A 62,680-nucleotide genomic window follows, 5' to 3' on the forward strand; every position below is an offset into this window, starting at 1 on the left:
AGAGTGAACACTGCTGTGGGTTCCCCTTGCTCCCACACTAGCCTCTCACTCACACCCATCAAAAAAGTCTCTGGTTCCCCAGGGTGAACGTCAGTAGACTCCTTGTCTGGTTTCTCACTGGGGCCTTCTAAAGACTCACTGTTTACGTCTACCCAGGGAAAGAATTCTGGAAATGTGCCCATCCCACAGCCCGCCATCCTCTTACCCCATGAATGTGCTTCCTCACTCACTGCCTAAACTGTCTACAGTGTCTCCCCGCGCCCTCATCAGCATCCATCTGCAGCAGTCCATCACCATCCAGCCAGTGTTCCTCCTGTCAACACGGTCCCTCCTAGGCCACCTGGGCCCATCATTCTTCCAGAGTACAGCTGGGACTCTGGCCTCTTGGCCCAGCTCTCTAATCAGCCCTCGTCTATCTCCTATAGGATACACCACCTCCACCTGCTCACAGCTACCCCTCTAGTGGACACAAGCTTCTCTTACAACAGTGGCTGGTACTCACCTCCCAGGAGCCGCTCATCTGCCCTTCTACTCAGGCCTCCCCATTTCAGGCCTAGGGCTGCTCCTGCATTCCCGGGGGCCTACCTGACTCCTGCCCATGCAGGGCTGGCTCTTCCCTCACGCCCTGTATTGGCTCTCTCAGAGTCTGATGTGGCCATGGAGTCCCCAGGTATGCCAGCCTAGCATGAGTAAGAAATGGCCCCAGCCCTCCTCAGAGCGGGGATCAGGTCCATCCAATCTAGGTGATTCTAATTCTTCAGTCACTTTTGGGGGTAGCTGAAGATGACTTTGAACTTCTGATCCTCCTGCCTCCACCCCTCCCGAGTGCTGTGATCACACGCTTGTGATCGTAATCACTTCTTTCTCCTATAATTTCTAAACAGCTTCTGAATGAGGACAGGAGGCCCAAGCATGTTCCTCAGGAGGGACATTTTTGTTTGCATCTCACAGAAGGGGGGTTGCCTTGCCACATACACAGCACTAAACAACCGAAATGGGAGGGGGGCGGCAAAAAGGCGCAGAAACCCTAGAACAGGTTGCTCTGACCAGCAGCCAGCTCTCCCGTGACCGAGGAATTCAACGGAGGGCTAGTTACCTCTGCCTTCGGTCCGATGAAAAGGTCCCCCTCCAGGGCTCCGGCCATGACCCGCATGTGCTTGGGCCGTCCGACACTGCAAGGACACAGAAGGTCAGTGAGCTGGGCAGGTGCATGGCTGAACCTGCATCCAGGAAAACTGTAGCCCAACCGCAAAGCTCTAGAGGGTGGCCAGTCTAAGTGCTGGGAAGCGGCTCAGGGCAAAGGTCAGACCCTCGACTTAAGGGAAGGGGGGGGGGAGCAGCAGCATTGGTTTTAGAAGCACAAGCAGTTTGGGGTTTGAAGGAATGGGTCTCTCTCCAGGGAGGGCTGAGTGTGAACGACAGGATCCCTGCGTGGCCAGGCTCTATCTAGCAAGGGATGAGTCTTCTGTAGCCACCCTCTCATCTGCTAATAGATGGAGGACAACCCTAGAACCGAGTGGTGACCACTGTCCCTCCCCATTGCCATGGCTTCCACAACAGAGTTTCAGTTCTTGGCAAGCATGTATCGGATGAGCCGCCATTCCAGATCGTGACCCACATTCCCCACGAACCACCAACAAACAGCCTTCCCTGACACCCACCCAGAGTGCTAGATGGAAAGCTGAAGAAGCCCTTCCATGCACCCTCAGCACGCCCAGGCTGGCCTTGTCCCTAGACAGGCCTGTAGTTCTTAGAGCCACCCCAGGGGACTTCAGGGTCCACCTCTGATCTGTAGGCCACTGACACATCCTTCAAGCTCTGAGAGGCTCCCGAGAGAAACTTCCCAGGGGGCAGGCAGGGCCCAGGCACTCCAGGATCTCTAGGACGGTACCACTCTGGTATTCCTGCCACCACCAGCACCACCTGGGGTGTGTGGAGAAGGCTAGACAGAACATTTCCTACATGCTAAACATAAATAAGTCCTGATGAAAACATTTCTGGGGGCTGGGGGGGGGTATAGCTCAGAATGTACGCTCAGCTTTCGAGAGGCTAGGGGTTCAAGCCGCTGCACCCAAACCCGTAATAACCAGAAAAACCTTTCCAGGGAGGCAGGGGTGGCTGTGTATCCTCCCCCCGACTCTCTGTGGGAGTTTAGCTCTTTCCCTGGAGAGAGGTCCCTTTTATTCCTGCTATAGCCACCACCACACCCCATCCCCAGGGCAATGCCGGCTGCTTCTCCTCCTCTCTGGCTCAGCCAGGAACAAAGGTAAGAGGCTCTGGAGAGGAAACCCAGCACAGAACTCTCCCAGAGCTCAGGTTAATCCCACCAATCTGGTGTTTCCTCTTACAGGTGGAGGGGCAGCCGCCCTCAAAGAGAGCTGTGGCCACAGGGCCCATGTTCTTCCCCAAAGCAAATAAGGGCGGCCAGGGGAGGCGGCTGCCCCAGCAACACTTACTAGTTTGGGAAACAGTACTTAGGAATCTGGTCTCCCGCAAAACCAGCCTTGATCACCCCGGAACCCTGCAAGGAAAAGCAATGTTTAGCTCCTGCCCTCGGCTCCAGATGCAGTCAGTGTCTCCAAGTGGAGAGAGCGGGCAGCCCCACCAAAGCTGGGCAGGGAGGAAACCAGAGACCCCACTTAGAGGACGAGATCGTTCACAAGCACTAGTAGCTCAAAACTGGGAGTGATGCTGCATTTCCTGCCCTGGAGATTTTTATTTGGCTGGGTCTGGAAACTCAAAGGGGAGATGAGAGGGGCTGTTAGGGGCATCTAGCGTGAGGAAGTCAGGGTTGCCGCTCAATATTCTACAGTGCACAGGTTAACCCCGTTACCAACAATCCCCGCACCAGAAGGGTATCAGTGAGGAGAGAGAAACCATTACACACAGCCTCCTCTGTGCATGCTATGGCTAGTTACTGTGGGAGGAACACAGCTCCACTCCAAAGATAGCTAGATGCTACCCCTCAGTGTCATCCAGGAGTCCCTTTCGTCAGCAGCAGAAACAGACCAAATATTGGGCCCACCAGGGAGACCACTTGGTGTGTGGAAAGACTGGTGCCTTTCTCAAGTACCTTTCCTGGGGAATAAGAGAAGAGACTGCTGTGGCCCTGCTCCAGCTTGGATGCTGGACCTAGGATTTCAACAAGAACCCGGCAAGCCTTCCACTCAGTAAAGGAATCACTTTCTCACACCCTTTGCCCACCAATCTCCATCACAACCCTCTAGGCGTGCAGAGCAGAAACAAACAAGTCCAAGTTACAGGAGAGGGTCTGCAAGCCCCAAAGGAACCAAGTGGGTGTCTCTAAGTGCATAAGCTTGCTGGCCACCAAGAAGGGAAGTAGCCTGATGTACACTGCAGCTTGCCGGAGCACGGTTCAGACAAGCACATTCCCAAGTCCAGGACTAGCCTCCATGATAAACATCTTGTTATGATTTAAGGGAGTCCACATGGGTGCTCCAAAAAAAGGCAGCCACAAAGGGACTCCATCAGGGGGTCACGTGGGAAGGAGTCAGCTCCCAGAAAGAGCAGAAGTGTGTCACTGTCAAAAACTCCAAGGCCTACACACCAGAGGCATCATCTAGGCACAGCCACAGAGAAGCTATGGCAAGGGTTCTGAGGCTAGGCATCTCCCAGGGCAGCCGAAGGCAAGCAGAACCCAGGCGCTGGAAGACAAAGCCTCGGGAAGCGGGACCTCTTTCCTTTCAGGCTTGCAAACAACTACCCCAAACTGCTGCTGCTCCGTCCTGGGAAAAGTGGTCCTGCACCCTCCATTTAAAGAGAGGGGGCGTCAAAGCCGCAAAGAGGCTGCCAAGTGGTGGTGGGTACTTGGCTGGTAGAAATTAACTTGCAGTGTTTGCCTCTGGGTGCAGCCCCTTGGGAAGTGTTGTAAAGACCACCGGGCCCTCCAAAAGATGAGGCCAGCAGTGTGCAAAGGTCAAATGTCAGCCGACCTACATCAGGCATCCAGAGCTGACCATAATAAGCAAAGGACCGGGGGGTCGAAACTTGCCCAGCGCTTCCACCCAAGACAGATGCGTCCACCGGCCTAGGGCATCAAGGACCGCCTGGCTATGTCCAGCTGTCCCGCACATCCCGGGCTCCGAGGGAAGTGGTCCCCAGGCCCCCAGCTGGCCCCGCGCACAGCTGGCCCCACCAGCGCCGGCCACTGCGCGGCGCCGCGTGCGACCCCGGGGCGGGACACAGCCCTCCCCCCAACCCCGCGGCCGGACTCACGTTGTCGATGACCACGGGCTGGTTGGCGATGATGTCGTAGGACTCCATGGCCGGGCCGAGCCGGCCCTGCCCAGCAGGCGGGCTGCAGGAGGACCGGCGGGCTACAGGGCGCGCGGGAGGACCCGGACGGCCGCGACTCGAGATGGGGCGCCGCGCCCCTCCCCAGCGCGCTGCCTACGCGGACCCGGCCCGCGGCCAATCACAGCTGCCGACCGGCCTGATTGACGGGGAGCGCCGGGGCGGACTGCCGACGGGAGGGGGCGGGGCCTCCTGGAGCTGGCTAGCCAATTGAGGCTGCCCGGAAGGACAGCCGGGCGTTGCCAAGGTAGGCTGCGCGGCGTCGGTGCGATGATGTCATGGCTGGGTTCTTAAAGGGGACGCAGGTATTGGAAAGAAGGTGGTGGGTCCGTTGCAGTCGGGAAGTCTCGCCTACGGGAGACCTGTCTTTAATGCGACATCCGTGAGCACTCCTTCTCGTAGGGAGACAGACCTGAATATTTCAACGGAAGAGTCAAATCAGATTTATTCATGTTTTGATTTTTAGAGAAGCCCTGTGAAGCCCTGGCTGGCCTCGCACTTGGGATCCTCCTGCCTCACAAGGGCTGGAATTACAGGCACGCGCTGCCATACGTAGCAACAGATAGTTTTGAATTTAATAAAACTTAAACCTTAGGTGAATGATAATTTCCATTGTATTTTATTATAGAAGTATTATACATTTAACTTACATTGGGCCTGTGTTTAATTTTGAGTTTTTGTACATGTATCAGGTAAGCCTCGGAACTCCTATTTTTTCACCAGCCATCAAATTATTCCAGTATTACTGTTGAAAATAATATGCTTCTGGTGATGAGATGGCCTAGCAGGTAAAGGTGCTTAGCACTAGGGCTGACGACCTGAGGTTTGATCCCGGAGACCCAAATGGTAAGAGAGAACCAGCTTTTCTTCCACAACTTGACCTCTGAATGCTACAAGTGCACTGTGGAATATGCATGTACAACCACAAGCACATACTCGGGAAAAAAAAAGTTAAAAAAGAATAGGGGGAGAGAAGCTGTGTGTGGTGGCGCATGTCTTTAATTTTAACAATAGAAAGGCAGAGGCAGACCAGTCTCTGAATTCCAGAGGTCAGCAGAAGCTACATAGTGAGATCCTGTTTCCAAAAACTTATATATAATTTATGTTAATATATTTATATTGTGTATAATAATTTATAATATATATATAATCTTCATTGAACTGCCTTGGTACTTTTGTCAATAAATGATATTTTCTCTGAACCTTCTGTTTCATTGATCCATCAGTCAATAACACTGATGTCTTGTGGTGACAGTGTTTTGTTAATGTGACAACATCTGAGAAAATCATCTTAGGAGAGGCTCTATCTCTTGGGTTGGGAGAGTTCACTGATGAAGTTACCTCGATTTTGAGTTCTCTTTGTGGGAAGATTATAACACAAGTTAAATTTCTTTAAAAGAGATACAGAATAGTTCCAGTGGCGGAGGATTCCTCCTCCCATCCTCCTCTTTCTTCTTCTCTTTCCGTTTGGGGTGCTGCACATGGAACCTGTAACTAGGCGAGTTCTCTACCACTGAGACACACTCACAGTCTTGCTATATCTTCTTGATTTGAGCTTTGTTACTTTCTGCCATAGAATCTGTCTACTTTCGGTAAATTAAACTGGCAAAAAATTGTCCATAATGTACCCATGTTTGTTTTTTTCTTTTTTCAGGGTCTGTAGAGATGTTTCCTCTCTTGTTCTTGACACCCATAATGCATTCCTTTGTCTTTTCTCCTGATCAGGCTGGCTAGAGCAATGGTTTTCAAGCGACCCCTTTGGGGTCAATGACCCTTTCACAGGGGTCACCTAAGACCATTGGAAAACACAGATATTTCCATTATGGTTCATAACAATAGCAAAATTACAGTTATGAAGTAGCAATGAAAATAATTTTATGGTTGGAGGTCACCACGACATGAGGAACTGTATTAAAAGGTCGAAGCATTAGGAAGTCTGAGAATCACTGGGCCAGAGGCTTTACTATTGTAATGATTTTTTTCCCTCAAAACAACAGCTTTGGATTTCATTGACTCTTTTTTTCCAAGAGTGTTTGCATTTTTAATGGACAGTAGCATTGACTACTAAGAAGAACATGCTGTATAAGGTTTGCTGACTCCCACTCTATGCCCAGGTGACTTGTGTAAACGTAGTTGGTTTGTGTTTCTTTAACCTAGGTACAGTGGTGTTTGCCTGCAGTCTCTGAGGGGGCTGAGGCAACAGGATCACTTTGAGCCCAGGAATTTGTGGTCAGCCTGGATAACAAAACAAGACCCTGTCTCAGACTAAACCAAGCCAAACACACACATCCCAGAGAAAAAGTAGACGCTTCCTCCTGGTGCCTGGATCCCAGGGAAGTCTGCCTGGAAATGAGAGAAATCCGGTAGCAGTTTGAGAACACAAAGGTAACTGGAAAGATACACAAACACTCATGTCCAGCAGCACAACAGTCCTCAGTCTCCTTCTTGGGTGATACAAGGAGCTAAGAGAGAAGCAGGTGAAGAGGGAGAGGAGGTGGGGAAGGTTTTGGGGATAGGACTGGTTGGGACTCCATAATGGCCAAGCATAATGGACTTCAGCGGTTCCACATGTCACCAGCGGAAAGATGAAGTTATACAGGCCTGGCTTGCACTGGGGAGGTTGGGGAAGGTGTCAGATTTCAGGATGTGTGTGAAAGCTTAGAAGATTTTCTTAGAGCTTGGCTTGGGGTAGGGATGGAGTGAGATAGAGAGGCACGTAGGATGAAATCTTGGATGTTGGCCAGAGCAAGGGGGAAGGTGTTGTTTTTAACTGAGGCTCTACTGTTGTAGTTTATCATTAAAGACTCGGGAGCCAGATGCTGGGGTGAAAACCTGTTAGCTCAGACAGCACATGTCTGTCCCCCTCCCCCACCTCTTCTACTTCCTGTGCACCTATCTCTTCGTCCTCATGACTACCTCCACTCTCTATGGCTTTTTCCTGTCAACAGGTTGCTTGCAAACAGGATTTTATTGAATCCTGTTTACAATATTCAAGCAGAAAGCTCTTGGATTAAAAGTGTGTGCTAGAGCTGAGCCACACCACAGCTAGAAGCAGGTTCCTCCAGTCTTGGGGTTCACACAGCATGATCAAACAGGAAGGGTAGATTTGCTTCAGATTTCAGATAGGGAAAACAGAAAGTTGCAGAATGAGTGATGGTCAAAGGCTGTGGCGGGGTGGGGTGGTGGTGGTGGGTGGTGGTGGTGAGCTATGTATCTAGACTTTTCAGCCAGTCCACCTCTTGTTTTGGTTTCTAACAGGCCACAGAATTGGACCAGCAAGATGGTTTGGTGCTGTAATGGTGCTTGCTGCCAAGCCTGACGGCCAGAGTCTAGGCCAATAAAACCCTGGGCTCTCTACATGGGGGAGCGTAAGAAATGACTCCTGCAAGTTGACCTCTGGCTTCTGTAGCCAGAAGTTTCTCTGGTTCCGAGTACATCTGGTCCTCCCTCGGGTCCCTCTGCCACTTATAAAATAATCACTCAGAGGCTTGATATTATTTACAAACTGTATGGCCTCGGGCAGGCCTCTTGCTAGCTGACTCTTATATCTTAAAATAACCCCTTTTGATTCATCTGTGTTTTGCCACGTATTCCGTGGCTTTACTGGCCTGCTGGCATGTTGTTCTTTGGGTGGCAGGCTGGCGTCTCTCCCGCCTCTGCCTTTCTTCTTCCTGTCCCTCTCTTGGATTTCCTTTCTGGCTATAACCTAACTCACCATAGGCTTCTTTATTAACCAATCATAACAACACATATTCACAGCATACAGAAAGGCCATCCCACAGCAGGCCTCCACATATGCACTGTGACATGCAACACACACACACACACCACACACCAAATAAAAAAAATACATGTAAACAAAACAGAGCACAGGATTGTGTAAAATCTTATGGCAAACGACAGTCTCAGCCATGCTCAGCCCCTGCCTGGGCTGCAGTCCCACCCAAATTCATTTCCAGGTCTTTCCCACCCAAGAGTGTTTGTTCTGTCTACCTGGACCCATTTTCAACATTTCTAATGTAGGGTAAAGAATTTTTTTTGTAACTTACCCAAACTGGGGGGAGCGGAAATGGATGGGTGGGTGAAGTGTTTGCTACACACGCTTGAGGATCAGAGTTCTGATCCCTTAGGATCCATGTAAAAGCCCAACAGGCTTGCTGCAGGCCCAGCATGTAATTAGGAGGCAGAGCAGGAGATCCCTAAGGCAAGCTGGCTAGCAAGGTTAGCCAGAATCTACCAACTCTAGGTTCAGTAAGAGACACTGTCTCTCTATAAGTAAAATGGAGAATGATTGAAGAAGACATCCAGCATCAACTTTGGGCTTCCACACTCATGATGTTCATAAACTCACCCACGCACGTGAACCTGCATACAAATGTGCTCACCGCACACACACACATTTATAATCATCTTTAACTTAAAATTTCCAATATATAATTGAATTATTTTTAAATAATTACTGAAACTATTCGAACAGAAAAAATGAAACAGAACATATATTACTTACTATGAAGAATCAGTCAGCTGTGCATGGGGACGCACACCTTTAATCCCAGCATTTAGGAGGCAGAGGCAGGTTGGTCTCTGAAGTAGAGGCCAGCCTGGTTTACAGAGTAAGATCCAGGACAGCCAGGGCTACACAGAGAAACCCTGTCCAAACATGATCCCAGGATGGAGTCAGGCAAGGGGAATTTTGAGAAAACTCCAAGAAAATAAGACAAGAGAGTCTTGTGACCTCAGTTTCTTTAAAAAACATCCAGGCAATGTCAGCCCACCCCTGCCGCTGTTGGGATGGCCAGGAACCAGAGGCTGGGTAGCCCAGAGACCTAGGATGGAACCAGCATGACTGGCAAAAACAAAAAAAAAGTGAATGGAATGACTCCTGATGATTTTCTGCTGTTCTCATAGACCAGAGCCCAGCCCAGATGTCATCAGAGAGGCTTCATCCAGCAACTGACAGGAGCAGATGCAGAGACCCACAGCCACACCTTAGGCAGAGCTCAGGGAACCCCACGGAAAAGGGGGAGGAAGGATTGTAGGAGGAGGAGGGCTTGAGGATGCCATGAGAACACAGCCCCCAGGATCAACTAAGCAGGGCTCATGGGGGCTCACAGGGACTGAAGCAACAACCAGGGAGCCTGTATGCGTCTGACCCAGATCCTCTGCATATATGTTATGGTTATGTAGTTTGATCTTCTTGTAGAACTCCTAACTTTGGGAGCAGGGCCTGTCTTTGACTCTTTTGCCTGCTCTTGGGACCCTTTCTTCCTACTGAGATGATTCATCCAGATGTGATACAAGGGTTTGTGCCAATTCTTATTATAACTTGATAGGCCATGTTTGGTTGATCTCCCTGGGAGACCTGCCCTTTTCTGAAGGTAAATGAAGGAGTGAATTTGGCAGAGACAAGAGTGGGGGAAGGGGCTGGGAGGAGTGAAGGGAGGGGAAACCAGTCAGGATGTAATATATGAGAGAAGAATAAATTTTAAAAAACTTCATATGATAAAAGAAAAAACTATTAGAGAAAAACTAGCAAGTGCTTGTGGAATGTATTTAATATGTATATATTAAAATTATTTAACATGCATATTATTTAAAATAAGCATTTTTGCACTAAAACTTTTATTTATATTTAAATGTTGAGTATTTAAAAACTGCATACACATGTATATTAGAAATAGATATATTTTTCCTTTTTTTTTTTTTTTTTGAGACAGGGTTTCCCTGGCTGTCCCGGAACTCACTCTGTAGACCAGGCTGGCCTTGAACTCACAGAGATCCGCCTGCCTCTGCCTCCTGAGTGCTGGGATTAAAGGTGTGCTTCTCCATGCCTGGCTTGGAAATAGGTTTTTAAACAATAATTTCTTTTAAACTATTTATTTGTGAGCATTTCATATGTGAGCACTGCATTTACACCATTCCCCTCCCTCTCCTCTTCAAACTCTGCCACTTTCCTCCCACTCCTGAAATTCATGGCCTCTTATTCTTTCACTATCGTTGGCATGTGTGTGTGTGTGTGTGCAAATTTGTGAGTACAACCTGAGGAGATCATTTAGTGTTGCTCCTATGTATTTAGGGCTGACCTCTTTGGATTGGGTAACCTATCAGGGTTTGACCCTGGAGAAGACTGGTTCTCTTTCTTTCAGTAATCATTAGTTGCTTGTAGCTTTTCTAGAGTAGGTCTTGTTAAACACTAATTTCTAATTTAAATTCAAACTATTATTCTGTTATTATGCCTCATATTGACAAAGATTACTCTATTATTGTAAACATTGCTTGTATTCAAAATTATTCTCTCTGTGTGTATTGTGTGTGTGTGTGTGTGTCCTTGTGTGTGTATTTTTGTGTGGGTGTGCATGCATGCCATGTTGTCCATGTGAAGGTCAGAGGACAACCTGAGGTAGTAGGTCCTCTTATCCACCATGTAGGTCCTGTGGATTAAACTCAGGTCATCAGGCTTGGTGGCAGGTGCTCTCACCTGAGGAACCATCTTGCTGTCCCCTAAACTGCTTTTTTTCTTTTCTTTTCTTTTTTTTTTTTTTTTTGAGACAGGGTCTATGTAGTCCTGGAACTTGCTATGTAGACCAGGCTGGCCTCAAACTCACAGAGATCTGCCTGCCTCTACCTCCCAAGTACCCTAAACTTCTTTTTTTGAGGTGAGAGGTCATACAAATAATGATATTCTAGCTATAGACTTCAACAAAATATGCTGTGTTTTTACTATGATATTTCACATATTGTGGGATGTTAAGTATGAAGTAAAACACAAACCAATGGGGTAGACATTTAGACCATTCTGGGCTGCTGTGTTTTTCCTTGTAGAGGACAGCATCAGAATTAAAAGAGATGTCCCCCAAGTTAGCAGTTATTTTTCCTTTTACTCATTTGAAGTTGGATATTTTCTGTCTTCTATCTTTGCTAAGGATGTGAGGTGTGTGTGTGTTTGTGTATATGTGTTTGTTGTGTATGTGTGTTTGTGTGTATGTGTGTGTTTGTGTGTATGTGTGTATGTGTGTGTTTGTGTGTATGTGTGTGTTTGTGTATGTATGTGTGTGTTTGTGAGTGTATGTGTGCATGTTTGTGTGTGTATGTGTGTGTTTGTGTGTGTATGTATGTTTGTGTGTGTGTTCTAGTTTTTGTTTTCTTGAAGCTATTTTAGAGAAATATGCTCTCTCTGATGTGATGGGTTGAATTGTACCCACATTTAGATGCTGAACTCCTAACCTTGGGGCCTTAGAATATGAGTGTATTTGGACTTAGAGTCTTTACAAAGGTAAGAAGTCAAAACGACGCTATAAACGTGGACTGTCGTCCAGTGTGGCAGAAGATGTCCTAGCAAGAGACCGCTGGACCCAGATGTGTGTGGAGGGAAAATGATGTTGCAGGCACGGGGAGCAGATGGCTGCCTTCAGGCCAAGTCCTGGAAGAGATCTTCCCCCCTTGTCCTGCAGAAATACCCAGTGTTGTCAGTACCTTGATCTCAGACTCTGGTCTCCAGGGAACACATTTGTTGTTTACATCACTCATTTTGTGGTATTTGCTATCGTGGCTGTAGCACGCTAATACATCAGGGTTAGCAAGAGTTTTGTGTCTACTAAATATCATGTATGCATGTGGTGTATGCACACGTGTCTCTGACTCTCTCCTCCTTGTTCCTTTGAGGCAGGGTCTCTCCCTGAACCTGGATCTCTCACTTTTGGTTTTGGCCACAAGCCTCAGCAACCCTGTCTCTATCTGTCTTAGTGCCATGGTTACAGGTGTGCTCAGGACCATGTTTAGCTTTTATGTGGGTGCTGGGATCTGAACTCCAATCCAAATGGATGCATAAGCTTGCACAAGTGCTCTTAACTACTAAGCCATGTCTCCAGATCCCCCCATATAACTCTCTGTCTATCTGTCTGTCTGTCTGTCTGTCTTTTGTCTTCAGAAGATCTCCTCCATCCTTGCCATTTCACCCTGTTTGTCTCCTGACCATAGTCACTGCACATACAGGGATGGCTACATAATTTGTGAGACTAGCACGAAAGGAAAAAATTACTAAAAAATGTATAAATAGCCTCTTAAAATTAATAGAGGACATAGTGGTCTATGAGAAATGGCATGATTGCATCAAAACATTTATGCTCTTTTCTTCTCTCTCTCTCTCTCTCTCTCTCTCTCTCTCTCTCTCTCTCTCTCTCTCTTTCTTTTTTTTTTATTTTTTGAAACAGGGTTTCTCTATGTGACCCTAGTTGTCCTGGAACTCACTCTGTAGACCAGGCTGTCCTCAAACTCACAGAATTCCACCTGTCTCTGCTTCCTGAATGCTGGGGTTAAAGGTGTGCGTCACCACACCTTATGCTCTTTTGGGTGCTATATTTTCATTGTACAGGGCAGGCCAGTTATCACTGTGACAAAGTACTGTAGAAAACCAACTTAATAAGAAGGAATGTTTATTTTGACTTCTGGTTTTGCAGGCTCTAGTCCATGGACCCAATGCTTTTAGGCCTGTGGTGAGACAGAAAGAACATCATGGTGGGGAGTAGGAGTCCTTGATAGCACAAGCTGCTCCCCTTATGATGACCAAGAAGCAGAATGGGCCAGGGTCCCAATATCCCTTTGTCTTAGTCACTATTCTGTTGTTGTGAAGAGACACCATGACCACAGCAATTCTTATGAAAGAAAACATTTAATTAGGGCTGGCTTAGAGTTTCAGAGGTTCAGCCCATTATCATCATGGGGTGAAGCGTGGTGGCACACAGGCAGACATAGTGCTGGAGGAGAGGAAGCTGAGAGTTCTTTATCCAGATCTATAGGCAGCAAGAAGAGAGAGACACTGGGCCTGGCATGGGCTTTGAAACCTCAAAGCTGCAATGACACACTTCCTTCAACAAGACCACACCCACTCCAACAAGGCCACACCTCCTAATCCTTCTCAAGTAGTGCCATCCCTGATGATTAAACATTCAAATGTATGTGAACCCCATTCCTGTTTATCCCACCCTGGTGATTTTTCAGCTAAGTCCTGTCTTCTAAAGGTTTGACCATCTCCAACAGTACCATGGACTGGTGACCAGATCTTTAACATGTAACCCTTCCAGGTTCAACATACAGTGACTATACTTCATTAATGTGATACCTTTCTGTGTTCTTGGTGCTGGGGATCCAACTCAGGGTCTCATATATGCCAAGCAAGCTCTTTACCACCAAGGTACATCCTGCCTGTTAATGTGATATCAGTACAGTATTCCTGGTGGCTCTAGCTGCTTCCAGTTGGCTTAGGAGGCCACAGTGGAGTTTGTCCTGTGTATCCTGAGTCCTGTTGATACATTCCCATCTGCCAGTCGCAGGGCATGCAGGACTGAGGAAGGCCTCAGAGAGCCGAGACAAAGAACAGAGAGACCATCTGAGGGCCACTAGCATCCCACTCGGTCCCTGACTACAGACACGCTCCTTTCCCAGTATGACCTCACAGAGCACAGATTCCACACCATGCTGTTGGGTCTTTGAGAAATCTAGGAGAATGGTTCTTCCCTGATGGTGTGCTGGCTGTGGCAAAGATGAGCGACACTGTGTTCTTCTCCTTTGTTCTCTACCTGGGCAGCCAGTGGGGCGGAGAGCCTCACTCTATCCCTGTGACTGAAGGTATTATCACAAGTATATTGTCATGGCAACTGGAGGGATGGAAGACTCATAGGGAGCCTCAGCCAGGCCAGCTGGTGGGCCCCTCCTGCCGAGGCTGGGATGTGAGGCCTCCTCCTGTCCTGCTTTATCTCCTTCCCTCAGTTCACCATGAGGCTGGATTTCTTGGGAGAAGGGCATAGCGTATGGGAAGTTGTCCTTTTTGGTTTATCTACCTGTTGATGTATCCTCGAATTCTAGAGCTTCATAAGAGGGTTTCATAATTAGGAATGTCAACTCTTCATTATAAAATATTTTTGAACATCTCAGAAGTAGAAAGACCAATAGAAAGAACAGTTATGCACACATCATCTCAATCTTATCCACACGTACATATTTTAAAAATTAGTATATACTGAGGTGGATGTGGTGGCACATGCCTTTAATTCCAGCGCTCTGGAGGCGAAGGCAAGAAGATCTCTGTGAGTTTGAGGCCATCCTATCCTAAATAGTGAGTGCCAGGACAGCCAGTACTACATAGAGAAACCGTGTCTCAAAAAGACCAACCCAACAAATAAATTAGTATATATGAATTATGCAAACAGGTTCATTATATTTTCATACTTGTATGTGCTTGTTTATATTCACCTGTTACCTTCTCTTGTTCCCATCCCACTCTCACCAATTCCCTTCCTCATCCCAATTAGTCCCTCTTGTAATTTCATCTCTTTAAAACAATAGCCCAGCGGATTTCACTAGGGCGCTTTCAGGAGGGTGGGCGAGGAGTTGTCTGCAGAAGTGACTTACTAGTGGCTACACCACTGAAGAAAATGCCCACCCCTACCCCACAATCATTAACTGCATATAAAGCCTCAGGGAGTGGGTGAGACCTTGTGAGCTCATTCCCCCTCCATGACAGGATGTTGGCTGGTCTAATGTGGAGAGTTTACGCCGATAATCATGGCCATTGTGAGGGCAAGAGTGTGAGGCCACGTCATACCTGGAAGTCAGTGTTCCACACATGCGACACCTTCCTCCAGCTCTTACATTCTTTTCTCCCCTTCTGCAAAGTTCCCTGAGGCTTTGGGGATGATGTAGATGTCCCATGTATGGGTGAGAATTCAAAACTCACTATTCTCATCACTTTGACCGACTATGAGTCTCTGTAGTTACCGCTGCTCACTGCGAAAAGAAGCTTCTCTGATGCGACAACAGTGTTGTTCTATAGACATTAACACGGTTACCTGACAGGCACATCCTGACTGTTGAGCAGAGCCATAGCAGTAGCTTCCACACTGGAGCCCATGACCTCCTGAGCCGTGGGCTTTCGACCAGGCTTAAGGTACCAGACATGAATTCTCTCCCCTCGAGCAGGCCTCAAATCTGATTAGAATCTGGTTGGTTGCCCGCATAACAGACTTACCACTGTTGTACCAGTGAGTGTGTTTTTGAGTGGCTAATTGGTGGTGTAGCACGCAGGATCCACATCTGAGCAAGACTGGATGACAGGAGCTGTCGAGCTGGCTCACTGATGAAGAGGACCCCAGTTTGATTCCCAGCACCCACATGGTAGCTCATAAAAAAGTCTGTATCTTCAGTTCCAGGGTATACTTACATACATGCAGGCAAAACATTCATACACATAAAAGAAATAAATAGAAAACAACAATGGCAGTTTCTCCCCAGCTACACTTTGAGGGCTACTGGCAGATGGCACACTTCTGGTCTAGGCCAGCTTGATGTCTCTAGGTCTTGCTACCAGAAAATGTGCTGGCTTTAGTAATAGGATCTTACCATTACTGGTGAGCAACCAGCAGTAACGACAGTTTTCTACAATGTTATGGCAGCCCACTCCTGGCACTGAGACTTTCATTGAAGAGCCCATGCCTTCCGGAATAACTTTATACATCCATACAAGGTACCTCCAAACTGTTTGAATTTTTTTTATTTTCAAAAGTAGCTTACCAAAGGCCAGCAAGATGGCTCAGTGGGTAAGAGGTGTTTGCTAACAAGCTTGATGATGTAAGTTTGATCCCCAGGACCCAGGTGGTGGAAAGAGAGAAAGGACTCCTGCAAATTGTCCTCCTACCTCCATGTGTCCATCATAACATACACATTCACAAAAACATTAAAATTAAAAAACGAAGCTTAGCAAATGTCATTTTTTTTTTTCTCGAGACAGGGTTTCTCTGGGTAGTTTTGGTGCCTGTCCTGGATCTCACTAGATCTGCCAGGCTCTGCCTCCCGAGTGCTGGGATTAAAGGTGTACACCACCACCGCCCAGCTCCTTCTTGACTTTTTGAGACAGAGTCTCCCTATGTAGCCCTGGCTATCCTAGAATTTGCTATGTTGATCAGGTAGGCCTCAAACTCAGAGACTTGCTTACTACTGCCTGTCCAGTGCTGGACCTAAGGGTATGTGCCACCATGCCCAGCCAACAGAGCCAATTTCTTGATTGGGTTATTCCTTTTCTTGTTTAGTTTTTTTGTTGTTGTTTCTTTGTATATTCTATACATTAATCCTGTACCACATGCACAGCAGGCAAAGAACCTTCTTCCATCTACAGACTGACTTTTTCTCTCAACTGTTTCCTTTGCTATACAGAAGGTTTTTGATTTCATGAGGTCTCATTTGTTGACTGGTGGCTTTATCCTGCGAGTCCTGGTCAGAAAGTCCTTCCCTGGGCCTCATCTTGCAGTTCCTCCAGCAGCTTTGGATCTTTAAGGTTTTCTATTCACTTGGAAGTGATTTTTGTTGAGAGTGGGATTTACAAATGTAGTTTAATTTTTCATTCTACACGTGGCTATCTGGTTTCCTCGCAGCGTTTGTCGAGGAGGCTGTCTTTTCCCTAACATATATTTTTGGCACCTTTGTCAAAAATTCGGTGGCGGTACTTGTGTGGTCCTTTATCTGGTCCTTCTGTCCACTGGTTATGTGAGCGCTTGTGTGGCGCTGCCATGCTGTTTTTATTACCGCAGCTCTGTAAGATAACTTGAAATCAGTTGTGGTGATGCCTCCTGTGCTTTTGTTTTTTTCAGGTTTGCTTTGGGTGTCTGGGGGCTTTTGTGTTTCCATAAGAAATTTTAGATAGTTTTTTTTTTCTAGTTCTCTGGAGGATGACATTGGAATTTTGATTGAGATTTCATCAGACCCTTAGATGGCTTTTGTTTAAGACAGCCATTTTCACAATATTAATCCTCCTGACCCATGAGAATGGGAAACCTTTCCATCTTTTAGTATCGTCCTCAGCTTCCTCATTGTTTTCATGTCTTCATTGTTATCTTTTGTAATGTCTCTCTTTTCACTTTCACTTTATTAATTTAGGTTCGTTTTTTTCTTTCATTTAGTTTCGCAAAGGGTTTGTCAATCATGTTTACCTTTTCAGAAAAAGAAAGTCTTTGTTTCATTGATTCTTTGTTTTTTTTTTTTTCATTTCTTCTTCATTAACTTTTGTCCTGATTTTAATTATTTCTTCAGATATACTGATTTGAGGGTTGGCTCATTCTTATTTTTCCAAGGCCGAAGGTTTATTTGAGATCTTTCTGATTGACGTAGCCACTTATACCTGTGAACCTCACTCTTGGGGCTGCTTTCGCTGTCTCTCATAGGTGTTGGTGTTGCGGTGGTTTGAATGAGATTAGCCCCCACAGGTTCGTAAATCTGAACGCTTGGTTCCCAGTTGGTAGACTGTTGGGAAGGATTAGGGGGTGTGACCTGACTGGAGTAGGTGTACCCTTGTTGGAAGAGGTATGTTCCTGGGGGTATGTTTTGAGGTTTCAAAAGCCCACACCAGGTGCAGTCTCTCTCTGTGTCTCTCTGTGTCTCTCTCTGCCTGATGTCTGCAGATCAGGATGTAGTTCTCAGCTACTATTCCAGCACCATCCCTGCCTGTGTGTCACCATACTTCTCACTGCGATGATAATGGTCTAATCCTCTAAAACTATAAGCAAGCCCCCAATTAAATGCTTTCTTTTTATAAGCGTTGCCTTGGTCATAGTGTCTCTTTATAGCAATAGATCAGTGACTAAGATAGGTGCCTTGTGTTTTCATTTTCATTTAGATATAGGATTAAAAAATTCTTTCCTGATTTGTTCAGTGACTATCCTTCAATAGTGTGTTGTTTAATCTCCACACATTTCTAACTTTTCTGTACTCTTTCTAGTTACTTTTTAATCTTTATTCCACTGAGATCTTATTTACTACAAGAAATTACTTAAATTTTCCTTTATTAAGAGTTGCTTTGTGTCCTAAAATATCATCTGTTTTAAAGTTCATGGGCTCCTGAGAACATGTATTCTGCAGTGTTTGGATTGAATGCTCTGTAGGTATTTGCTAGGTCCATTTGACTATAAAGTCATTTAACTCCAATGTTTCTCTATATTTTTGTCAGTATGACCTGCTTATTGGTCTTGGTAGGGTATTGAGGTCAACCACTATTGCCATGGTATTGTTAATATATGACTTTATATCTTATAATTTATGGTAAGAATTTTATAATTTTTTTGAATTCTTTGTCTGATGTTTCATTTATGTCCCTCTCAGTGACATTACTCTAGGCCTGGTAGTTTTTAGGTTTTTCATATTGTATTTTTGCATTGAGACTCACCCAGCAGGAGTTAGGTCACTGGTTGAATTTATTTTATTTAGGTCTCTTTTCTTCTCTCAATGGAAGTGTTTTCAGTGTTCTGGAAGGACTAGGTTGTAGGAGGATTGAAGTATCATTTTTCTCTCTTAGACCAATATTCAGGGCTCCAGGCTTTGTCCCCAGTTCTCCTGAGGACAGTTATCCAGTAGTAGACCCACTATAAAAATAGAGTAAGAATGGACTAGAAAACATTATCCCTATATGTCAATCATTTTAGGGACCCAAGAGACACTAATAGTACTGTGTATACTACTATAGTCATTATTGTGGGTGTGAGTTGGTGAAAAGGAAAAAAAATACTGTAAGACTAGTGATTAATAGTGGGATGATAAAAAGAGAATAAGAAAATAAATATAAAGGTTAATGGCAGGGGAAAAGTGAGTGTAGATAAGAGAGTTTTGTATTTACTTATTTTTAATTGTGTGTGTGTGTGTGTGTGTGTGTGTGTGTGTGTGTCTGAGTGCATGCACATGAGTACAATGTCCATGGAGGCGTCAGATCCCTTGGAGCTGGACTTAGAGGCAGTTGTCAGCTGCCTGACATGGGTACTGGGATTTGAACTCAAATCTTCCGGAAGAGCAGCACACGCTCTTAACCACGAAGCAACTCTCCAACCCAGATGAGGGAGTTTGGGCTAAAGGTGGACTGAAAAGAGAGGTACAGATTTACCATCACATAGCATAGAACAAGACGGTCTCTCTGGAGGCTGGCCGGAGACTATACACACCAGACTGTAGATGGTCTTTGGAAGGAAACAGGAAAAGTAAGGGGAGGAGTGGGGAGAAGGAACACTAGAACAGAGCAGGATCAAGCTGGCCTGCTCCACTCACATTGGGTATTAAATAAAGAACAGACATACAGGGAGAGAGAGATAAAAAGAATGTGACCTGACTGCTGGACTCCATCTGGTGGCTCTTTTGTTTCCCTGGCATTTAGAAGCTGCTCTCAATGCTGCTGGGAACGTCTCCATGATGGCCATCCTGTTCTGCCTGTGATGGCCAATCTTGGTCGTCAGTTTGACACATCTGGGAAGAGGGAACGTGTCGACTGGGGAGTTACCTTCATCAGACAGGCCTGTGGGCATGTCTGTGGGGGTATTTTCTTGGTTACTAATTATCGAAAGAGTGCTTGGGACACTGTGGGCTGTGTCACCCCTGAGCTGGTAGTCCTGGGTTGTAGAAGAAATCTAGGTGAGGAACACAGGCGAGGCAAACCAGGGAGCAGCTTGCCTCCATGGCTTCGGTTCCTGACTGCAGGTTCCTGCCCTAAATTCCCTCGAGGATGGACGGTAAACTGTAAGATGAATTAAGCCTTCTCTCCCCAAGCTGCTTTTCTTCATTGCATTTATCAGCAACAGAAAGCCAACTAGGAGGTGCCTCCACTTTTGGGGGCTTTGGGGGTGAGCTTCTGGCATACCATGCTGTGTGAGCAGTCAGGTGGGTCCCCGGTGTTCTTTGAGGTGATTTGGTCTTGGCCCCACAGGGTACTGTGTGAGAGAGGTTGAACGTTCCCGGTGCAGGCATGTGGAGAGTGGAGGTGTGACATTGCCTGGTGGCTCCCCTCTGTCTTAGCTGGGTTGCTACTCTGCCTCAGCTTCTATTGACCTTGCAAGACTGATGTGTGTGTGAAAAGCGCGGCCCTACAATGTTCTCTCTGCTTCTCGGGCAGTATGTGTCCACTCACTTCATTGTTCGCTCTTGTGTTCTGAGACAGGGTGGCATGGGCTGACCTTGAACTTGTGATCCTTCCACCTTCCTTGGAAGGATCTTAAATGCTAAGATTACAAGTGTGTGCCATCCCACCCACTCACACACAGAAGTTTTTAAATGACAACCTTAGGGAGATATCAACAGTTACCTGTTGACTCGAATCACTTGAGTTTATGATTCTCTTTTTGTAATTTCATCTTCATGATTGTTGCTGTTGTGGCTATGATGAGTTCAAGACCAGGCTGGGCAACATAGTAACTCCTTATCTCAAAAAAAAAAAAAAAAAAAAAAAAAAAAAGAAGAAAGAAGGAAAGAAAGAAATTACACCTTAAAAGCAAATATAGTCCTGTGGTGTTTAGTGTATAAACAGAGTGGTAAATGGCAATTACCTAATTTTATAACATTTTTATTACCCCTAAAAATGACTTTGTGGTCATTCGTAATTATGATACTTCCTGTAACTAGAATTACATGACATGTGGGCTTTGTGCCTGCCATCTTTCCCTTAACACATTTCCAGGTCCCTTCATGTAGCATGTGCTTCTCTGCTGTTTCTCTTCTTTTCTTTTTCTTTTTTTTTTTTTTCTCGAGACAGGGTTTCTCTGTGTAGCTTTGCACCTTTCCTGGAACTCACTTGGTAGCCCAGGCTGGCCTCGAACTCACAGAGATCCACCTGGCTCTGCCTCCCGAGTGCTGGGATTAAAGGCGTGCGCCACCACCGCCCGGCCTTCTTTTTTTTTTTTTAATATTTATTTTTTTAATGTATATGAGTGACCTGTCTTCAGGGACACCAGAAGAGGGCATCAGATCTCATTACAGATGGTTGTGAGCCACCATATGGTTGCTGGGAATTGAACTCAGGACCTCTGGAAGAGCAGCCAGTGCTCTTCCCGGCTGAGCCATCTCTCCAGCCCTCTGCTCTTTCTTGTGATTGAAGGATATTCTGCTGCCTTTGTTTATCTGCTTGTCAGCTGGTGGACATTTGGGCTGCTCTCATCTTTTGACTTGCATGAATAACATTGTTATGGACACAGATTTTCAGAACAAATGTCCTTCCTTGGTTTTCGTGGTCTTGCATCATTTGGAAACAACCTTGCTTTTTGCTAGACCAATTGACTGCCCACAACATCCCATGGGCTCCTCTCAGGATGAAGCTACGGGGTCTGTGAGAACAGACAATCGAGCTTTGGCGGACGAAGCTCTGGTCTTGGTCCCCAACAGCTAAGGACACCAGTCACCGGGAGAGTATCACTTGCCACGGAAGATGAATGCAGCATCGGTTTGCACAGTTCAAGGGAGGCACTGGTCTCTTTCGTTTATTTATTTGTGTGTGTGTGTGTGTGTGTGTGTGTGTCTGTGTGTGTCTGTGGGACATGTGTACCCCGGACATGTGGAGGCCAGAGGACAGGTTGCAGGAGTAGGTTCTCTCATCCGACTCTGCGGAGCCTGGAGATTGAACTCGGGTTGTTAGGCTGACAGCGGCTCCATTGTTGATCAGCTGCCTTGCTGGCACCCCAGGAGGCATTGTTTCAAGTGGTCAGACTTTCAGCCGGAATGACAGCCGGAAAAGAGGACAAGGGACGTACTCTTTTCAGGACATGCAAAAGTCCAGTGGGCGAGATGGCTCAGAGGGTAAACAACCCTGCTGATGTGAGTTCGATCCCCGGAACCTGCATGAAGATGGGAGGAGAGAACCGACTTCACAGGGTTGTCTTCTGACCTCTCCACGCACACGCCATGGCACACGTGCCCACACATCATCCACAGACACAATGATGAAGTGTTTTTTAAAAAATGTAAAGATATCCACAAGGCTCCTGTGATCAGTTCCTGATTGGCCTTGAACAAGCTCTTCATGATTCTCCTGCCTATCAGAGAAACAAAAGCCCTGGTTCTCTCACTTTCTAGAAAGGCATCCTACCTAGAAAGAGTTTCCGAGTGAAGACCTGGCCACCATCCAGGTGGGGTGGGATGTGTCTGTAGCCTAGTTTCCTGGGAGACTGGAGTGAGAGAATGGCTTGAATTCAGGAGCTAGGTCAGCCAACAAAACAAAACAAAACAAAACAAAAACAAGAAAAAAAAACCCAAACCAAAAACAACAACCCACTGACCGTTTTCCCAGTTGAAAGCTGCGTGTGCAAGCCGCACACTTGCTTCGTCTACAGACCCAGGTCTGTCGGCACGCCACTAGCTTTGTGCTGGAGCTTCAGATTCTCAGGGACATTTCATGAGTGCTCTGTGACAGAATCGCTGGTGCTGTGTTCTGCTGACCGCTTGCTTTGAGAGGGGACGGGTGTCCTGGTGGGTTTGCACAGTCAGAAAGAAAAAGTTAGCCTTGACCTTGAGTCAAGGAAATTCATCCAGACACTGCTCTATCATGGACTCCATGAGGGAGGGAAACCCTTAACTCAGTGCTGGAGCATGGGGAGCACAAGGCCCTGAGTGTGCACCTCAGCAACCCCCTTCAAAAAAAAAAAAAAAGAGCCTGAGCCAGGCGGTGGGGGCCAAGGCCTTTAATCCCAGCACTCATGAGGCAGAGTCAGGTGGGTCTCTGTAAGTCTGAGGCCAGCCTGGTCTACAAAGTGAGTTCCAGGACAGCTAAGGCTGTTTGTTACACAGAGAAACCCCTGTCCCCCCACCCAAAAAAAGGAGCCTGTTGGGCTTGGGAAGTCGCTCAGCTGTTTGCCTAGCATGGGCAAAGCCGTAGCTCTGGGTTTAACCCTCAGCACTGTGCAAGCCAGGCATGGTGGCTCACACATGAGGTCCCAACATTTGAGAGGTGGAGATGGGAAGATCAGAATGTTGTACGTTTAAGGCCAGGCTGGGATACATGACAGCAACCCCACCTCAAAACCCAAAACCCAAACAACCAGCCCTGCGGTGGCTCAGATCTCCACAGGCTGCTGAGCTCCTCTGGCAGTTCATTCTCCTCCCCGAGGCAGCCCCAAGTGCCAGGGGGAGTCTAAATCTCAGCCCACGGAGGTTTGCAGGAGATGGTTGACCCGAGCTCCTTACATTTGCGCCTTTAACTTTCTCAGTTGTTCAGGACCACATTAGAAACAGTGCACGACTGTAATCTAAGCACTTGAGAGAGACAGACAGGAGGATCTGAACTTCAAGGCCAACCTGGGCAATCGAGGCAATCTGCTGGGCAAACTCTGTCTTAAAAAAAAAAAAAAGATTAATAAAGGAAGAGACTAGGAAATTTCATCAGCCAAGACTACATAGAGAGACCCTGACTTAAAACCAAAACAGCCCACCCCTACATCCTCCCACTCCTGTATCGCAGTAAACACACACACACACACACCAACTTGTGCTTAATAAAAGGGCTTCGAAGGGTTAGCCTTGGCACTCTGAGCATCCTCCCCATGAAGTTGAGTGCACAGTGAAACAGCGTTTTTTGCCTACTTCTCCCAAACTGACCAAAGCGATTCGATTCCTTATCCACATCATTTTAGCTGAGAAACTTTTATTTGAAAACCCTTCCAGTTAAAACAACCCAACAAACAGAAAAACCAAAATAACAAAATCTCTGAAATGTGCTCTCCTGCTTCAGCTTTCCTTGGAGCTGAGCCCTAGGCATAAGCACCACTAAGAGCCATGGATGATAGCTTCACAGAAGAGAGGAACAATGAACACTGAGTGAGCTGGATGCCGATGGTGATTGATCCAAGATAACACTGACCCTTTCTGCAGTGGAGAGTGGTGCATTGTGGGAACTTCTTCCTTTCTACCCACTCCCCAACCATCTTGGTAGCTGCTCTTGGTTGGGGTTCCTAGGTAGGAGGATGGAGGCCACAAAGAAGATGAAGTCTCTGGATAGGGTCCAAGGATAGGGTCCATGCAGGCTCTGAAGATGCTCGGGCAGGGTGAAGGAAAATGCTGAATTGAAAAATCCTTTAGTGTGCACACTGGCTGTCGCTGATCCCAGTGATTCTGGTATTATTATAATCGTGGCGTGCCGGAATAGACACAAGACCCAGGAAGAGGAAACCGTGCGACAGTTTGCTTTAATAAATTGACCAGAGCCTGCTGAAAAAGCAAAACCAAATAAAAAGCTAATGGTGAGTGGTGCAGAGGTAGGAAACATTGACAAACTTTACCCATCACCCTCTTCTCGGCCTCCTGTGGGTGACACCTGTCCCAGCAGCCCTCAGGTGAGAACATCAACCTTTAGAGCAGTGGTTCTCAACCTTCCTAATGCTGTGACCCTTTAATACAGCTCCGTAGGTTGTGGTGACCCCCAACCTTAAACTTATTTTCATTGCTATTTTGTAACTGTAACTTTGCTGCTGCTATGAATCATAATGTAAATATCTGTGTTTTCTCATGGTCTTAGGTGACCCCTGTGAAAGGGTCATTTGACACCCCCAAAGAGGTCTCGACTCAGGTTGAGAATGGCTGCTTTAGAGCCTACTGCCTAGTCAATAGAGCTTAGTCCACGCACTTTCCTGCAAAATACTTCTCTCAGGATATGTGTAAGGGCTGCAGCGTGGCATGCACAGGGCTCCAGGTCTAATCCTCAGCATCCCCAAAACAAACCATGCAAAGGAGGATTGATTTAAAGACAGTGTAGTGGTCCCCTACGGACTTGTGGTTTTGCTTTTCATGATTTCTGTTACATGTCTGAAAATGCAAAATGGAAAATTCCGGAAACAGTTCATAATTGGCCCACTTGGGCCATCTTGGGGTGGGTGGGGGGAGCTGCTTGTTCTCTTAATAGTGGCCCAAAGCCCAAGGAGTGTTGCAGTCGAATCAAATTCGCCAAAGAAAAGAAATGAAGCACTTCTTTTAAGTGATAAGACAAGTATTTTTGAGTATAGGAAGAAAGGAATTGAATGTTGCCCTTGATAAGAGTACAAATTGGGATGAACCAAACTCGGGCCACATGCTCTACCACTGGACTTTAGTCTCAGCCCCGAGTGACTCTTCTATCCATGCAGTCGTGAAGGAGGCAAACAAAATCAGTGCCTGTTTGGTATCACACGACAGACAGCAAGAGCTATCGCCACCATCCATGATAAGTAACAGTCAAAATGGAAAAGACAGTGTAAGTACATATAAAAGAAAACATACATGGGCTTAGGTACTGTCCACAGCTTCAGGTAGCCACTGGAGCCTTGGAATGTATCCTGCATGGTGGTGGTGGTGGTGGTGTGATATATATAGATGGAATCTATTTATTTATTTATTTATTTATTTATTTATTTATTTATTTATTTATCTATCTTGTTTTTATTTTTTTGGAGACAGGGTTTCTCTGTGTAGCTTTGCGCCTTTCCTGGATCTCGCTCTGTAGACCAGGCTGGCCTGGAACTCACAAAGATCCAACTGCCTCTGCCTCCCAAGTGCTGGGATTAAAGACCTGTGCCACCACCGCCCGGCTTATTTATTTTTGAGACAAGTGTCGGATCATTCAAGCTGGCCTTGAGCTTCTCTGTAGGCAAGGTTGGCCAAGAACTCCTCCTGGTCTCCCCCGATTCACTCCTAAGTACTAGGATCACAGGTGTGCGCCTTCATGCCTGCCTGACCGGGGAAAGATTTAATCACAGCTAATTTTTTTTTTTTTTCTCCCGCAGGTATGAAGAACAACTTTTCCTCAAGTTCAAAGCATCTTGATGAAGATTTGGCGAAACTATTTGGTAAGTCGTCCTGTGGCTCCGGGGCCTGGATTTGAAGAAGTCACGTGCTTGTCCCCGGTTACGTGTTCCTGGTGGTTTGGGCAGGAGGGGAGGCGGGCATTCTTCCTTGTGGCTAAGAATTGGTTCCTCTAAGTGCCAAAAACGTAAGCAAATGGGGTGATCAACCAAACCTTGGGAACATCTCTGCTTTTTGGATGGGGGCAGGGGGTGGAGTCAGCCCCGCCATCTGGAAGTTCATTCACTGGGGTGGTGACCCACCTCAACCTTCCGCATCGCGCCTGTCTGGATGATTTCTGCTTAGCGGAGAGTATGAGACCCCAGGCTGAGCTGGGAACCACCAGAGGGACGTTAAAGGGCACTTCTCCATGCCCTCGGAATTAGATTCAGTGGAGGGGTGTTTTCACAGTGCTGGGAGCCGAATCCAGAGCCTCATGCTTGCTAGGCAGGTGCCTTACCACCGAACCCCAGTCCTATACAGTGTAGGTATCTGTTGTTTTTGTTTGGAGACAGGGTCTCACTGTTTAGCCCTGACCTGCCTCTCAGAGCTCCATCTGTCCCTGACCCCCAGTTGCTGGGACTAAAGGTATGGACCACCAGACCCAGCCAGTCGAGTTTTAAAACCTTCTGGGAGACTCCAGGCTGAGAATTGCTGATGACTACCAGCCCAGGGAGCGGAGACTGAGGGGACAGTTCTGAACCACCGTGGTCGGCTGAGGGAGCAGAGGGGTGACAGAGACAGCCACCTTCTGCAGAGCGGAGAGTCTTGGTATGATCTGTGGCTAGCCCTTCCTGGCAGGGCTCACTTCTTCCTCCTGAGGAATGCTCAGCCTTGGTCTGGTGTTCTGCCTGCTTCGGCCCAGGTTTTTGTTTTATTTTTTTTTATTTCTCTCCTCAGCTCAATTCTGGTTTTGCTGCTCTTTGTGGACATATCAGTATGTCTGGTCATGTCTGGTAATGCCCTCAAACATGTCTAGATGGCCCGGTGGTACAATCCAAGAGTGCTTTTTTTTTTTTTCTCCTCTGTCAAAGTAGCTCAGATTAGAGCCGGTTGCGTTGAGATCATCGGGACCTTCCCTGGTGATTGTGTCTCTTGGCCACAGGATGACTTCTGCAATTCCAGACATCCTCCTTTCCAGGCAGGGGGAAGAAGAGATAGGGAAGTGCAAGCTTAGAGTTTTTAAATTTCCTGTCCAAGCTGGGCAATGGAGGCACACCCCTTTAAACTCAGTACCCGGGAAGCAGAGGCAGGCTGATCTCTGTGAGTCTGAGGCCAGCCTGGTCTCCATAAGTGAGTTCTAGGACAACCAAGGGTATATCGTGAGACCCTGTCTCAACCACCCTCCAAAATAAATAAATAAATAATAAACAAACAAACAAATTTTTCTATCTAGAGAAGCAATACTCTTCCTGGGTCTCAGTTGTCTTTTGGGGACCTCTGTGTGTTGTGCGGCCTTGACCTATCTGCCAGGGAGGGTGGGAAGGGAAGTTTCTTTGGGGGTGTTACTTTTGAGGCTTCAACCACAGACTAGATGCAGGAGGAGGTGAGGGCATTTTGAGATGGAAAAGCGTCGAGGCTGTGACAGAGAACCCGGCCTTCCATCCTGTGTGAATGACACCTTTGTTTGCTGCGTGTCTACCTCTTTTCCATTCTGACTCACATATTCCACAGAGCAGAGCACCGACCATGTCTCCAGCTGCTCTGAGGTTGATGCTAAATGAGCTGGTGGTGAGGTATTTGGCCCTGGGCACAAGCTTCACACTGGCCCTGTGTTCAGTGCCCTGCAGATACCCATTTCCATAAAAGCTCTCTGAGTTAGATCCTCCCACCCTACTGCCGAGGGCACCAAAGATCTAAGAGCTAGAGTTGTTTGCCCAAGATCATGTTCTGGCAGGCATCAAACTGGGAATTGGGTCTGTGCCTGTTGGCCCCCACATTACAGCCGGCGTCCTAGCGTTAAATAAAGGAACAGGAGAACGGTATAGTTGTTGGTTCATGGAAAGAGCTGGCATGTGTTTGCCCTCAGGAATGAGGCTCATTAGGAGAAAGGGGCTCCAGACATGAGAGAGCTTCGCCACAAGAGAGCGCCAGGAAGGAGCCGTACAGCAGGTTAAAACCAGCACAGTGGGCTTGAGGAGAGACTCCGCCCTTACAGCCTCCAGGGCTTTAGGAAGAAGGTTCATTAGTTATTTTGTAGTTGCTGTGATAAAAAAAAACGGTGACCAAACACTACTTAGGGAAAGAAAGGGTTTCTTTCGGCTTTTGGCTTCTGAGGAACAGAGTTAATATAGGCAGAGAGGGCATAGGAGCAGGAAGCTGGCTGACCACACTTGCGTCCACAAATGGGAAGGAGGGCATGCACAGGCTGGCGCGCGCTTGCGCGCGAACACACACACACACACACACACACACACATGATTCACCCAAAAGTGGGGTGAGGCTATAAACCCTCAAAACCTGTCCCTAGTCATGCACTTCCTTTAACAAGGCTCTACCTCCTAAAGCAGTGGTTCTCAACCTGCCACCCCTTTGGTAACTCTATCTCCCAAGATATTTACATTATGATTCATGATGTAGCAAAAGTACGGTTATGAAATAGCAATGAAAATAATTTTATAGTCGGGGGTCACCAGAACATGAGGAACTGTGTTAAAGGGTCACAGCATTAGGGAGGCTGAGAACCACTGTTTCTGCAATCTTCCCAAAAAGCACCAAATGTTCAGACACACAAAGCTATAGGGGATGACGCTCACTTAAACCACAGCAGAGGGATAGCTTAAGAGAAAAAATGTCACCATGACAGGATGATGGGGAGGCCCAGAGAAGAGAGTCTTTAGAGAAATCCCTTCGATCAAGAAATCTTGTTTTTATATCATTTCAGTGTGTGTGCATGTGTGGTAGGAAGTTCTAGCCATGTGATATAGTCTTGGTAGAGCCTACGTAACAGGAAATACAGAGGAGCCAGGTACTGAGTTGAAGCATTCATTAGGAGCTGTAGAAACTATAGCACATCATGAGACAGGATAGCTCATTAACTTTTCATCCGAGGGTAGATCTGGGGAAGGTGGGGCTTGAGGGGGTTAGCAGGGGGTGGCCTCTTTCTTCAGGTTGTGGGATCTGGCCTCTTAGAGTCACTAGCATCTCAAGTGAGCTTGACCTAATACCAGGAGAAGCAATAAGGTCTCAAATGGAGAAATGATGTGTGTCTTGTAGAGATAAGAAACGTTTTTTTTTTTTTTGCTTGTACATGGTGTAGAATATTATTTTAAGATGTGTTACATTTGTTTATGCTGTGGAACAACTATTTCATGATGCAAAGATGTGTTGCATTCTTTTTTTTTTTTTTTTTTTGGTTTTTCGAGACAGGGTTTCTCTGTGTAGCTTTGCGCCTTTCCTGGAACTCACTTGGTAGTCCAGGCTGGCCTCGAACTCACAGAGATCCGCCTGCCTCTGCCTCCCGAGTGCTGGGATTAAAGGCGTGCGCCACCACCGCCCGGCTTGTGTTGCATTCTTTTATGTTGCATTTGTTTAACTCTGTGAAGCTGTGTTACTGTGCCTGTCCAAAACACCTGATGACCTAATAAAGACCTGACCAGCCAATAGTGAGGCAGGAGAAAAGGTAGGTGGGGCTGGCAGGCAGAGAGAATAAATGGGAGGAGAAGAAGAAGAAAGAGCAAGAGAACAAGGAGAAGAGGATGCTAGGGACCAGCCACCCAGGCACACAGTCAGCCATGGAATTAGAGTGAAAGTAAGATATACAGAAGTAAGAAAAGAAAAAAACCCAGAGGCAAAAGGTAGGTGGGGTAATTTAAGTTAAGAAAAGCTGGCAAGAAACAAGCCAAGCTAAGGCCGGGCATTTATAAGTAAGAATAAGCGTCTGTGTACATTTATTTGGGAATGTACTGGGTGGTGGACCCCCCAAAAGACCAAAGAGCAAAAGAGCAAAAACCAACAACAACAACAACATGGGTCTGCTTGGGAACAGTCTCAGAGGTAGGTCAGAATGACACCAGGAACTAGAAGGAAAACAGATGTGGGGCAGAGCGGTGGGTGGCCCTCTCTGCCCGGGATATCTGGTGCGATCATGATTTTGCAGTTGTGATGGCATCTTAGAGTTGAGCATCCTGGGTCCACTGAGTTTGAGTCATTTGCTCACACATCCATGCCTTGCTTCCCCTCAGATGACATCATGCTGCAGGTGTTCACCAGCAATCTAGATGACGTATCAAAAGAGGCGAGAACAGCTGGGAGACTGATCACCTGGAGAGACGTGAATGAAAGCAAGTATCTCTCAATGGATTCAAACTGTCTGTGTTTTCATAGGCTGTGTTGTGTTGGGTGTGCTGTGACTTGAGCATCCTAGAACCCAGCTGTTGGTAGGGCACTACCAAGCTGAGATGTGAAGAAAGAAAAATCAGAAGCCCTTAGTGTGGTTTTCATTATCTATGGGGGTCTGTGCTTTAAAGTGTGACTGTGTTTGCTTATTATTGTTGTTATTATTATTATTATTATCATTAACATTGTTATTGTGATACCTATTGTGTAGGGTCAGGCAGGTCCTATCACTATAGATCAATATCTTTGTGCAAAGGATGGGAATCTAATTTTCAGTGGGATTCACTGTTCCTGGTAACACAAACTAGGCATAATGTTATAATTTTTTTCATGCACACTTTATAGCTTACTGCCCAGGAGTCCCGAGTTACTGGTCTGGAGTGCAAAGCCTTCTCACATACTCCCTCATCACCGCATTCCTGCCTCAGCCTTTGCAAACCATTTGCCCAGAGCAGCGCAGCCCTCAAATGCTAAAGCTAAGCGAAAACAGCTGGCCACATACACAAAAGAAAGCCATATTAAAACTCCATGCTCATTGGCCCTAAATCACGGGGCTCACAGAGAAGGCCCTCTCCATTAAGAGGGAGACTGGAAATGGGTCATTACTTATCAAAATAAAGCTAGAAACATGTGCTGTGTTGAAATCGCACTATAAGTAAAGCAGTTTTGTAACTAACGATCCTGCCAATGCGTTTCTCAATGGCCACTCAATAAAAGCACCAATGTGAATTCTTCGGCTGCATAATCCTGCTAGCTTGCTCTGCAGCAGGTTTTATTATGTTCCCTTAGTTGATACAATGTGACATGTTTTCAGCAAAGTGCTTAAGGATTAGATGTGTTTGGTCCTAATGATTCTCCCGGGTCTCATTAATAGAGAACGGTGCCGTTTTCATTCATTGGCTCAAAGCGGCCCCACTTGATGTCATTTGGCACCCACCAGCCAGGCCCTTCTACCAATTTTCTTCTACACTTAGAGCCGGCGTGTGCGCACAAATCACTCAGTGGCTGTGCATATGGTCTGTCAGGAAACTGTGGGGAATGACCTCTGCTGGGTCCTAGGGTGGAGCTCCAGACTCCTCTGTTGAAAATGTTTCTGACACACATTTGTTTGTTTGTTTCTGTGTGTGTGCATGAATTGGCTATGGCATGCCTGTGGAATTCAGAGGACAACTTTCAGGAGCTGGAGTTCTCCTCCCACCGTGTAGGTCCCAGAGATCGAACTCATCCGGCTTGCCCAAAGGGGCCTTGAGCTGCTGAGCTGTCTTGTAGGCTCAAACTTTAGATACTCGCAGATGCTTCATAGATGCCCCGTGCCACTCAGACAAAGAGAGCACAGGTTGACTGTGATGGTTACGTCTCAACTTTGCAGAATCTAGAATCAGCTAAGAGATGGGCCTCTGGGCATACCTGGGAGGGATTATCTTGAATGTATTCATTGATGTGGGTGGGACCTATCCTAGGCTGAGGATGCCGGACTGTAGCAGGTGGAGAGAGGGAGCAACACCAAGCATGCATTCATCTCTGCTTGCTTGCTAAGTGTGAATGTGATGTCACCAGCCAGCATTCTGCTCCTGCCTCTGTGTCTTCTGCATCATAATAGACTGCATCCTTTGGGAGGCACAGGCCAGCCTAAATATCACTTCTCCCTTAAGTTGCTTTGGCCGATGTCATTTTTCCACAGCAACAAGAAAGTGGCTAAGACACCAGGCACACAACTGTCCCTCTCGAAGCGCCTTGCAGAGGAGAGGGACTTTAGAGAGACTAGGTGTAGATCTGAGGGAAGACGTAAGCGCAGCTAACGTTTGTTTTCCTGCAGCTCACCTCCACCTGAACAGCTTCAACAATTCTGAGTTTGCGTCAAGTTCACATACTCAAGAGGACCATTTGGCTAAGATATTTGGTAAGTCACCTGCTCCTGTGAAAACTTTAGGTTGTGTTTGAAGAGGTCTCCTGCTTGCCCTTGGCTGTCTCTTAGGTAACTCGTTCCGGCTGTTTCAAAGGGAAGGGAAGCATGTTGGTTGCCTTGTGGTGGAATCGGTTCCTCTGTCAGAGTCTCAGGAAAACCAATAGAAAGTGGGATGCAAACATTGGGAAAGGACCCTGCTTCTCAGAGAGGGTGTCAGCCTGGGCTACAGAGCGAGATCCAGGAAAGGCTCCAAAGCTACACAGAGAAACCCTGTCTCAAAAAAACCCAATAAATAAATAAATAAATAAATAATAAATACATACATAATAAAAATAAATAAATAAATAAATAAATACATAAATAGAAGCAGCGTCTCTGGTGAAGGTTGAGTGATTCGTTGGTCTAGGTGTATAGCAATGTATCACTAGGGCCGCTTTATTGCTGTGTGCATTGAGCAGAATAATAGTAGTAAGTTTTCCTCTAGGGTTGTGTTTCTCAACCTCCTTAATGTTTGACCTTCCTAACCCTTTAATAGAGTTCCTCATGTTGTAGTGACCCCAAATAAAATTATTTTCATTGTTACTTCGTAATTATAATTTTGCTACTGCTATGAATCGTAATGTACAGATCTGTGTTTTCTGATGGTCTTAGGTGACCCATGTGAAAGAGTGGTTTAAACCCCAGGAGTCGTGACCCACAGGTTGAGAACCACCGCTCTAGGGCATGACCTAATTAATCTCAGGTTTTTGGCCTCATTAGCAGTGTCAAATGCGAGTTCTATCTTATGGAGTGGGTCTTAAACCCCATTTTTAAAAAGTGGTTAGTTACTCTCATAACATTTGTGCCAATATTACATCAGAGGTCTGCAGCATAAATCTTAAAGAGTCTTATTAATAAAATCAAACCTGAGGCCAGTTATTGGGGTGAACACTGGAAGATCAGAGAGCCAGAACAAGCCACAGCTACCTCACTTGCCGGATCCTCGGCTGGTCTTGTCTCCTCAGACTGGAGGCCCCTGAGTCCTCATCCAGAATGGGTCTCAGCTGAACTGCTGCTAGAAGCCTGAATGCTTAACCAGCCAAATGCTTAACCAGCCAAATGCTTAACCAGCCAAATGCTTAACCAGCCAAATGCTTAACCAGCCAAATGCTTCTAGTTTCTGGTCCTCATGCCTTATATACCTTTCTGCTTTCTACCACCACTCCCTGGGATTAAAGGCTTGCTTTCTGGGATTAAAGGTGTGATGAGTCACCATGCCTGTCTGTATCCTTGAACACATGGATTTCTGCCTCTGGAATGCTAGGATTAAAGGCGTGTGCGACCACTGCCTATCCTTTATGTTTAATATTGTGGCTGCTCTCTCTCTGACCCCAGATAAGTTTATTAGCATGCACAATATTTGGGGGAATACAATACCACAGAGGTCTATATTGCAGGCAGGTCATTGTTGTAGCTTGCAGGCTTCATAGACAGGTGAGATTGATGATAACTTTTCTTCTCTGGCAGGGTCTATAGTACCTTCCAACATGGTGAACATTAGCCAGTAGGGGTGAAGCTTCTAGTTGACCAATAGCTGGATTTCTCTGTGTCCAATGACATAAGTGTGTGGTGTCTAAATCAATAGGGTCTTACCACCAGGTTGAGAAGGGTAACCAACAGCATCGCCAATAGCCTGTAATGTTTGGGGGGGAGTATATGGGCCAGCTAGTCAAAAGATGTAACCTATTCCCATCCTGGGGGGTTTACCTGGTAGCATATCATGTGTAGTTGGAGTATTGTTACCCTCACTATACGGTATGAACTTAGCATATAATGGAGAGAAATGTCTTAAGCAGTTGTTTGGGAAGGGACTTGTCAAATTCCTATAGTGCTTGAAGAAGAAGCAGGTAGGCTTTGGGGTTATGTTTTAATCTGATTGTTGCTTTAGATTACTGAAGGGCTGGGACAACCTGAGTGTACTGTACTGTAATGCTCTTCAGGCTGTAGAGGCTTCCTGACTAACTCTGCTGAGGGATTAAAGAGGTGGGGTTGGAGAGATGGCTGGCTTAGCATGAGAAGTAGGTACTGTTCTTTCAGAGGACCTGAGCTTGATTCCCGGCATCCATATCAGGAAGCTCAGGACCATCTGTAACTCCAGCTCCATGAAGATCTACATCTTCTGGCCTCTGTGGGCACCTGCACTCATGCATGCATATGCGTGTGTGCACACACTTGTACACACACTTGTATACACACACACACACACACACACACACACACACACCCCAAATCTTTAATCCCAGTACTCTCTGAGTTTGAGGCCAGCCTAGGCTACAGAGTGAGATCCAGGACAGGCACCAAAGCTACACAGAGAAACCCTGTCTCAGAAGAGAGGAGAGAGAGAGAAAGAGAGAGAGAGAGAGAGAGAGAGAGAGAGACTGAGGGAGGGAGGGAGGGAGAGAGGGAGGGAGGGAGGGAGGGAGGGAGAAAGAAAGACTGTATAGCTGTATAGGGTGTGTAAAATGGCTCAGGAGTTCAAAGTGCATGCAGCATGGGTGTGTGATCTGTTTTCAGTCCTAGAACCCGTGTAAAAGTAGGAGATCTGACTCCACAGAGCTATCCTCTGACCTCCACACTTGCGCTGTCTACAGGTGTGCCTGCACTCACACACCCATCACACACATAAATAATAAATAAGACCTTTTCTTCTCTGGGGAGATAGGAACTTAAGGACGTCTTGCTCGGGCACTGGCTGACCTCAGAGATTGTAAAACAGGGACAGGACCCATTACCCACATTTATTCAGGAACACACGTTACAATAGTTTGCAAATGGGCGGTCCTAGCCCTTATAAGCAGGCAGGGACCAGCAGTCCCCGGGAAGTGGGGGGAATTGTATTTCAAGAGTGTTACAGTTCCTCAAATGTTCACCTTCAACATCAAATTACAAAGCACACGAAGAAACAGGCAGGCGTGGTCCATTCATAGGAAAAGGGAATTGGACGCAACCACTCCCCGAGGAGGCCTGCATACTGAAAGAGTTGTTAGCCTGGAGCTGGCTGCGATAGGCTGAATGAATGAGGAGGGAAACCACCCAGAAAGGAGAAAACTAGAAAAGCGGTGTATGAACGGAATGAGAATATCCATAAAGAGGAAATGGAAACCGCTGCTTCATGTCTGTAACCCCATCTTGGGGGGCTGAGAAAGGGTTGGTGGATGGAGGGGGCACAGGGTGTGTGTGTGTGTATGTGTGTGTGTGTGTGTGTTAAAGTTCCAGCACGAGGCTGTAAAATAAGGCCCTGTTTCAAAAAACCAGAGGTGGGGCAGGGTGGGGAGGAGAGAGAAAGAGAAAGGAGCCCAAGGGAAGTTGTGAAGTTAAAAAATAAATTATCAGAAGAGAAAACTCTTTAGAAGGGTTCACCAGCAGCTCTGAATAGACAGAAATTGGGTCGATGAACTTGAAGATAAGATGCTGAGATAAGATCCAGTCTGGAGAGTAGAAAGACAAACAGTGATAAGAAAATGCAACATAAGGACATGACAGGATACATCAAGCATGTCGAGTTACAAAGCAGATCTCCGAAAGAGATAGAGGGTATAGCTGGGCCAGCTGGGTATGGTGGCGGGTGCCTTTAGTCCTAGCGCTCAGGAGGCAGGGGCAGGTGCATCTTGCTGAACTGCCCAATTCTCATGAAAGACCTGAAGAATGGCACATATAAGCAGCTGAGCAGGATAAATACCAGTGTCCCTGCAGTAAGCCACCCCTGTGTGTAAGAGCCTAGTGCGGACATGTCTCCAGGCAGGGAAGAGGCCATCCCCCCAGACATCTGCTGACTGATCAAGCATTGTGCCACACTGGCCTGACAGTGGTGGGCAACCCTCGACTTGTAGGCTTGTAGGTTTCTCTATGAGCAACATGTATTTGTTGCTGTTGTTTTTGTTTTGAGACGGGGTCTCACTATGGAGCCCTAGCTGGCCTGGAGCTCACTATGTAGACCAGGATGACCTCAGATTTACGGACATGCGCCTATGTCTGATTTCCAAGTACTGGGATTAAAGACACGGCTACACCCAGCATTCTGAATATATTTAGGGGCTCATGGGACACTGGATGCTTCTGGAAGGATATGGTGAGGACTTGCTGGTGTCATGGTGAACCTGATGGCTCATCCCTGGTGTTCATCCTGTGCCATCAAGAGATGACACCAGGACAAATACTACACGTTTTCTCTCGTATATGAATGTTAGCTTTTAAGCTTTAGAAATGTGTGTTTCAGTTCAAATAACCACAGAGGTTATGGACCTAGTAAGGGGTCAGGGGGAGGAGGAGATCTTCCAAGGAAGGGAAAGTGTAGTATTATGGAGAGAGAAAGGAAAAGCTAGAGGAGAGGATTAAATGGGGAAGGGAGGGGAGGACAGGGTAAAGGGGGGAAAAGGAGGAGGAGAATTAATGCTAAAGCCTTTTTAAAAGCCATGTGGAAACCCTCTACTGTAGAAGCTTTTAAAAATATATACATATGATGTTTGATATTTTGTGTTCTGACAAATAAAGCTTGCCTGGAGATCAGAGGGCAGAGCTAGTCACTAGTTAACCACAGAGGCCAGGCAGTGGTGGTGCATGCCTTTAATCCCAGCACTTTGGGGGAGGAAGCAGGAAGATCAGGAGTTCAAGGCCACCCTAGGCTACACAAGACTGAACCAGTCTAAAAGAGAAACAGAGCTGGGCAGTGGTGGTGCATGCCTTTGATCCCAGCACATGGGAGGCTCATGCTTTTAATCCCAGCATTGGGAGGTGGAGACAAGAATATAAGGCAGATGGAGATAGGATCTCGGCCCTATTCAGTCTGAGGATCACAGAGACAGGCTCCCCCATTCGGTCTAAGGATTTGTAGAGGTAAGAACTCTCTGGTGGCTGCTCTTCTGCTCGGATCTTTCAGCTTTCACCTTCAATATCTGACTCCGGGTTTTTATTGTTAAGACTAATTAGGATCACACTTTATACATATATATAAAAGGGATTTAAATGGAATTACTATACAAAGGGGGAGACAGTGCCTCAACTAGACATGTCCTCAAGTAAAACCTCCAGTGTCAGGAATGGGTTACATAGTTTTGAGTTGTTGGCTAAAGAGGTCCCGTAGATAACCCCTCAAACATTGCAGACCATTTCCAAGGCTGTTGGTTACTCTCCATAATGTGTTGGTAAGGCCCTTTGCTGAAGATACAGCTTACTGATGTCATCAAGCATGGAGAAACTGCCCAACTAGAAGTTTTACTCCACAGATTAGTGTTCATGGTGCTTTTCATGCTACTGGAGGAGAAAATAAATCATCAGTTTCACTCAGGTACAAGCTCTGTGACCTACAACCGAGGACTTGCCTGCAAGATATAGTGTGCAACAGTGGCACAGATGTTATGGGGTATTCATCCACTCTTTGATTGGATTTAAGGCCCACTTCATGAGATGGAACCCATGCTTGACACTGCTAAAGTGGCCAAGAACCCGAGACTAGGTAGGTCATGGGCCTAGGAAAAAAACTTCCTACTATTCTGCCACTAAAGGGACATTGCCATAAAATGATTCCTAATGACATTGCTGTACCCATGAGCATCACTTAAACCTCATCGGAGAAGCTTCTTCTTGCAATAGATGGTAATTGACGGAGACTCACAACTAGACAACGTGCAGAGACTTTGGAGCACTCAGCCCTAAATGGGGTGTCTTTATCAAACCCTTCCCCTCAAGGTTCAGGGATCTATGCAGAAGAGGAGGCAGACTGTAAGAGTCAGAGCTGGTGGAGGACCCTGAGGAAATAGTGTTCTCCAGACACAGCAGGCCTGATGCATGTGTGAACTCACAGAGACCGTGACAGCACACACGAGACCTGCACAAGTTCAAACCAGATGAAACTCCAGCATAGAAAAGGGGGTGTAGACATCCTATCCCTAACCAAGAAGCTATTCACAATTGATACCTGCTCGGAAAGGGAAAATCAATTTTCTCCAGTAGAGTGTCACTGAGTGTATCAGCCATGTTTCAGGGCAGGTCCCATGCCCAGGAGCAATCGACCAACACAAAATGGACCTCATTTTTTTGTTACCCTTTTTATTTTGTTTTGGTATTTTTTCTTATTGATTTTTTTAAATGATTTTTTTTGTAATTTATATAACTTTATTTCATGTGCATTGGTGTGAAGGTGTCAGATCCCCTGGAACTGGAGTAACAGACAGTTGTGAGCTGCCATGTGGGTGCTGGGAATTGAACCCAGATCCTCTGGAAGAACAGCCAGTGTTCTTAACCATTGAGCTATCTCTCCAGCCCCGTGATTTCTTTTTTAAAGTTTGTTTTGACTTTCACTTTTTGGGGTTGTTTTCATTTTTTTTCTTTTTTGAAAGAGAGGGAACATGAAGTTGAGTGGGTAGGGAGGTAGGGGGAATCTGGGAGGGGCTGGAGAGAGGAACGAGTATGCTCAAAATATATGAAAAAAATTTAAATAAAAATTTAAAAAATCCAAACTTTGAAAATCTTTAAGGATTAATAAAAAAAGGAAGAAAGTAAACACACACACACACACACACACACACACACACACACACACACACACATACACACACGTGCACGATATCCCTTGAGAATGGTCTCAGAGCATGTGGGGAGTGAATGGAATTTTTGATGGTTTTCTGTGATTTAGTGAATAAAGCTAAAGCCTAGGAAAGGGTAAGATGGCCACATTCCAGGGAAAGACACCTCCAAGTGTTAAAAGGAGACACTAAACATTAAAGAAATCTCACTAACCCCAAAACATTAATACCAGTTTTTTAAAAAGATATATTTTTATTTCATGTTATGTGTTTGCTTGCATGTTTGTCTGCAGACCATATGCATGCAGTACCCAAGGTGGTCAGAAGAGGGCACTAGGTCCTCTGGAAATGGTGTTACAAGTTGTGAGCCAATACGGGAATGCTGGGAATCTAACCGAGCTCCTCCAGGAGAGCGGCCAGTGAACTCAACCACTGAGGCATCTCGCCATCCCTATTAGTAAGAGTTTTGTAAATAAGCTCTTCGTGACCTTTTAACGTGTTTTGCCTCATTTCTGACTTGTAGCCTTCACTCTGTTTTTATGTGTCATCCTGCGGGGAAGTCTTATGGAGGGTACAAATGATACCAGGAACGAGAAGGGAGGCTGTACCTCCACATATGAGGCCTGGGACAGAGTCGCTAGACATCTCTGCCCGGGATATCTGGTGCGATCGTCTTAGAGCTGAGCATTCTGCCTCCGCCGAGTCTGAGTCATTCACTCACTCATCCGTGGACACGCTGCGACGTACAGAACAAGATTTACCCGCGCATGTCGCTAGTGTTAACGTGCTCGCGCTTGCTTCTCTTCAGATGAGATCCTGCTGCAGGTCTTTTCCAACGACCCAAAATATTTATCAAAAGAAGACGCCAGAGCAGCTGATGAGCTGGTTAAGTGGAGAGACTTGGTGAAGGAAGGTAAGCACATGCCCATGGATTAGAAATTCATGTGTTGGCTGCTCTGTGCTGTGATCTGAACATTCTGGAAAACAGTTACTGATGGGTCACGGCCACACTGAGAACTGAAGGGAGAGAGTGTCTGAGACCCTGGCTGTAATTTCCATCGGCTACGGAGTCTGTGGTACCCAGCGTCAGGCGTGTTCTGCCCGTCTGGATGCCGTTCAGAGAACATCAACTAATTTGCAAGTAGAGTTCACTGTTCCCGGTAGCACGAACCCTGAGTAGCATTAATAACATCTACTCAATGTACTTTATAATCTCGGGTGCATGAATCATTTGAGAGAGAAAATAAGGTATCTCCTCCATCCTTGACTACATAGTGAGTTTGAGGCCAGCCTAGGCTGCGTGAGCTCTTGTCTCAAAAAAAGAAGAGAAAGGGCTGGAGAGATGGTTTGTGGGTAAGAGCACTTGCTTCTCTTCCAGAAGACCTGAGTTCAGTTCCCAGCTCTGGCTCCTGGAGATCTGACACCCTCTTCTGGCCTCCATGGGTACTGCACACACAGCATACATTTACACATATGCGTGCGCACGCACGCACGCACGCACGCACGCACGCGCACACACACACACACACACACACACACACACACACAAATAATCTATTAAAAAGCTCAAACCAACCAACAATAATAACAAACAAAAAAAAACACCCACCTGTCTTAATTAGTATTATTGCTGTGAAGAGACACCATGACCATAGCAACTCTTATAGAGAGAGCATTTAATTGAGGCTGGCTTATAGTTTCAGAGTCTTAGGCCATCATTATCATGGTGGGAAGGACGGCAGCATGCAGGCAGATATGGTGCTTAAGAAGTAGCTGATGACCAAGGATTCAAATATTCAAGCCTATGGGCGCCAATCTTATTCAAACCACCAAAACCCCCAACCAACCAACCAACCAACCAACCAACCAACCAACAAGCCCCTCCTCCAGTGGGGAAAAAGATCTTGCTCAAGGCACACCTTCAAAAAATGATAAAAGGAACATGCCCTTTCCCCAAAGCAGCTTCATGTTGCTGGAAAACAGTAACGAACTGGAATCAACCCAATTTATAAGGAGAGAATCATGAGTGAGAAATCTGCCAGCAGTGACCTTATGACCTTGGTGGCAGGGGAATGAGCGTGTTGATGTGTTGTATATAGTTGTATATTCCAGGTCATGAGGGTCATTTCCTGTGTCTGCCTGGGCTCCTCTGTTGTCAGTGGTCAGGTGATGGCCCCATGTCCACATAGGACCTTTCAGCTGTACGTCTTCATACACCATACACATTAAATTCTATGTTAGTGTCTGGACTTTTGAAAATGTGAAACAAGGTATCTCAGTGGACAAAGGTGTTTTTTGCCAAGCCTGAAACTTTGAGTTTGAGGTCCAGGACCTTATGGTGCTAGGAGAGATCTGGCATCTACTGGTTGCCCTCTGACCCCCACGTGCATGTTGTGGCCTGTGCACACCCCACTTTGGCCACCCACCCACAAAATTAAAAATGCAATAAAAATAGTAAAAGAAATAAAACATGGACCCAGATGATCAGAGGAGCACTGAAAAAAATTTTCCCTCTCTTTTTCCATGTGCTTCATTAAAAGAAGCCATGTTTCCTGGGATTCTCTCGAATCAGAATATTTTATTGGCACTATGGTAATTCCCGACAGCCGTAAATGGAAATGGCGATGGTCTGAGTTGAGATAAGTATATAATGATTTGTTTTGCTCCTGCTCATGTTTAGAACTTAGTGAAGGTGAACAGGGCTTTGCAGGTCACTCTCCTGCAGAGAATGCGTGGCTGCAGGCTGGATTAGGTCAAGTGTTCCATCCCTGGCTAGACTGAAGATACCAGGATGCCGCCGGGATGGTGAAGGAAAGAGCTGCCGTTGGCAGCTGACTCTTCTTCCTCAGCCATAAACCAGCGAGGGCCCTCCCTCCCCACAGGGTAGTGGGGGCTTTTGAGGAGCTGCACACATTCCCGGGGTGCCACTCAAGAAGACCCTCCGTCCTCCTGAGGGCTGTGGGAAAGTGTTCCCGCCAGCCAGCGGGCAAGGCTCATCCTACCTCTGTGATTAGGGCAGGGGAGCTCTGCCTTGAAGACAGGTTGAACAACCCTGGCAGGAAGCCCAGGAGCCTTCTTTCCTGAAAATCTGAGAGAATCTCCCTGATCTGGGCTGATTAATACGTGTTTTTTCCCCCTAGGTCAGAGTGTAGGGATGAGCCCAGTGGTTCCCACACCCAACAGTGTGTCAGCCCTGGGAACGGGTGGGAGGATGGGAGACACTTACTAAAAGTCCTCAAGACCAGGAACCTCTAAAAGTGGAGCCCAGGTTTCTACATGTTTCTGTGCATTTTTCAGAGTGCAGCACCCAGGGACCACTTCCTGCCAAGTGGAACCACTGAGTTAGATCTTTGGGTAATTCATTCACGAACGAACACCCTTTAAAATGAGGCTTTCTAATACCCTTGATTTTGTTTCCTGTAAGTATCGTGTTAGGGATACGATAAACATAATTGGCTACCTTTTTGATAACTGGACATCCCTTGAGAAAGGCAAGGAGACGATGGCCTGCTAAGGACTGGGCTAGAATGTCAACTCTGTGTCTTCGATGCCACATCCAAGAAAAGATGATCAAATCTGGCACATAAAGTTCTTCATTAAAATTTTTTAGATGTAACAGTCCATTTTTTCCACGATGTGGCTACCGATTGTCTCCGCACCATTTATTAGGAAGTCCATCTTGGCCGTGGTGGTCGGAGATGTCTCCTTTGTCATGGAGTAACTCCCCCTCCCCCACATTTAGGGGCTCCACCTGAGCTTCCTGCTCATCTCCTTGTACAACATCAGCACGCTGTTTTAATGAGAGGCTGAAACAGTTTGTGTTTGGATGTCCTGCAGGACCAGCCCCTTCGCAATTTCTGTCCACCCCCCGCCCAATGATTTTCTGGCTATTTTAAACGATAGTTTTTCCATTTGAGTTTTAACTGTCAGCCTGTCTAACTTTATTAAAAACCCGTTTGTACTTTTCTCAGCCATTTTGGAAAAACCGATGAGCCACCCTAAGCTAGAAAGGGGGATATCTTGACAAAATTTTAAGCTTGTCTTTGGCTTTTTCAGTGTGTTACATATCTCTATCTACACATGTGTGTGTGTGTGAATGCATAACTTGCTAAATTATTACTTTTCTGTGTTGCTGTAAGTGGAGATTTCTCTATTATTCTACACACTCCTGAGTTAAGGTTTTGATAGGAAAGTAAACTGATCTGTGCACGATCATTTCATGGCCTTAGTACCTGTGCTGGCTGGGTTTCGTCAACTTGACACAGACTTGAGTCCCCTGGGAAGAGGGAACTTCAACGGAGGAACTGCCTCCACCAGACTGGCTCATGGGCATGTCCGGTGGAGGGGCGTCGTCTTGATTATAACCGATGGACGTAGTCAGCCCTGGGCAGCTGGTTCTGGGCTGTATAAAAAGGCAAGCGAGTAAGCCTCTGGGGTCTCTGCTTTGGTTCTTGCCTCCAGGTTCCTGCTTGGCTTCCCTTGATGAACTGGGACCTGTGAGCCACGTAAGCTCTTTTGTTCTCCAAGCTGTTCTTGATCACGAGGTTTATCACAGCAACAGAGAAGCGGACTAAGAGAGGACCTTCCTCGATTCCAGTAACACCTAATATAAATATGTGTGTATATGTACCACAGCATCTGCAGAGAGAGAGAGAGAGAGAGTTCTACTTCTTTACACACTGCTGAGTCTCTCATCCACATATGGGTCCTATCTAACTACATTGCTACTATCTCCAAGACAGTCTTCATGCGTAGTGGAAATATAGTTATACTCGGTCTTGTGCCCCTCTTAGGGGGAGATGCTGCTAATGTTTCTCTATGAAGATAGTGGTTATGGGACTAAGAAAGAGAGTATCTGTCTATCTATCTATCTATCTATCTATCTATCTACCTATCTACCTACCTACCTATCATCAATCTACCTATCTCCCTCTCTATCCAAACACACACACACATACACATATATTTACATACTGAGAAAGAATTCCTTAATTTCTATTTGCTGTGGTAGGTTTGTTTTTTGGGATTTATTTATTTTATGTGTATATTAAGTACCTGCTATGTACCATCTCTCCAGTCCTATTGGTCGTTATTCTTGTAGTCCACACTTTGAAATGACGGTAAGACAGATCACACTCTTCAGTGCAGACTAGCCTCTTCGTCCCACGGAGGCATTAGAGGCATAGAAGGGTGCTGGATTGTAATACGATCTTATAAATGGATGTGGGGATGACTGGTACAATAATAATCACTACTGTGACAACAGAGTCAACACAGTGAGCACTGTCTGTCAGCTGCTGGAGCTTTCTTCTGCATTTACCCATTTCATCTCCGCAGCAGTCTGGTGTTAACTGTGCATGGGTTTTCCATTTGGGGGATGCAAAGGTTAAGTAACCTGCTGCAGGTCCAGCATCCAGCAGGGGGCAGTGTGGGTTCACAAACAGAAGTCAGCGGCGCTTCTGGTTACAGTTTACAGTTTGTGCTTTATTTTGCAGACATCATCCAGAGCAACAATTCCCCCCTATCTTTAGACAGGCACCCTACTGTCCCCGGGGTGGGAAGCTCTGTCTCCAGGTATCCTGCCTTTGGCTGAATGGGTGAACAATGTACTCAAAATAATTGTCACTGAACAGCAACAAAGACAGTATTTCCCCTCTAAAGCATTCATGGCATGAGATAATTTTTAAATACTGGAGTTTGCTTTTTGCCCCTTCTTGTTACACTAGAGGGGACTAGGTGCCTGTTGGGTCAGCTCCCCTGGAACAAACTTCATATCACATCTCAAACCTTAAGGTAGGCCCTAACCTGCCATCTTGGTAGATTTTTTTTTTTCCTCCTAGAATCTTTGCATAGTAGCAAAGAAGACATCACCTCTTTAAAAGCTGTAGGAAGCTTTATTGATGTTTTTCTCCCTTATAGACTCTTAACTCAGTACGTGACAATGTTCTAAGTACGAATGAGCTCCCACCCCCATTTTGCCCAAACTCAAGGTATGCAGCGGGCTACCCCCACTAGGTTTGAAGTCAATTCCGTGTTATTTGTCCTTGTAAGGAAGGAATCCCACTATAAATGGATTGTCACCCAACTGGTTATCACATTATAACTGATTATTTGTGGGGCTGGTGAGATGGCTGATTTGGTCATGTGCTTGCTCCACAAGAGAAGGGTCTGAGTTTGGATCCCCAGTAGCTGAGGAAGAACCTGGGTACTGTGATGCACATCTGCAGTCCAGTGCTAGGCAGGCCAAGCTGAGGATCCTTGAGGTCTACTGGCTAGTCGGTCTAGCCAATGGGTGAACTCCAGTGAGAGATCCTGTCTCAAAAAACAATGTGGAGACCCAGAAAGATGGCTGAGCAATTGAGAGTGCATACTGCTCTTGCAGAGATGCTGAGTTCGATTCCCTGCACACACACTGGGCAGCTCATAAGTGTCAGTAATTCCAGCTCCAAGGGCCTCGAGACTCCATGGCACCTGCACTCACATGTGTGTACCCACATACAGATATGCACAACTAGTGTGTGTGTGTGTGTGTGTGTGTGTGTGTGTGTGTGTGCACACACTTGCGTGCGCGCGTGCACGCCTTGAACTCAGAGATCCACCTGTCTCTGTCTCCTGAGTGCTTGGGATTAAAGTCATATGCCACCACTGCCTGGCTTAAAAATAAATCTTAAAAAAATAAGGTAGGGAGAGATTAAGAAAGGCATATGCTATTGGTCCCTGACCTCTATACAGATGTGCGCGCGCACACACACACACACACACACACACACACACACACACACACACGTCAGTGCACCTGCTTACATGTCTGTACATACAACCATGCACATACATGAATAAGAACACACAAATTGATTTTTTTTAATTGGCAATGTTGGATTTCTAGGAACCCCCACGTTAGAAATATTTCAACCAGAAAACCTCCCTTGGGACTGTATCGTAAAGTTAAATCATTTGAACTTAATGGCTTTTGTAGGTCAGAAATACCAGTAATTTCATATGGGTTAATTCAGTACCATGGAAAACCCTCTGAGATCTCTGATTTACAGGCCACATATCTGTGTTCAAGCTTCTTTCAGAGTGGAATCCCTAGAAAGAACGCCACTTCCCCTCATAATTCCGGCAGAGAGCCTGAAGTACCGGGTTAAAAATACTTGGTTCATATGAGCAGATGCAAGTGTTTCCTTCACTCAGCTGTGTTCCTTGGAATTCTATTCCTGCATGGTTTAAAAATATGTCCACAAATGCTTTGCTACCTCTCCCTCCAAAAGATGGAGCTCTGTGAGTGTGGGCTGGATTTCGTGACTCGCTTCTAATGAGTGGCGGCAGCGATGGCTAGCTACTCTCTAAAACAGGTCACCAAAGGTGTCATGTTTCTAATTGGCCATCTCTTGGTTCCTCCACTCTGCTGGAGTTGCCTGTCATGCTGTGAGGATGCTCAAATGGTCCCAAGGGGAGTAGCTCTGATGGGGAACAGAACTCTCTTGTCGATAGCCAATAAGGATGTTCAAGATGCTTTCCTTGGGTAGTTTTGGATCAGAGTTCCTCATAAGTTGTTGTCAAAATCCTTCAAGATTCATCCTTTTATTTAAAACCTAACAACTGATGGTTTTTTTTTTTTTTCCTGACTGGTCATGGGCTCTGTGCTAGAGGCTAAAGAGCTAAGCGAGATATTCTTGTTCTCCAAGATCTTGCTCACAACTAATAAGATAGTCAATGGATCACTCACTCTGCTCAAAGGTGGCTGCCATATTGTAAGGATGCTCAAACAGTCCAAAAGAGCATGGCTCTGGTGGTGGGAGTTAGAGAGATGGTTCCCAGCACCCACATGGTGGCTCACAACCATCTAAAACTAACTCCAGTTCCAGGGGATCTAACGCTCTCTTCGGGTCTCTGCAGGCACCAGGCACCTCCTCTCCAGGTCTCAGGGTTCCCTCTGCCAGGGCTGGGGCCCGGCTCGGCTTGAGGTTGTCTGGGGTGTGGGAGTCACTGTTTTTCTCCCTGCCCATTTGCCTTGGTGTAGCTTTTCTTTCCAACTCATGCAGACCATGCAGGTCTCCTCAGGGCTCCTACCCATGGGCTCCAACTTCTTCCACGGAGCAGCTCAGATCATCTCTTACACGGTCTCCAGGACCTTTCCATGCCTGCCAAAGACCACTCTCGTGGCCTCCCATTTCTCTGGACCAAACGCTCCCAGGCATTTTTGCTGGCCCTCTTATTCAAATGAGTCACAGACTGCCAATGGCCGAGCTAGAGTGGGAGAGTTTCTCATTCCCAAGCCTGTCTTCTTTCTTCTAAAACCGTGATGATGCAGTTTGGCGGCACCAGTACATATCTCAGTGGGGTTCATTTTCCTGTTGTGCGTAACTGTTTGTGGTTTACACATGACTTTCACACATGTCCTGCCATCTATCGGGCAAGGCATAGCATCTGTATTTCATACAAATGGAGACAGAGGCTCAAGTCCAGGCTCGACACCCGAAGCATGGTTCCCCACAGGCAGGAGCCCTATCTGCTAGACATGCACACTCTCAGTTCTACTTAGACCTATAGAGTCAGAAACTCAAAAGTGGGGCCCACCAGTGTGTGGTGTTTAATAAGCCTTCCCCGTGAGAACCATTGCCTTAGCAGTGAGTGAGTGAATTTGTTAGGTTACAAATAAAACCAAAACACTGATGAACTTTAGAAGCTTTAGGCCTCTCCCCCACCCCCACACCCCCTTACTTTGGTTCTGGAAGAAGCTACCAAAGGTTTGGGGTGATGCTTTAGTGGATAAAGCACTTGCCACACAATGTAAGGACCGGGTTAGAATCCCCGGAACTCACGTAAAGCTGTATGTGGTAGCATGCATGTGTAGTCCCAGGGCTCCGGTGAGTGTTCTCTGTTTTTGTTTTTGTTTTTGTTTTTATTATCTTCAGTGGCTGCCCCTTAAGCAACAGTTTCGGCACCAAGGACCACAGCCTGAGGGGATTTTGTTCCCTCAGGCACCGACTCTTTCAAAGCTACTAAGGGAACTTATGATTCAACAGTTTAGGTGGAATCCTGCTCGCTCAGAGAGGCTGAATAGCAAGTAGCTTACCTTCTCCCCTTGCTGGCATCTTCCAAAAAAAACCCGGGTCCTCCTCTCAGCCCCCACTTAAAAACCCTTGCTACACATGGTTTCCTCCTTACCACTTCCTGTCAGCTACTTGCTGACTTAGCCACCTGCTCATAGGTTAGTTTTATTTAATGCAACACACTGTAAAATAATATTCCCCAACAGTGAGGTCAGGAAAATCTGGAAGTTTCAGGGCCAGCTAGCCTGGTATATACCATGACTGACAACAAAGAGACTCACCTCTCAAACAATGTGAAAGGTGAAGACTTGTCCTCTGACTTCCACACATGTGCTATGACATGCACACACCCAAGTGTGCACATGCTACACACACACACACACACACACACACACACACACACACACACACACACGCTTCTTTATCATAGAAACAGAATTAAGCCCAGGCCAATAACTGTAGGCAAAACTGTTAATGTGAGCTTCCTATCTCTATAACGAAATACCTGAGATGATCAACTTAACAAGATGTTGGCTCACACCTTTAGAAATTCTACTCCATGGCTGCCCATGCCATTTGGGGGCTTGTGCAGAGGTAGAGCAACATGCTAGGAGTGTGTGAGAACAAATCTGTTCATTCCATGTCCAAGAAGTGAGAAAGACAGACAGAGAGAGAGAGGGGAGAGGGGAGAGAGGAGAAGAGGGTAGTTATGATCCTAGAATCATCTCTGAGGGCACTGCCCCAGTGAGCTAAAAGCCTCCCATAGGCCACACCCCCTAAAGGCTCCAGTGCTTTCTAAGAGCACCACCTGCAGCCGAGCCTTCAGTACATAGACTTTGGGGGGGGGGCATTCAGGATCTAGACTTCTCTTTTTTGTCTTTTGTAGCTCATGTTGCTGAGAAGATGAATAAGGAATCGTCTCTATTCAACAGGGATGTAAACTATCAATTAACTACTGCCGCCAAAGAAACACTCCAAAGATTAGTTATTCGAGGTAAATCCTTCTTGAAGCATGGCCTAAGTAAGAGCGTCGAATATGGAAGGTTCTAGAACATGTCTTTTGATTTCGAACATGTCTTTTGATTTCATGGTATTTTAGCTGAATAGAGTCAATGTAACTTTAGTTCACCTGCAGAAGTTTGTGGTAAGCTGGTGCAGCGTCACATACCTGTAATCCCAACACTCAGCAGACTGAGGCAGGAGGATCGTGAGTTTGAGGCCAGCCTGGGCTACGTGGTGAGACAGTTTAAAAAACAAAACAAAACACAAAAAACAGGCAGTGCAGATGGGTCTAACACTTTATGAATTAAATGAATTTTAAAAATTGGACCACATTTTCAAGAGGATTTCATGTTTTTTTTCTGAATCGTTAGGGTTCGTTAGAACATGGTGTCCTCTTCTGAGCCCCTGCCGCCAATGGGCACTGAGGCTATTTAACAAGAGAGGTCAATGTCAAAGGTTAGCCTAGTCTCCTATGCTTCTGGCTTCTTCCTTCTTGCTGGCTTAACCGAGCTCAGGCTTGTTGAGAGTGGGTAGAGACTGACCCACACTGGCACCAAGCCCAGGACACCCCCTCCATGGCCAATCTATCTAAACGACACCCTGCACGCTGGCACCAAGCCCAGGACACCCCCTCCATGGCCAATCTATCTAAACGACACCCTGTTGTGTCCTCACTTTCAGAAGTCAAACACCAGGCCTGACAGCTGGAGTCCAGCCCTCTACACCCACCTGGCAGAAAGAGAGAACTGACTCCCATAAATTGGCCACACGTATGCATTGGCATGTGTGTGCACATATACATACTTACACACACGCACATACACATGCACACACAACATAAAATGTTAATATTAAACTGTCTAGTGATGAATTATTTTAGCAGAGCCCTTGGTGAGAGTTACTTTTATTTATTTTTTTGTTTTGTTTTGTTTTTCAAGACAGGTTTCTCTGTAGTTTTGGTGCCTGTCCTGGAACTCACTCTGTAGCCCAGGCTGGTCTCGAACTCACAGAGATCTGCCTGGCTCTGCCTCCCAAGTGCTGGGATTAAAGGCGTGCGCCGCCACCGCCCGGCTCGGAGAGAGTTACCTGATGCTCTTGATATAGCTGGGATGAAGGGTTGGCTCCAACTGCCCCCCCCCCCCAAACTGGCTTATTCCTGTTACCATGTTCTTTCCCCCACACCCCAGTTCCTCCTCTTTCTTTGGCTAGATTACAGATGAAATCACAGATGCTCCCGAGTCCCCAAATGTCAGCTGGGAGCTCCTTCCTTTGAGATCGAACCATGAGTTTTTGCACTTCAAACCCATGCTCAGTGGCATTCCAAAGCCACCCTCATGAGTTCTCAAAGTCCCCCGAGGGCTGTCAGAAGCCAGGGTCATCTCTGGCAGCATCATCTCCTGCAGGATGACAGTCACGAATCTCTCAAATACAATCTTGGTCAGTTTTTCATCACTGTGGTGAAGCCTGAGAGGAACAAATTTAAGGAGAAAGGGTTTATTTCAGCTCTGGACTTTGGAGGTGCTGGTCCCTGGTCCACTGACCCCCTTGTTTTGAAGCTTTGATGAGGCAGAACATCGTGGCAGAAAAGTACAGTGGTGAAAAGCCACTGACTGTGTTAGGGTCCTGGAGAAATCCCACAAAAGACCATCATCCACGTATGCAATCGGCAAGAATGTTTATTATTCCAGCATGCTGGGGCCGACCATCCTACACAAAGGCAAAATGGCCGTGACCCTGAGAGAAGTTCATGGGTTCCTTTTAAGCACAGCCAAGGGGAGTTCCTAGGGGAGTTCGGGCATCTCAGATAGGATTGACCTACGTGAGTGGCAATCATGTTAGTACATTCTAATTGGCTAGGGCTAGTCAGGGGCTGGTTAAGGCTACAGCTTTTCCATTTAGGGGCAGGCCTGGACAAGTCCTAGGCTTTGTCCTTATTTGGTTATCACCTTGAGCTGCTGACTGTGGGGGCTGGCTCAGTAGCTCAGGCTTGGTACATCTTATTTCCCTTTTCCTTACTGTCAGGGGTGTTGAAGATTAACTGTCCTTTGTTCATGGCTTCCTTAGAAAACTGCCCAGTTTCAAGAAGCAGAGACTGAGGCCTAGTTCTTAACTGAGTTATTAGGACAGCCTGTCAGGGATATTTGCCTGGCCCTCTCAGACTACAATGCAGGCCAGGAAGTGGGAGGAAAATACCTCCCCTCATTGGCTGGCTTCCTCTTTTCCCCATCTTTATTCCGTCTAGGCCCTCAGCCTATCGGGTGGTACCACCCAGACTCAGGAGGGAACTCCCCACCTCCGACACTGTCTCATATGACAGCCACTTCTGAAAACACTCTCCCAGACACACACACACACACACACACACACACACACACACACACACACACACACACACAGGCACTTAATCTAATCTCTTATGTGTCTCTTAGTCAAATCAAGATCACGGTCAAGACCTACAATCATACACCTATAAGGCAGCCTGAATCTATAGTAGAGTTTCTAGAAGCTGGGGGGGCAGGGAGCAGGGGGCAGCAGAGAAATGTTTTTGTCACTGCCCAGTGAAAAGCTTTGACACCTTCTTGTCCAGTTCCTCACGCTAGAGATTTAACCCAGGGCCTCCTGCATGTGAAACATGCGAGCCACCATCGAACTACACCCTCAGCCTCACCTCCATTGTTCTCAAAGCCTTGGAAGTAGGACGTCCCTGCCTCCATGGACATCACCACCCCCATGCCCTGCCTCCCTATGGACCTCACCTCTGGTCCTCTGGCTTCCGACACACTCTGCTTTATTGGGCCTTCTCCAGGGATGTATTGCTGCTTGCTCGGCATCTCAACTTGTCACTGGTGACAAGGCCGGCTGCCTCCTCCCCGGCTGGACTTCTGGAGAACATGGCTGACATGCTCGTGTATTTACTTCTGCTCTGAGCAAGCCCCCCCCCCCAGCTGTCTCTGTTTAGGGGCCTGGTTGTGGGTCACCTGGCAGGGGTGGGTGCGGGCTGCCTCTAGCTGCTCTCCTTGTGTCTTCCCGTTTAGATGCTCACAGTGAGGGTCTACCTTGCAGACAGCTGCTGAGCTTCCTGCAGAAGAATATCACCACCGCCTCCATCTCTGTGGCCGCAATCCTCCTGGTCACGGTGTTCGTGGTGCTTCTACTGGTCACGTATATAAAGCGGAAACAGCCAAGGTGAGTGGCTCTCGGCATCCATCTTCCTTTGAAGAACTCGGGAAGGGTGGTGGTGGTGGTGGTGGTGGTGGTGGTGGTGGTGGTGGTGGTGGTAAGATGGCTCAGATTCCATTCCCAGCACAGGGTGGCTCATCGCCATCTGCAGCTCCAGTTCCAAGGGATCCAGTTTGTTCTTCCGGCCTCCCAGAGCCCTGCATGCATGTGGTACATGCTGGCAAAACACCCACACATGTGAGATAAAATAAAGGTTTATTATTATTATTATTATTATTATTATTATTATTATTATTATTGGTTTTTCGAGACAGGGTTTCTCTGTGTAGTTTTGGTGCCTGTCCTGGATCTTGCTCTGTAGACCAGGCTGGCCTGGAACTCACAGAGATCCGCCTGGCTTTGCCTCCTGAGTGCTGGGATTAAAGGTGTGAGTCACCACCGCCCAGCTAATAAAGGTGTTTTAAAAACAAACAAACAAACAACTCAGAGTTTGAAGCACAGCTGCTTCTTGTAGATCCCAGATGTGGGAGGAAGGCAGGGATGGCTTCCTGTTGTGCCTCAGCATCTCCTAACATGCTCAATGAAAGTGCCCAGGTGACGGGTTTCAGGCACTACCTGGAGATTCTGAGGCACACTGAGGATTTGGAGTCCCTGACTTGGGCTGTGCTTGCCTCTCAAGGCCATGCAGGTCAGCCAGGCCTACCCCATACTGAGAGGAAACTGAACGGGGATGGAGGAGCCTCTGGTTAGAAGATTGGAAACTAGGGCTCTATTCTCCCCTCCCCCCAAACAACCAGGATTTCTCTATGTAACCTTGGCTGTCCTGGAACTCACTTTGTAGGTTCTGGCTGTCCTGGAATTTGCTTTGTAGACCAGGCTGGTCTTGAACTCAGGGACCCACCTGCTTCTGCCTCCTGAGTGCTGGGACTAAAAGGCGTGTATCACCCATGCCTGGCTATGGGAACTAGGGCTCTAGGTGCAGAACAGTTAAAGCATGGCCGTAAGAAGGTGTGAAGGGATGAGACGGTGGAGAAGAGAACAAGGCTGAATTCAGTCTGTTCACACCGCTTCAGCTGTGTGGCTTAGACTACGGAAGTGTGGTTTTCCTGGCGGCTAAATAGCCACCTCCTAGAACCCCTCATGGTCCTGTGAGTGATGGGTCAATGCCTGATATGGCAGACGCCTTAAGGGGCAAGGACAGAAAGGGTCCTGGCACAGACGGAACCTTGGCAGACACCACCAGAAACACATAACTTGAAAGAGCATTGTGTACACGGACATTTTCAGAATTACGAGCCCCCCCTCTTCACGCTTGGATCCACGCATTCCTGACGTCGGAGGAAAAGCAGCTCCCTACAGACCACCTCCGGCTCCGGCACTCACCTTGTCCATTTCCTTTGGGTCTGAAGCTATAGTAGGTAGATTTCCCCCATGAGAGAGTGTCACTACCTTCTCTAAATGCCAAGGCCTTCTGGATGGAAGGTCTAACCAGTCTAGCTGACAACCTCTTCACATTGTGCTTAACTCTTCTGAGACAGGTATGGGATGCGGCTCCTGAAGCAAAATGGGGCCTCAGATTTAAGGGCTACTGAAAATAACCTTGGCCCACTTCATAACCCTGACGAGGGCCCGTCCTTGGACCAGCCATTTTCACTTAAAAAACAAACAAACAAACAAACCCAAAAACCATAAAAACTGGTTAGGATAGTTAGCTCCATCCCAAATAGATGAGCTGGGGCTGTGGATGAAAAGCTGTGGATGGATTTTCCCAGAGGCAACTTGTGGTCCTGGGTCAGAGGGAATGTCATTCAGGACAGACCTTCCCCGAGGAAACAGAATTCAGGCCCCTCAGAAACTGCAGCCTCCCCCTCCATCCAACGGGCAGGCAGTGGGCCTTCCTGGGTGTTTAGTAAGCGGTGTGGTTTTTCTTCTTTGCTTCAGGTATCCTCCGGCGAACATGACGTACAATATTTTCATAATGAACGGGAAGGCTTGGTGGCAAAAGTCTCAGGAAAAGCACCTCAAAAAATTCACAGGAAAGCAGAAGACCCTGAGGTGTAATTCCTGCGTCTAAGCCGGTGGAAGAGCCAGCAATCTGTCACCAGGCCACTGTCGGAGGGTTCTTCTGTGCCACCTGGACAGAAATCGAGGGTAGGCAGGAAGCTCTTCAAACGCTGGTCTCTAGTGTAGGTGGGTGGGAGCGGTGGCAGGTGGCGCCCTCTAGCGGTGAGGTCTCATGCAGGCCTCAGGTGTTGGCTCTTGGCCGCTGCCAGATCTACAGTTTCTCATCCTGGGGTTCGAGACCCTGGACCCTAAAGACTTCACGATGGTGGCGTCACATTTACTTCCGAGTCCCATCTTCCTGCTGTGCCACTGGGGAATTCTCCATCCGCTCCCTTCGTTGCTGGTGCTGCCGCAGGATGGCTTGGGGTGGGAGGGGTTATACCTGGCTCTGTTGGGGAAGCCTTTGGGAGTTGAGGATGCAGGAGGACCTTTCAGAAACTGGACGCTGGGGATGGCGGGCATCATTAAGCACAGGTATCCTTTTCCTGTGGGCAGGGGCAGGATCCTGGTGGGCTGGTGGGATTCTTAACCTGGATCCTTGGCCGGTCCCGGGCAGCAGCACCATACTTATAGCGCTAGGTTGGCGCAGGCCTGTACCCACAGGCCTGCTGGTGAACGGGCCCGAGGCCTCAGTGGACAGCTACTTTAGCTGTTGAATGGCACACCAAGGCTTCCACAGTGCCAATTCTTTGTGGACCAGTGGTGTGTACCAGTCACAGGCAAAGTTATTTGAGGGTCAGGTGGTTCTGGCACCAGGCACTGGGTCAGCTCTGAGATCTCTTCAACTGTTGACCAGTAGTTATAGGTCCTTTGAGCTCTGAAACTGGAGCCCCCACCTTGGAAATGCATACTGCACATGGGCAGTAAGGAAATCCACTCTGAGTGAGCAAATCAGCCTGCTTAAATAACCTAGAAGGGCTGTTGAGACCAAATCACAGCAATTTGTTTGGACCAATCCCAGTTTCCCGGGTTCTGGATCAATCACAGGTTTGTGATTCCAGAGGCCATAGTCATCCCCCGACCAGGGGAAGGGCTCCCTGGTTGGCCAAAGTGGAACTGGTTCACTGAGGCTGTGATTGCAGAAAGTATGGTACAAACCATTCCACACAGCTCTATCTAGGGCTGTGTCCTCAGCAAGCCTACAACGACCACTGTGATGATCTGCATAGTTAGTTGTCTCCAGGCATCAGTGGGGTATTTAAGATGGCTGGTACTAGCAGAGTGTAGTTCAGCTGGCTGTTAAGATCGACAGACCTTTTGCTCACAGCAGCTTGGACAACAAGAGAAAATGCCAAAGATGCTAATTCGGGGTCAAATTGATCCCAGCGTCTGCTTGTTTACAGGAAAATGAACATCAGAAGGCGTGCTTACAATAGAAACACATAGAACTCACTGTTAGCAGTGACAGTGACTTTTGCAGGTTTTTTTTTTATTGTGCTTTCTACCTGCCCAGTGCCCAGGGAGGGGTGGGCTGCTCTCCTCTGTCTCAACCAGGACTTGGAATCATGATGCAAGGAAAGTCTTGATCTTGTCATGGAGAGGCAATTGGAGTTAGGGCAGTGAGGTGTATTCTGCAAAAATGTTTCCTGTCACCTGCCCTCTGTTGACTGGGCCTCTGGATGCTTGTGGAGCATGGAGGGCCAGGGCGGGTGACAGTGCCGTTTTGGAAGTCTGTGGCACCTTTAAGAGGCGATGGCATAGTGGAAGGTGTGGATCCCTGGGGGCAAGCTGTGAGGTTTCATGTATGTATTCTTTTAATGATTTATTTTGTAATTTTATGTGTGTGGAGGGGGATGTGCACGTGAGTTTGGGTGCCCTGTGAGACTAGAGGCATTGGATCCTCCGGAGTTGGAGTTGTGGGTCATCGTCAGCTGCCCGGCATGGGTGCTGGGAAACCGAACTTGGATCCTCTACAAGAGCAGGAACCACTGTTCAGGGCTGAGCCATCTCAACGCCTCCAAACTGGGAGGTCGTGTAGCCCGACCCCACTTCTTCCTCCTGCGTCACCGTGATCAACAATACCCCGAGAGAACCAGGTAAAGGAGCGACATGGTATTTTACCCACGGTTTTGGAAGGGCTCATCACCGGTTGTTTGGTCCCGTGTGCTTGGTTAGAATATGGTCAGGGGTTCCTGTGCAGGAGGAGAGCTAGTCACGTCATGGCTAACAAGGAAGCAGAGAGAGGAAGAGCGTGCAGGCACTCAGCTGGCTTTCTCTCTCCTCCCTCTTTCTCCTATTTCTCCCCTTGCCCATTGGAGGACATCACCCACAGCGAGGGGTGGTCTGCCCTCCTCAATTAATTCTCTCAGGAAACACCCACATGGAGACACCCATGTCCATTAGCAGTCTCCTAGGGGATTCTAAATCTAGTCAGGCTAACTGTGTTAGTTACTTTTCGTGCTGTGATAAAACACCATGACCAAGGCAAAAATGCCAAGGTACTTTATATAAGGAAGAGTTTCTTTTAGCTTACTGTTCCAGAGGGCTAAGCGTCTGTCATGGAGGAGAAGCATGGTGACAGGAACAGGAAGCTGAGAGCTCACATCTTGAGGAACAAGCATGACCCAGAGAGAATAAATTGGAAATGATGCAAGTCTTTAGACTTTCAAAGCCAGCCTCCAGTGACATACTTCCTCTACCAAGGCCATGCCTCCTAAGGCTTCCCAGATAGAGCCCCAACTGGGGACCGAGTGTTCAAGAACGTGAGCCTGTCTGTAGAGGACATTCTCATTTAAACCCACACAGACAATGAAGATTAACCATCATCCCGGCCATGAATCTTAATAATCATAGTACCCCCTTTTCTGTCCTTTCCTAGTCCCTTGTCTGCTTGGTAGCTCAGGGGCCACTGTTCATAAATTAATATGGAATGGGGCTTCTCAATCTGGGGCAATGATATAACCAGATTTTCTTTCTGTTCCTCTTCTGTCCTCTGGAAGACTCTTGGCCTCCCAAGGGTCCCATGGAACTTGCTGATTCCTGCAGCTTAGCTGGCCGGATATGGCGAACCAGCTTGGTTGTTCTGTAAAATAGCGAGTGCCCAGGTTTCTCTGCTCCGGAAGGGTCTGTTAGCGTTTGGAGAGTCTCTTCAGTTCCCAGCTGGGATTGGGTGAGATCCTGCTGGGGTGTATCTGTTGACTCTTCTGCAAACCCCATTTCTTGCTCTGTTCTGCACTGCTCTGTAGGGCGGGCTTGGTTAGTGTTCCATTGCTGTGAAGAGACACTATGACCACAGCAACTCTTTTTTTTTTTTGGTTTTTTTGAGACAGGGTTTCGCTGTGTAGTTTTGGTGCCTGTCCTGGATCTCGCTCTCTAGACCAGGCTGGCCTCGAACTCACAGAGATCCACCTGGCTCTGTCTCCCGAGTGCTGGGATTAAAGGCGTGCGCCACTGCCAACTGGCAGCAACTCTTATAAAAGAAAGCATTTAATCGGGAGCTTGCTGACAGTTTCAGAGGTTTAGTGCACTATTCTCCTGGCAGGAAGTATAGTGGCAGGCAGGCAGGCAGACATGATGTTGGAGAAGTACCTGAGAATTCTATGTCTGGATCCAGAGGCAGAAGGAAGAGACTCTGGGCTTGGAACGGGCTTTTGGAAACCTCACAGCCCACCCCCAGTGACGTACTTCCTCCAACAAGACCACACTCCTAATCCTTTTGAGTAGTGTCATTCCCTGGTAACCAACTACTCAAATCTGTGAGCCTGTGGGGGCCATTCTCATTCAAACCACCACAAGAGCCCGGACTCTTCCTGGACACCCTCGCCATCTGGCTTCTGCCCGCAGGAAGCACTGGCTGAGACTGACTGGGAGGTTGAGGGAGGGAAAAGCATCTTCCTTTCTTGGGTCATCTCAGCGAGAGCTCTAAGTAGAGGGGACAGTGACCTGCCTTGCATGTCGAGGCAGGAGGGAGAGAGAGGCAAGGGTCCCGAGAGCTGTCCTGGGTCGTCCCAGTCACAGCTGTACTTGGTGTAGTTTCTCCTGAAGTCCACGGCTCAAGGCTGTATCCATGTCTGGCCATAGTGTCTAGGGGAGGCACCGGTGGGGAAATGGATGTAAGTGGGCAATGGAGTAACTCCCCATGCTGGGACTTCATGCTTGGCACCCCAGTTCTAGTCAGACACATCAGCCCCACTAGGATGCTGTGGGACAGTTGAGGACAGGGACAAGATGTGAGTCAGAGGAATGAGGTGTAGCCAGAGTACAAGGACGTAATCAAGATGGGACAACCGTTCCTTAAAATCCATGGGAGAAACGTCACTGGAGGTTCCAAGCCTGGTGGCATGGCTAGAAGCAGCCCTGGAATGTGTCAGCAAGGTCTTGGCGCTTTAGGTAGGTCAGGGACACACTGGTTAGAGGAGATGGAAAAACGGCATGCGTGCCAGATGGATGTGGTCCACGGGCAAGAGGCCTTTCTCTGCTACTCCAGTCCCCAGAGCATGTAAGCTTAGGCTGGGTTACTGTAGGGAACAGGGGTATGTGTGCAGGGAATTGGGGGGTGGGGTGGGCACTGCCAGGGCAGACCCTGGTTGAGAACTGTTGTCATCAGCGTGCTTGTGGCTCTTGGGGACAACCAATTAGACTGTGAGGTCCCTGACTAATTCTTCATGCAAGGGTAGAAATGGGAGTCCTTGGCTAAAATCTCCAAAGAGGTGGTGAAGGGTAGTAGAGGGGCCCAGTGGTAGTCCAGTCAGGGACTAGGGTAGGGCTTGTATCCTTTTCCATGTGGGGACTGAAGACAAAGTGGCCACAGAGGAGGATGCTATGCAGTTCTTTGCCAAATAGAAAAGTCAACCCATCTCCAGAGATGCGCTTTTGCTTAACCTGGCCAGGAAGTTCAAAACTGCCCCAATGGCAGCCATGCTGAAGTCACACACAGCCTGAGGTATTAGACAGAGGGTGTCCCTGTCAAGATCCCAACCCAGGAGACCAGAAAGCCGAGTCCCAGGCCATAGGACATCCTGCATACTCCTGCCTTGCTGATCTTCCAGGGCCATGAGGTGCAGGGCAGAAGTGGGAGACTTGGAGGGGTGGGAAGCGTTGAACGGGGGAGGGAGGGAAGACAGGAAATTGAGAATGGGGTGTGTAGGGAAAGGAAATCTGATTGGGTGAACTTGGAGAGGAGGTGGGGTTCACTCCCCACCAGAGAGGGGGTGGGGAACGGTCCACGAGAGCCGACCCGTTTATCCTATGTCTCTGCTGTCGGACTGTGCCTTGAGGTCGGCCGTCACAGGACCAAAGGGAGTAGGGTAACAACTGGTGTGGCCAGCTTCCAGGGACTGCCTGTCCGAGACCTCACTGTTCCAGGTCCGTTTGGATTCTGGTGCCGGTCCTGTCTAGGCCTACTCTGAGCCTCAGCTTCCTCATTCTGACAATAGAGGAAATAATTGAGCGCCTGCTGTATGCCAGACACTGTGCTGGGCTGGAGACACTGTAGGAAGCAGGGACTGGGACCCTTCTGAGCTCAGGTGAGATGTACCAGTCTGGCCATGTGCCCCCTCACTCTGGTTCATTCCAGCCTCTGGGCTCCCAAGTCTGAGCTGGAGCCCACTCTCACCCAGATCTCCTGTCTCTTTTTCAGGCTTTGCCTTCTGTAGGTAAGCATGTCTTGCCCGTGGGCCTATGGGAGCCAGCCCACAGCCGTTTGCCTCATTTTCACCTTTGCCAAAGGGATCCCCCTTGACCTTATTTCCGCCACTCCCCATGCTTAGTGGAATCCAGGCCCTTGTTCCTATCTGGGTGAGCCAACAGATGGCATTGGGTTTTAGAGTCCAGCCCAGTGGTGGCTGTGTTCTCTCCATGTTTTCCACCATGTCCTAGGAAAGTCACACATCTGTTTACTCTTGGCCTTTTTCTCTCTAGAACATGTGCTAACATCTCCTATCTTGCAAACCCTCACCTAGGACTGCTCAATATAAAAGACTTTTTTTTTTTAAAGCTGCTATGATCATTCTGTATTGGTTCTCTGCCTTCCCAGCATCCTCTGCATTCCCTCCAACCACGCATGCCCGAACTGGCCACGCCCACATTCATCCACTGGCTTCAGAGACTGGTTGGGAATCACTATTCAGAGATAGAGATGGGGTCCACTCAACCCATGAGCCGTGCTGGGGGCATTCTCTGGGGATACTGAGAAAAATTCTTGCTCTTTGCACAGGATTTGAAGTAACTCCTTATCTCGAAGCCCAGGAAGAAAATGCAACAGAGAGAGAAGCCAACAGGTGGGAGGCGACAACCCCGTGGCCATCATTGGAGTGCAGAGCAGGGTTCCCTGAAGCCCATTCCTGGAATTTTCAGCTGCTCATACAATAGTTATCAAACACACTTATGGTCTGGTTTGTTTGTTTTTTGAGAAAGAGTCTCATGTATCCCAAACTGCCCCCAGACTCCTTATGTAGTCAAGGATTACTTTGAGCATCTAAGATTATTTTTTCCTTAGGTGTATGGGTGTGACTGTGTGTGGGTATGTGCACCGGAATACAAGTGTCCTCAGAGGCCAGAAGAGGGCGTTAGATCCCGTGGAGCTGCAGTTCTCGGAGGTTGTGAGCTGCCTTAAGTGGGTGCTGGGCACCGAACCCAGATCCTGTGCAGGAGCAGCATGCACTCTTAACTGCAAGCCATCTCTACTGCCCATGCTTTGAACTTCTGGTCCGTACCTCCTAAGTACTGGGACTACAGGCATGCACCACTATGTGACGCTGTGGCACCGGGGTGGAATCCAGAGCCTTGTGCATGCTAAATAAACACTCTACCAACTGAATTACATCCTCCACCCCTCAAACACTCCAATTACTAGGGCTAGAGACCCTACCTCACATTCTTGCTTCAGGCTATCCCATTTGCCCTTCCCTCTTGACTACACCCCTTTCATTGTCTCCTGCACCCTCTTGGCTCTAGGGGTCTCCTCCGTGAGTCCTGCCCTGAACCGTGTTCCAAATGACACACCAATAGATCTTCCGCTTCCTGGTGTTTTCCTCCTCAGCACTGACGTTCTCTAGGGAACACGTCATCATTTTGCTAAGTCTACGTCTCCATCAGACTCTCGCCTCCACAGGGAAGAAGAGGTCAGCACCTGCAGGGGCTGCAGCAGGCCCTTGGTACCTTGGACAGGGACGAGCTGGCCGTAGGTGACCCGGTGTTGGACTCTGAGGCACTGGCAACCAGCAAGATGGTTTGAAGGTTGCAGAAGGAGTCTGCCATCTGAGAAGCCGTCAAGGAGGGCACAGCGAGTCACTGCTGTGACCAATGAGTTCTCTGTAGGCTTATTAGCCTGGATGATGGTCAATTCTACTCTTTAAAACCTCCTCCCTTATGATGCTTGGCAGCTTTCAGGACCCCCAAAGATGCCTCCAGAGGGAGTACCAGGGTTATGCAGCATAAATTGTGGGAACTGGATGTTGATGTTGATGAGGATATCAACAGTGGGCAGTGCATTAGTCAGGGATCTCTAGAGTCACAGAACTTATAGAGTGAGTCTCTCTATATAAAGGGGATTTTATTGGACTGACTTACAGGCTGTGGTCCAGCTAATCCAACAATGGCTAGCTGTGAATGCAAAGTCCAAGAATCTAGTAGTTGCTTAGTCCACAAGGCTGGGTGTCTCAGCTGGTCTCCTGTATGTGCCGGAATCCTGAGGAAGCAGGCTCCAGTGTCAGTGAAGGAATGGATGTGCTAGCAAGATGAGGACAACCAGGCAAAGAGCAAAAGCTCCCTTCTTCTATGTCCTTAGATAGGCTTCCAGCAGAAGGTGTGGCCCAGATTAAAGGTGTGCCTTTCCTCCTCAAGACCTGGAAATGAATGTATCTTCCTACCTCAAAGATCAGGACTAGACATAGTGGCTCCACCTACTTCAAGCCAAGCAAAAAATATCTCACAGGTGTGCCCTCCATTTCTGGATTGTAGTTTATTCCAGATGTGGTCGAGTTGTCAATGAGGAATAGCTGTCGGGCAGTGTTTGTTTTCAGGCCTCTTTTAACATTCACCACAGCCCCAAGAGGTAGAAGAAAAGAATGAGGGGATAGAAGGCACCCAGCTATGCCCAGAGGGAAAGGAGTTGAGTCACAGTGTAGGGAGGCAATCCAGGAGGGGCCCTGGTGGAGGAGGCTGTCCTTGTGTCTGGGGGTCCGGGGTAAAATTAAGTGTGGCCTCTCTGCAAGGCTGAGGCTCCACTCTTTCCCCTCCCAGGGCTCCTGCCAGATGTTTCCTTGCTGAAGCCAGGTGTTCCCTTAGCTATGGAGCCAAACCTGGCCTGACCAGCTTCAGCTACCCACACGCACACGCCCTTCTCAGTGTGAGGCTAAAGGAAATTTCCTAGAGGAAACCACATTGCCTCTCTAACGTGGAGGCCTGAGGGCATGTGATCAATTCCTTCCCAGGCTCTGCGTCCACTGTGAGTGTTTACTGGAACCCTCTAGATCTTCAGCACACAACTTCCCAGGCCCAGTCCCCAAGCACTCATCAGCTCTTCCCTCTGAAGTTGAAAGGACGCACCTCCCCTTGCTCCCCCCACCCCCCATGGAACACACGCCCTTATCTGTGGCGATCTGCAGTCTCTTCTGAGAGGTGGGCACACAGGGGATGCTGCCACCACACAGTTTCCAGGCACAGGTCTCTGGGACAGGAAAGGGCATGAAATTTGTGGCTTGTGGTTTGCAGAGGCCTGGAGTCCC

The 62,680-nt window shown here is 47.5% G+C and overlaps 2 protein-coding genes across 2 annotated transcripts in view; one reads left to right on the forward strand and one right to left on the reverse strand.

Annotated features, from left to right (window-relative positions):
* Actr1b (actin related protein 1B) overlaps positions 1–4,425 on the reverse strand; it is a 13,265-nt gene extending 8,840 nt beyond the window's left edge. The window contains exons 1-3 of the mRNA XM_028865667.2: positions 4,237–4,425; positions 2,457–2,521; positions 1,097–1,172 (exon numbers count right to left, since the gene is read on the reverse strand). Coding sequence (XP_028721500.1) covers positions 1,097–1,172; positions 2,457–2,521; positions 4,237–4,284 — 189 coding nt within the window. The 5' untranslated portion in view covers positions 4,285–4,425. The remainder of the gene's footprint in view (positions 1–1,096; positions 1,173–2,456; positions 2,522–4,236) is intronic.
* Positions 4,426–13,789: 9,364 nt separating this feature from the next.
* On the forward strand, positions 13,790–60,337 carry C16_21H2orf92 (chromosome 16_21 C2orf92 homolog). Its single transcript, XM_037199873.1, has 9 exons — positions 13,790–13,938; positions 25,851–25,913; positions 30,093–30,191; positions 32,063–32,146; positions 39,521–39,625; positions 48,655–48,762; positions 51,806–51,956; positions 53,892–54,101; positions 60,169–60,337. Exons 1-8 carry the CDS (start codon positions 13,854–13,856, stop codon positions 54,022–54,024), a joined length of 828 nt encoding a protein of 275 aa, XP_037055768.1. The 5' UTR covers positions 13,790–13,853; the 3' UTR covers positions 54,025–54,101; positions 60,169–60,337.
* Positions 60,338–62,680: the final 2,343 nt, after the last annotated feature.

This window comes from Peromyscus leucopus, chromosome 16_21, assembly GCF_004664715.2.
Source record: "Peromyscus leucopus breed LL Stock chromosome 16_21, UCI_PerLeu_2.1, whole genome shotgun sequence".
Classification (NCBI taxonomy): domain Eukaryota; kingdom Metazoa; phylum Chordata; class Mammalia; order Rodentia; family Cricetidae; genus Peromyscus; species Peromyscus leucopus.

Excerpts from the sequence above, each read along its gene's own strand:
- C16_21H2orf92 (XM_037199873.1), top strand. The coding sequence starts at position 13,854 with ATGAGCGACACTGTGTTCTTCTCCTTTGTTCTCTACCTGGGCAGCCAG. Across the intron at positions 25,914-30,092 it reads AGATTTGGCGAAACTATTTG|ATGACATCATGCTGCAGGTG; the intron begins GTAAGTCGTCCT and ends GCTTCCCCTCAG. Across the intron at positions 51,957-53,891 it reads ATAAAGCGGAAACAGCCAAG|GTATCCTCCGGCGAACATGA; the intron begins GTGAGTGGCTCT and ends TCTTTGCTTCAG.